We start from the raw sequence: 72,089 nt of genomic DNA, 5'->3' as shown, positions 1-72,089 counted from the left end.
GTAAATTAAAAATAAAAAACAATACCTCATTGCAACCCCATGGCTATAGCAAATGTTTTGTACTTACTCATAAATTTGCCTGAGAGGAAGACAAATGAAAACTGTGCAAATACAATGAAGTGCTTGCTCACTGGAATAGTAAAAAAGGCTATGAAATTGCTTGGGAGTGCTCCAAGATCAGCTGGGGCAAAAAATGGTAAAGCCTGTTAGCCCCTGACCACCCAGTCTCTACACCAAGGAAGACTTCAGATACTTGTCTTTACAAACTCATTCCAGGAAATGTCATTGCATAGTCAACGGGGCCAATTGTCTGCTGGTTGGTGTCTGTTGTTGGGGATGTGACTGTGGGTGTTCCTCGAGTTATATCGAGAGGACTCTGTTGTTCCACTGGGCTTGCAGCATGACTAAGGTCGGTTCTGCAGTGAAAAGGCTCAATGGGACTGTTGGAGGCTGCCATGTATTCACCTATTTGGTTACATCTTTCTGGAAACCTGAGAAAAAATTCCAACTGCCACATCATGAAATGGATTTCTGCGTGGTCAAGTTCATTCATTTTCAATAAGCATAGTTAACATCTACTGAGCACTTGTTATCAGCTAGGCAGTGTGTTAAGATGTTTACCTAGATTAGCTCTTTAAATCCTAAAAACAGCAGGTACCCGTACTATCCCCCACTGAACAGTCAAGGAAACAGAAGCCCAGGGAAGTCGTTTCTCACCTACCTAGTGGGTCACACATCAGCAGCCTGGCCTGACCTCGTGCGCTTAACCACTGTGTTACCATACAGAATCAGCCAGAGGCTGATGTGATATTATGGCCTCCATTTTGCTTGATTAGTAAATAGGCCTTATTTTGAGTACATATTTATAAAAGCCACCATTCACTGAGCACTTATTGTGAGCCAGCTATACTGTTGCTCTTTGTTCATCATCCCACTTACTTCTCACATCAAGCCACTGACATGTGTATTATTATCCCCATTTTACAAAGAAGCAAGTTTGAACAGTTAAGGAATTACTAATTGATAATTTGTTCAAAAATTCTCTTTTATATTTGTTTCTAATACCTTCCCTATTAATTCCTGATTGATAACAATGGTGAATAAGAAATATTTTTGTCCTCAAAGTAGATTTTTATGTTTCATGATACAGTAAACTAAGGTTGAGAAAGTTCTCAGTAGTTTATTTCACCAGAGTGGTCTGTAAGTAAAACAAGTGTAAAAAATGCCATTCTTAAAGACAGACAGGTTGACCAATGAACTGAATCAAGAACTCAGAAATAGACCCTCACATCTACAGTCAAGTGATTTTTGACAAGGCTGTTAAGTCCTCCCAGCTGGGCCAGAAAGGTCTATTTAACAAACGGTGCTGGGAGAACTACATAGCCATATCCAAAAGAAAGAGGATCCCTCTCTCACACCTTATACAAAAATTAACTCAAAATGGAACAAGGACCTCAGTATAAAAGCAACAACCATAAAACTCCTATAAGAAAATGTAGGAAAATATCTTCAAGATCTTCTGATAGGCAGTAGTTTCTTAAACCTTATGCCCAAAGCATGAGCAGCAAAAGACAATAGAGATAAATTGTACCTCCTCAAAATTAAACACTTTTGCACCTCAAAGGACTTTGTCAAAAGGGTGATAAGGCAGGTGACTCAAAGGAAGAAAATATTTGGCAATCATATATCCAATAAGGGTTTACTATTCATGATATATAAAGAAATCATACAACTCAACAATAAAAAGACAAACTGTCTAATTTAAAAATGGGCAAAAGATTTGAAAAGAGAATTGTCCAAAGAAGAAACACAAATGGCAAAGAAACATATGAAAAAATGTTCAACATCACTAGTGATTAGGGAAATGTAAATCAAAACTACAATAAGGGGGAAGCGGACTTGGCCCAATGGATAAGGTGTTCGCCTACCACATGGGAGGTCTGCAGTTCAAACCCCAGGCCTCCTTGATCCGTGTGGAGCTGGCCTATGTGCAGTGCTGATGCGCGCAAGGAATGCCCTGCCACACAGGGGTGTCCGCTGCATAGGGGAGCCCCACGTGCAAGGAGTGCACCCCGTAAGGAGGTCTGCCCAGTGTGAAAGAAAGTGCAGCCTGCCCAAAAATGGCACCTCACACACGGAGAGCTGACACAACAAGATGATGCAACAAAAAGAAACATAGATTCCTGGTGCCGCTGATAAGGATAGAAGCGGTCACAGAAGAACACACAGTGAATGGACACAGAGAGCAGACAACTGGGGGTGGGGAGGATGGGAAGGGGAGAGAAATAAATTAAATTAAATTAAATTAAATTAAATTAAATTAAATTAAATTAAATTAAATTAAAAACAAACAAACAAAAAAACTACAATAAGGAGGAGCAGATTCGGCTCAAGCCGTTGAATGCCCAGCTCCCACATGGGAAGTCCCGGGTTCAATTCCCTATGCCTCTAAAGAAGATGAATAAACAACAAGCAGATAATGCGCAAACATTGAGCAGACAAGAAAACAATGAGCAGACAATGAGCAAAAATGAGCAAAACAATGAGCAAACAATGAGCAGAAAATGATCAAAACAAAAGAGCAGGGAGTGGATATGACTCAAGCAGTCGAGCTCACCTCCCACATAGGAGGTCCCAGGTTTGGTTCCCAGTGCTTTCTAAAGTAAAAAACAGACAATGAGCAGACAACAAGCAAAAACAATGAGCAGAAAATGATCACAAACAATGAGCACACAGATGAGGGAGCCAGTTCGGGGAGGTGGGGGGAAAAAGCTACAATGAGGGAGTGGATATAGCTCAAGCAGTTGACCACCTGCTTCCTACATGGAGGTCCTGGGTTTGGTCCCCCATGCCTCCTAAGAACAACAACAAAAACAAAAACAAACAACAAGCAAACAAATGAAAAAAACCAACTCGGGGGAGCCATTGTGTTCAGTGGCTGAGCACTGGCTTTCCATATACAAGCTCCTGGGTTCAATCCCAGGCCCCCAGTAGCACAACAACAACAAAAAATACAATGAGATATCATTTTGTACCTATTAGACTGGCCACTATTAAAAAGTCAGAAAACTGTAGATGTTGGAGAGGATGTGGAGAGATAGGAACACTTATTCACTGTTGGTGGGAATGTAGAATAGTACAGCCACTGTGGAGGACTGTTTGGCAGTTCCTAAGGAATTTGAATACAGACTTGCCTAGTGACCCAGCAATGCCATTGCTAGGTATATACCCAGAAAGAACTGAGAGCAGTGACAAGAATAGATATCTGCATACTATGTTAATAACAGCATTATTCACAATTGCCAAAAGTTGGAAACAACCCAGGTGTCCATCAACTTATGAATGAATAAACAAATTGTGATGTATACACACAATGGAATGTTATGCAGCAGCTAAGAAGAAATGAAGTTGTGGAGTATATGACAACATGGATGAACCTGGAGGACATTATGTTGAGTGAAGCAAGCCGGACACAAAAGGACAAATACTGCATGATTGCTCTATTATGAACTAAATATATTATGTAAACTCATGGAATTAATAATTAAAATATAAGTCACCAGAAAATAGAATAAGGGTAGAATATGGAAAGTTGATAGTTAATCTGTGCAGAATTGGTTAAAAGGTTGTTTGTAAATCTTTGGAAATGAATGGAAATGGCAAAAGCATACCATGCTGTTTGTGACTATCAGAGTTATTACATGAGTATGACAGTGGTTGAAAGGGAAAGTCTAAGGACATTTATATTACTAGAAGGACAGTGAAAAAATTAAAATGGGACTGTATAACATAGAGAACCTCATGTAAAATACAAATATGGGTGCTATTGCATGCATAAGACTTTTTTACAAAATATAAATGCAAATAAACTAGAGAGAAGGAAACAATAGCTGCTATGTCCAGCAGGGGAAGCATAGAGAAGTTTAGAGGTAATGAGTTTGTTTTGTTTGTTTGGTTTTTGTTTTTTTAGTATTATTATTACAGGAATAATGAAAATGCTCTGGGAATGATTGTAGTGATGAATGCACAATTATGTGGTTATACAAATACCATTGGTTGTATACTTTGGATGGATTTATGCTTTATTAGTATGTATAAATAAAATTGATTTGTGAAAAAAGGCCAATGTGAGCTAGATTAATCATCTCTTTTGCAAAAAAAATAAAAATTAAAGCAAAAAAAGAAGAAAGAACAACACTACCTTAACGAGGAACCAGGAACAGTGGAATAGTTCTGCCAGTTCCACTGGGAGGAAGTCAGGTATGGTTCATTTGATCTGTGATATATTAAGAAAATACAACCTCCTATATTTTTAAGGTAACAATTTCTGTGATCTATGTATCTTTTAAAAATAAATAAAAAATATATTTTAAAAAAAGAAAGAAAATATACCCCTCCATACCCAAGTCCTATGTTTTCTGCAAAAAAGCAATGCAATTGAGAAGCATTTGGAGTTTATTTTCTGGTTGCATAAGGGCTTTCTAGTTTCTGAAGCAAATGGGGAAAATGCTTGTTCTTCATTCATATAGTATTAGTTCCCATATTTTAAGATATTTCAAAGAATGATCAAGACATGCATGAATTCTTGGAGTAGAATCCAGGAAACCCAACACAGATGGTACCCTAAACTTAGGAAAAAGAGAGAAATGAGATTATATGAAGTCAACCATAGCTGTTTGCAAGTAGCAGCTTGGTATGAGTTGGACAAACCCTGAAGCTTTTATTTTTCAGTCACTTTTTTTGCCCATTGCTGTTTGTATTAGTCAAGGTTCTCCGTAGAAACATTTTTGTGTAAATATTATGAGATTTATTATAGGACTTGGCTCACGTAACAATGGAGGATTGGCAAGTCCAGATTCTGTAGAGCAGGATGTAGGCTGGGAACTCTGATGAAGGTTTCAGTGAATTCCCCAGGCGAAGCTGGCTGGCCAAAATGGAGACAGAATTTCTTCTGACTGAACGATTGGATGAGAATTTTCTCATTGCAGAAGGCAATCTCCTTTGATAGTTGTAGATGTAATCAGCCATAGATGCCATCAACTGACTAGTGATTTAAATCCACAAAATACCCTCAACAGTAACAATCAGGCCAGTGGTTGATTGACCAAACAACTGGATAACCTTGCCAAGTTGACACGTGAACTTAACCACCACACTGTTCTTGCTAACCACAGCTTGCATCTTTTAGTGCTTTCTAAGCATGATATTATGCCTTTGATATGGATTAGCTCACAAAAATCTTATGTGATAGCTAGTATTATAATGAGGAAAGGAGGGTTAAAGAGATTAAATAACTTAACGCAAGTTCCTGTGGCTAAGAGACAAAGAAAGCCAGGAATTGGATCCAAGCAATCTAATAACAGAACCTGCAATGATTATTCACATTTGCCACCCTTAAATCATGCTCATGGTGGTGCCACAATCCTGTTTGAAGTCCTAGCTATCTTTCTAGTTCAATTTATAAATATGTTTGCTTTGTGCAAAATATGTGAATTTTTAACTGACAGGAGAAGTCAATAGTGAATTGGTGGGTAATATGAAATTAATCACATTTGACTTTTTTTCTTTCTTAGAAAATGTCTGGGTTTACAAATCAATCATACATAAAATGCAGGATTCTCATATACCACCTCACCACAAACACCTTGCATTGGTGTGGAACATTTGTTACAACTGATGACAGTTCATTTTTATAATCGTGCTATTAAAGTCCATAGTTTAATTCAGGATTTACTGTTTGTGTAGTATAGCTCCATGAATTTTTAAAAATATTTATTCTATTACCATATATACAATCTAACATTTCCCCCTTTTAATCATATTCAGATAAATATATGTATATATAATGTTGTTAATTGAGTTCACAATGTTATGCTACCATCACCACCATTACCAAAACATTCCTATCATTCCAAATAAGAACTCTACATGTTAAGCCTTAAATTCCCATTCCTAGTCCCACCCTGTTCCCTAGTAACCTATATTCTAGATTCCGACTCTATCAGTTCACTTATTTTAATTGTTTCAAATCAGTGAGATCATGCATATTTGTCCTTTTGTGTCTGGCTTATTTCACTCAATATGATGCCTTCAAGGTTTATCATGTTGTTGTTTGTATCAGGACTTCATTCCTATTTATGGCTGAATAATATTCCATTGTATATATATATACTACATTTTATTTATCCATTCATCAGTTTATGGACACTGGGGTTGCTTCCATCTTTTGGAAATTGTGAATAATGCCACTATGAATATTGGTGTGCAAATATCTATTCAAGTACTTGCTTTCAATTCTTCTGGGATTGCTGGGTGTATCATAGTTCTATACTTAGTTTTATATTTAGCTTTCTGAGAAACCACCAAACTGTCTTCCATAGCAGCTGCACCATTTTACATTGCCACCAGCAATGAATGAGTGTTCCTATTTCTCTGCATCCTTGCCAATACTTGTTATAGTCTATTTTTTAATAGTAGCTGTTCTAATGAGTGTGAAAGGGTATCTCACTGAGGTTTTGATTTGCATTTCCCTTATAGCTAATAATTTTGAAAACATCATTTCATGTGTTTTCTGGCCATTGGTTTATCTTCTTTGGAGAAATGTCTATTCAAATATTTTCCCCATTATTTAAGTGTTGTTTATCTTTTTGCTATTAAGTCAAAGGATTTCTTTATGTATTCTGTATATTAAACCTTCATCAGATATGTGGTTTCCAAATATTTTCTCCTGTTGTATAGGTTGTCATTTTACTTTCATGATAAAGTCCTTTGAGATAAAAAAGTTTTTTATTTCGATGAGGTCCCATTTATATATTTTTTTCTTTTTTGCTTGTACTTCGGGTGTAAATTCTAAGAAACTATCACTTAACACAAGATCCTGAAGATGCTTCCCTACACTTTCTTCTAGGAGTTTGATAATTCTAGCTCTTATATTTAGGTCCTTGATTTATTTTGATTTTTGTGTATGGGGTGAGGAAAGGGTCCTCCTTTTTCTTACAAAAGGAGATCCAGTTTTCTTATCACCATTTGTTGAAGACTATTCTTTCCAGACTGGTCTTCACGCCCTTGTCAAAATCAGTTGGTGGGAAGGGATGTGGCTCAAGTGATAAGGCCGCCACCTACAATATGGGGCTTCCTGGTGAAAAAGAAGAAGAGTAAGCATGTCTGCATGGCAAGCCAGTGCCCACATGGCAAGCCTGTGCAGGTAAGCCAAGTGCCCATGCAGTGAGCCAAGTGCCTGCACAGTGAGCTGAGTGCCCATGTGGGTGTCCATGTGGCAAGCCGAGGGCCCATGTGATGAATCAAGTGCCCATGTGAGTGCCTGTGTGGTGAGCCAAATGCCCATGCAGTGGCGCAGTGAGCTGAGTGACCACGTGAGTACCTGCATCGTGAGCCACTGTCCTCGTGGTGAGCCAGTGTCTACACAGTGAGCCAGTGCCCATGCAAGTGAGTCACACAGCAAGATGACGACACAACAAAAAGAGAGATGAAGGGGAGAGTCAAGGTGAAGCACAACAGAGACCAGGAACTGAGGTGGTTCAAGTGACAGGGAACATCTCTCCACATCAGAGGTCCCTAGGATCAAATCCTGGTGAATCCTAAAGGAAAAAGACTAGAAGAGAAGACAAAAAGAGAAATAGATACAAAAGATCACACAATGAATGGACACAGACAGCAAAAACAGCAGGGTAGGGAAGGGGAAGGGAAAAAAAAAAATCACTTGGCTGTAAATGTGAGGGTTGACTTCTGAGGTCTCGATTCAATTCCATTGGTCTATCTGTCGGTCTTTGTGCCAGTATCATGCTGTTTTGATTGCTGCAACTTTATAATAAGTTTTAAGATCAAGAAGTGTGAGTCTTTCTACTTCAATCTTCTTTTTTCGAGATGGTTTCAGCTATTTGTCACCCTTTAACCTTCCATATAATTTGATGATTATCTTTTCCATTTTCAAAAAGAAGGTTGTTGGAACTTTGATTGGAATTGCATTGAATCTATTCATAGCTTTGAGTAGTATTGACAACTTAACAATATTTAGTCTTCCAACCCATGACCATGGAATGCCTTCCATTTATTTAGGTCTTATTTGATTCATTTTAGCAACGTTTTGTAGTTTTCTATGTATTAGTCTTTTACATCCTTGGTTAGATTTATTCCTAGATATTTGATTCTTTTAGTTGCTATTGTGAATGGAATTTTTTTCTTGATTTCTTCTTCCAATTGTTCATTGCTTATATATAGAAACACTACTGATTTTGGAATGTTGATCTTGTACCCCACTACTTTGCTAAATTCATTTATTAGCTCTGAGAGCTTCGTTGTGAATTTTTCAGGATTTTCTGTACTTAGGATCATATCATCTGCAAATAGAGAAATTTTCACTTCTTTCTTTCCAAAGTGGAATCCTTTTATTTCTTTTTCTTGCCTACTTACTTGGCAGGAATTTCCAGTACAAGGTTGAATGACAGTGGTGACAGAGGGCATCTTTGTCTTGTTCCTGATCTTTGAGTATGATGTTAGCTGTGGGTATTTCATATGTGTCCTTAATCTTTTTTAGGAAGTTTCCTACTATTCCTTGTGTCCTAATTGTTTTTATCATGAAGGGGTGCAGGGCTTTGCCAAATGCATTTTCTGCATCAACTGAGATGATCATGTGATTTTTCTCTTTCATTCTATTAACAGGGTGTATTACATTAATTGGTTTTCTTATGTTGAACCAACTTAGCATACCCAGGATGAATCCCATTTGGTCATGGTGTAATTCCTTTAATATGCTGTTGGAATCAGATTGCTAGTATTTTGTTGAGGAGTCTTGCACCTATATTCATAAAATATTGGTCTGTACTTTTCTTTTCTTGCAGTATCTTTTCCTGTCTTTGGTATGAGTGTGATGTTGGCCTTATAGAATGAATTAGGGAATGTTCCTTCCATCTTCAATTTTTTGGAAGAGTTTGCACAGAATTGGAACCCTTCTTGAAATCTTTGGTAGTATTCCCCTGTGAAGCTACCTGTGCACATTTGATTTTAAAATAAATTTATTCACTCCATCAGTTTCTAATGAAGATCTAGTTGAACCTCTGCTCAGAGCCAGGCACTGTGAGGTGCTTGATTCAGTTAGAGACCAGGCCCTGGACTGTCAAGTAAACCATCCTTCACGTGGTAGAGTGGAAAGAGCATGAAGTCTAAAACGTGGTTTGAGTCCCATTTTTACAGTGTTTGCTGTGATATCATGGATAAGTTTCCTAACCCTTCTGAATTCCCAAGTCTTTATTTGTAAAATGGGAATAATTGCTACTTCATTGCATTGTGAATGCAAGAGAGAATCCATGTATGGTACAAGAATTAAAAGTGATTAGAGACAGGAGGAACTATCCTTTGCTGGTCTTTAGCATCCGTAACTGTAGTACAGCACCAGGAGGCAGTTGTGTGTGTGCGTGTGTGTGCATGTGTGTATATGGGCGGATGTGTTTGCATGTGTGTGCCCATGTGAGTGTGCATTTTGGGAGGGAGGATGGGGGAAGGTAGAACTAAACTGCTGTGCTGGAGTGCAGGAGAAAATGAGGCCCAAGGGAGGCTCTGGGAGAGCCAGGAGAGATGGGAGGCCTTGAGAGGGGAGGGGATGGAGCTGGTGAATGGGGATTTGGGGCCGGAATTGTTGTGCCCTGTGTGGTGTAAACTCTCAATTCTGTTTTCCCTATGACACTTTCAGCCCACTTTGTTCAGTAACACTTGAAATTTTTTTTCTATTTTTGAGTGTATATGTGTGTAAGGTAATGCTGACACCTGAAGGGACCAGGTGGCTGCCCAAGAGACAAATTTCCAGCTATATTTTATACACAGACACAAACATAGGTGCATGTGTGTGTGTAACAATTATCAGCTTTAGAAAGGACACATATGTAACTGCTGGAGACCCATTGTGTCTCATGCACAGGTCTCAAGGCTGAAGGACATCACTCCTCCAGCCAAAACTTTCAAGAACTTTTCAAGCATGCAGACTTGAAACGTCATAGACTGTAGACACTCAGGCTGAGGGAAGGGAAGGAGGGAAAGGACAGATTAGGGACTGAGAATTAGAAAAGTCTCTAGGAATGCATGTTGGCCTCTGCTGGTCAAATCAGAATCATTCTTTTAAGAAGGGAGAAGGGATGATACCTTCTCTAGGAAGAACAGGGACAGTTCACCTTCCAAAGACCAAAGGTGTGTGTGTGTGTGGTGGTGGTGGCGGGCGGGGGGGGGTAGGGGGTGGAACCCAGTTGCCTCGGACTGCTGTCTTGGACTGCAGAGGCCTGTGGTTTCCTGCCTGCTGCCAAGGAGTGTGTACAGCAGACCCAGGACTCTCTCTCCAAATGCAGCCACAGGCCCCTTGCTCGCTCAGGGCCTCTTCTGCGCCTAAGCCTCTAACCAAACATCTCTACTTGTAAAGGATGTACTTGGAAGTGGGGAGCAGCAGGTGCCCTGGATGTGTCCTCAAGCCAAGCATGGGGAAAAACTCATCCAAACCCCATGGCCCCAGATGGAAGGCCCACCTCTGACCCTAGGGCTTCATATATATAAAGGAAAGTATGCACGTTTCTATTTCTGAATGTGAAGTTTCACTGCTAGAGTCTCCCAAGTTCTCTTTCGTTTAATTCTATACAACTGCAAGCAGGAGAATTGCATCCATCAACCATGGATCTAAGCCCCCTCTCAATATAGAGGTGGAGTGGACATCACCATCCCAGAGTCCAGAGGATGGAGGAATAAAATGTGGATTAAAGTGGACTTACTGGTATTCTACTATAAAACTATTGTGACTAGTAATGGAAGAAACCATAGCATTGATGTGGAGAAAGTAGCCATGGTAGTTGCAGGGAGAGGGAAGAAGAGATGTGATGTAGGGGCATTTTCGGGTCTTGGAGTTGTCCTAAATGATACTGCAGGGACAGATGCTGGACATTATATATCCTGCCATAACCTACTGAATGTACTGGGGAGAGTGTAAACTTTTATCCATGTGGTGCAGCAGTGCTCCAAAATGTAGTCACCAAATGCAATGAACATGCCACAATGATGAAAGAGGTTGTTGATGTGGGAGGAGTGTGTGTGGGGGGGGTGCTGTGGAGTATATGGGAACTTCTTATATTTTTTTGGTGTGATGCTTTTTTCGATCTAAGTATTTTTTAAAAAATACATTTAAAAATATTGTAAAAAATAAAACTTACTACAAATCCTGAATAAAAAGCAAAGATGCTACCTTATGTCAAACATATTTAAGCACTATATGCTTCTATTATAAAGAAGGTGGGGGCAGACAAGGGAAAGGGAAGGCAGAAAAAAGGGAGAGAAACCCAAGTTAAATTTCTTCTAGATTTTACGAAGTGAGCTAGGAAAATCTTCTGAGAAGTCTGCAGAGGTAATATTGCTAGGTGTGATGCAGATGGTATTTTTGAAATATTTTCTGATGTATCTTCTATTGTTAAACCAAGTTTCTTTCCCTAAACTTAGTCCACTATTATTACTCTGGGGTAAGGTTTGGGTGAATGCTGCTTCCAGAAGGAAACAGGTGTAAGGAAAGCACCCGTCATACAGGAAGAAGGGACAGCCTACCTCTTCTGACCCAGGGTAAAAAGGAAAGGGGAAGAGGACGTAAGTAAAGATATCAGGGCCAGTGTCACAGTTTTCTCCCATTCTTTCAGGGTCAATTCTGGGCGGTAGGGGAAACAAGACACTGGTACACTGGTGCCTGGGTCAAAAGCTGTAAGCTGTCCTGGTGCAATTCTTCCTGTGTGACAGAGACTTCCCTCATACCCTGTTTCCTTCTAGAAGCAACATTCACCTGGACTCTTGGCCAGAGTATGAGACTTTGCAGCTTGAAGCAATGGTAGGGATGAGCCTTCAGCTATAGGTTTCTTCAAAAATCAAACCAGAGGTCAGGGCCAGCCCAGCCTCTCCAAGGAAATGCCAACAAGGACCTAGAAGACATCTCAGCTCCAGGGCCCTTCTCCTCAGTCACCCCATGGGCTGTGTGGGAGAAGGGGTAAAGAAATCTAAAAACACTGTTTAAACCAGAACACACTGAGATGCCTTTAGTGGTCAATCTGCATTTTCAACCATCCTGCCACTACTACATGAAGGACTGGAGATGAGGGTGAGGAAGATTAGATCAGCTCTAGTAAATGAAGACCTGCATTTTCTTTGCACATCTCAGTGCAGAATGCTGAAATTTGCAACATGAGTGCCTGTATGAAACAAGGTCTCTTCCTCCCGCCACTCTTCCCACACCCATTTATTTCAGATTCAGGATGAAGTTCACTCCCCTCAGATTAAACACATCCAACACATGTGGCCCAAGTACCAGCTGTGCACACAGTGCCCACTGGAGAAACAAAAGAGAACAAGACATGGCACTACCTCTACAGAGCTCTACTCGTCAATAAGGGAAGCAGACTTTTGGAAGCAATATTCATCTGGAGCCTTATCCAGGATTCTAATACCAGAGCACATAACTTTGCAATGAGAAGCCAGTGGCAGGACTAAGCCTTCAACCTTAGGTATCGCTGTAGACCAGATGAAAACAGGTTGTTCTTCAGCAAACAGATTGGGCCAGGGCCAGCCCAGCTCAGCCACCCCCAGGCAGAACCAGCAGAGAGGTCTTGCAGTCCTAGGACTTTAAGATCAGGAAAATTATATTGATAATTTACACATTTATCGTACTGGAGGGGGGGAATAAAAGTTGCTGGAAGCCACAAAAGCACAAACTATTCTGAATGAGAGACTGGGAATCAGTATTAAGAGCCAATATCTGAGCTGAGTGTCCAAGCAAGGATGGCTAAGATTTCAACATGGAAGGGAAAGACAGTCCAGGCAAAGGGGATCATTTTCACCAGGGCCCAGATTTTGAACTGTAAACTTCTGGCTTCCTACAGTTTATTCTCCTATAGATTGCCCATGTTATAATTTAGGTATCTATACAATTTTCCTATTGCTGCTACAACAAATTAACACAAATTTAGTATCTTAAGGTAACATGTATTTGTTATGTTATGGTTCTGGAGGTCTACAATGAGTGTAATGGGACTGAAAATCAAGGTGTCCAAAAGGGCTGGTTCTTTCTGGAGGCTCCAGGGGAGAATCCATTCCTTGCTCCTCCCAGCTTCTAGAAACTCCTGGCACCCCTTGCTTGTGGCTACATCAATCCAATCTCTGCTTCTATTGCCATGGCCATCCTCTGCCTTTGACCTTTTTGCCTTCCTAAGGACCTAATATAATCATATATTGGGCCCACCTAGATAATTCAGGATCCTATCCCTATCTCAAGGTCCTTAATTCAATCACATATGCAATGTCTCTTCAACCACGTCAGGTAACATGAAGAGGTTTTGATGATGAGGATGTAGACATTTTCTGAAGGCCATTATTCTGCCTGCCATAGTACCTTTTGTTATTTCCCTTCTAATTCCATGTAAATAATTTAAAGTTGTCAGAGTCCTAGCACTGAAGAGAAATTCAGGTGAACTTTAAAACTGTAAACATGCTAATGCCAATATTGATGTCCGTATTAAGCTACCAAGTGCACACTTTACTGAAAACTGACAGAGAAATATTATCAAAATCCTAAATCTTTAACAGTAAATTGCTCTTTTCTCCCTCTCAAAATGACTTTATTTGTACCTCTCAAGTCAGGCCTACAGCACTCTCAGCAGGTACATCAGATTGCCCAAGGAATCTTTAAGTTGCAGGTAAATATAGCATGTCTTGCCAGAGTGCCAATTTTATCAATAGGAAGCCACTTAAAACATTTTACATTAAAGAAATGAATGTGACTGTACTACAGAGAAGAATGTAAAATTTGAATAAATTTAATAAAATATGAGACTTTAAAGAAGCAATGGTCTACTTCAAGCTCTATCTGAGTCCTAAGGTTGTACTTCTCTATCTCAAGGAATATTTTGGTGAAAAATTTTAAAAGCCCTACTATACATTAGGATGATTTGTAGCACATTACAAATAAACGAAAGTTTGTTGCAGAAAAATCAAGAAAATAGTAGCTCCAAATTAAATTTAATTAAAACTGAGTGATGCAAATATATTTTCATTTATTTGAGGATCAGTATTTCAGAATCATTTATTATGTACCAAGCATATAATAACCTGCCTGTATATAGAACTCATTTGTTTGTTTTTTTAAGTTTCTGGTGCAGCATATAGCTGAAAACCAGTACGTAAAAATATTCATGAATTAAACTCTACATTTTATGTTCAGAGAGGCCCTTAGCATTCACCCAGAGTAGGTTTAGTTACTTCACACACAAATTCTATTTAAGATTGGTTATAAATGTGGCTCCCATGCCAAAATCACTGCACAATGAATTAGAGAAGTCTCCTTCCAGAAAACAACTAAGTAAGGCTAAAGTTATGGTTGACAAAATAATATTTTTTAAAAAGTTAAAAACGACTGGTACTTTTGCCCACCTACCATGCACCAGATAGTCCTCATATAATTATAGCAACCCTTGGTATTATAACCTGGTTGGGAAGAGGTGGGCTTCAAACAAGTCTTCAAACTCCAAAGCTTATGATCTTTCTTCTCTATAAAGCTCAGTGAAGTGTGTTTTTATATTATTCCAAGGAGCTTTCCTTGATTCAGCATGTACACCCTTCCTGCCCTCTTCTCCACCTTGATTTTCTATGTAACCAGTTTTCCTCTCCATCCTGTAGAATTAACTCATATAGGATCGGCATGAGGATTGCACATTAATGCTTTTAAAGAACTTAAAACAGTCCTTGGTTCATAGTAAGCACATAATAGGAGACCTTTGGCATTTTTTTCTTTTATGACAACTCCTTCAATTATGAGGCAAAATAATTGTAAAAGTAGATATTTGCTCCTCCATTATTACCCACTTGCCCAAGATAAAATAAAATAACCCAAAATAGAATTTTGAATTTTATTAGAGAATATATCTAAAATACAATATTAAGTTATGATATATTATTTGAATGGAAATATACTCTGTATCACAACTATAATTATAACAATTTTTACAGATAATACTTCATTTACATCTCTGTAATTCAAAAGTTACTGAGTTACAACATAATTCATATTCAAGATCACATTACTGCAAATGTATAAGAATCTTAAAAGTTATTTTTAATATAAATCTTGGAATCATGAACATTTAGGCTATTTGATTTACCATACATAGAATCATGGCTATTTTACTTGATTTACCTTATATAACTCAATTTACTGCATGATACGGATTTTCTCTCAACCATTCTGCTTTCCTATGTTTTAAAAATAGCATTTTAGTGAACAACTGAGAGTTATCATCACCCAACATGCTTTGAACAAAGTCAATGTACTTTATTCTTATTCTTTATAGCATATTCTGTTACAGAAGAGCTACTACCATAAGCAAAGCACCAGTAGCAGCAATTCTGTCAAGCATGACAATTAGTCTAGTGCTTCACATTTATGAGTAACCATATCAGGTGAGAGAAGAAGGGGCTAGAAAACCAGATGCAAAGCAGCTGTGGTCTAAATCACCAAGGTAGATCTGTGCTTAGCTAAAGGGAAACACCTGAAGAGTCAATATTTGAACACTGGCCTTGGCACCTAATTCACTACAAGAAAACAGAAAAAGATTCATTATTTGGACACTGGTTCTGGGACCCTCTTATTTGAAGAAAGCTCTGATTTGCCTTTTCTTCAGAGGCTGAACTGGGCGCCAGTTGTCCACCATTGCTTCTTCAGGTTCATCCTCCCCACTGAAGGAAAGTTTGCGAAATTTCATCAACTAGAGGACAAAATTAAAAATCAAAAGTTTCATGCGAGTAGTCACCTATATGCACGTATCATATCTTGAAATATACTCTCCAAAATACACTGTACCACATGTCAATGGCCAAAATTCAATTTGATCCACAGTATGTACATAATCACATGTAGATTACAGATGTATGCCTTTATATAATGAAGCAAAATCACTGATGCCATTTAGAAGGAAAATTTCAATTTTAAAATCAAACATCAAAAGCCTATGAAAAGCATACTTCTGAGATGAAAATAGTAACAACAATGCTTCTAGAGCCAAATGAAAAATTTTGTTTACTGCTCAAAGGTGGACAAACTTTGGCATCTGCACAATATGATAAACTGGCCCAGTATCTTCACACTCTGGGGGTAGAGTGATGAGCTGGCCTCTCTGCCTAAATATACAGAAACATAGGGATGACTTTGCCCAAACCAGTATTTCAAACCTTGTCCTTGGTTATTTTTTATTCCCTTTTAAATTTGTTTCAGTTTTCTAGACCAGTCTCCCACTTCTTGTAGGTTGTTTTTCCAAAGTGGTACTTCCCTTGCCCTAAGAAAGATTTAGTCTAAATGAAGAAGGATGGATGGATGGCAGTAAATAGAGCTGCCCATGAATCAACAGATTTTAATTCTATCACTGTTGTCCAGTAATATTCCCCCAGACATCCCCATAAAGTCAACTTCGGTGCAGCTCAGTTATAATAATATCCACTCTATTGTTACTACAATGCAAGGGAAATTGCTAACGACATCTGGGGCTGATCTTTAAAACAGAATCCCAGTACTCTGAAACAATTAGGATCTGTTATCAAATGTCATCAGATGAAATTTTTTAACTAAACCAAAATGGCTGATTTCTTCTCCCCACTTTACCAATTAAATTACATCATTATACTGATCAAGTTGACTCATTATTTTGGCATCAAGAGACAAAACTTGAGTATAGAAAATAAAGGTGATAGAATGTAGTAGACCCTTTTTGATGCTTTTCTAACATCCATCCCCCTTTATTTCTCATTAGTAGACATCCATCCTCCCCCTTAAGCCTCAAAGGGGTAAATCTATATAGGTTTTAAGTGATCAGGGTGATCACATTCCCTTGCCAGGCACTAGTTTGTAAGTGGGTAAGGAACACGTTTATAGCCAGTGAGATGTGAAAGATCTGCTAGAGGATTTCTGAGAAGGCTTCCCTGCTCTTAGGAAACCAATGGAAGAGCAGCTCCCTTCCCCATCTGGACGTGGTTATAGCTGGAGGGGATGTTCAACCTGCTCTTGCATTCACCTTGAGGATGAAACTGTAGATGTACAAGGAAAAGCCACAAGAATTACAAAAGGAGGAATCAGAGCACTGACATACTGAGCTGAGCACTACACCAACTCTGAACTCCTTGTTACATGATACAATAAGTAGCTGTATTGGTGTTTTGTCCATAGACACAGTTGATGTTTCTAGTTTAATATCCCTTTCTACCTTAAATGGAAAATTCAGTGCATAGGAACTAATGGATGGAGTATTTGTGTGTAGGGGTGTGCGTGGACATGATAAATCCATTCATGGTAACAGCGCTCAGCATCAAGTTATGGATCTCAAGTTGTTAGCAGTGGAGTAAGAAAAGAATTTTCATTCTAACTCAAACAGTACATTTACAAATAAGAAATAACATTATAATCTTTCTTTATGCTATACTATGTTGTGAAGCATGTTGCACTATTTTATGACTATGAGGCCAATTTTCAAATCATGTGCCAGTCAAGCATACTATTTTTCTTCAGTCCATTTTGAGATACAAAGTAAATTTTCAATTTTAGATGTAAATGTCCCTTAAATAAATATATGAAATGCTGTAGTACTCATAAGTTAATATTTTAAATGAAAAAAAATAAGACCTGATTCTGCCACGAGGTAGCTGAATGCCAGTTTTTCCTGCACCTCAGACTATATCTGTAAAATGTGAAGGTTGGATGGTGTGATCTCTATTGCACATTCCAGCTACATAAGTTCTATGAGTCCATATTCATTATTAAACTATTTTAGTCATATTTGTAAGTTTAAGTCATAATTTTCAAGACTACTGGCTGCTGAACCTCTCATTATATTATCCAGGACCCAAGTGCTTATGGATCCTACTAAGGAAGTAGTACATTTTCTACATTTCTACATTTCAACTGTGAGCTGATGGGAATAGTCTAGGAAAAAATACTTTGTATCCACTTCTGCTGATACTCATCCATGACTTAAAGTTGCATTGATCACTTTTAACATCAGTAAACTATAATGTATGTGAAACGTAAGAATTTCTGGTCTAAACTGCTTAAGCAATCGGAATGAGTTTTAACTGATACTGTACCTCCAAGGGATGATCCCACCTTTGTCAGAATTCAGAAACATATTCTGACATAAATTAAACTGCACTGAGCTTGCCTGAGTGAGCAGTGGGTTGAGCATTACACTGATACCTTCATAACCTTAAATATGAAATCTTATTTCTTTGGGTCTCAAGTTCCTCATAGGTCACAAAAAAACATCAGTTAGGTGACAGGCATCTTTACCACTTAATCTACACAATAATGATCTGGTTTTACAGACTAAACAAACTGCCTCATATTCTATGGTTAATAACACATAAGTGTTGAATGCCATTTATTTTCCAGGCAGAATTGAAGGCACTAGATTCCACAGCTAGAAGCAGCAGAATGTGGATTAAAACTCAGGTCTGTCTGACTCCAAAAGCCAAGATACTCTGCTTACACTAAATGTTCTACCTCTATCAGTGGAGTTCCCTTTAGAAACTGACCTGCTCACTGCTCACACTGATGGGTTCTCTTAGCAAAATCCAAGTCACACATTCCTGAAGAGGAGGGGTGGTCAGTGAGCCCGGATAAGTCCAGTAGTCTAATTTCTCAGGAAGGAGACCAGTCGGATCAAAGTCAGTGAATGCAGCGCTCTTACCCTGAAACAAGGCAAATACACAGGTTAAAAATGTCATGTGACCAGAATGGGAGGAATGTAGGAGAGCAGGAAATGTGAACTGGGATATTCCCCTCTGAGAGCCATGAAGCACTGACAAACAAAATGAAAAAGAAATATCCATTGGCAGATATGAGCAAGAGAACTGATCATTATTTTCATATGTCCATTTCCCTTTTTGGTCTCTAAAATCACACCTTACATTTTCCACTAGCTCATAAATTCATCTGCACTAACAGAAATATTATATCCTTTGATAGCTAGATCCAAACTAAGAACTGCATTCAGTCCTAGTCACTACATTTTTGAAGCAATAGATACAAACAGGAGTTACTGGAATAGTGAAAAAGTTGGTGCAAAGACAAAACCATGTCAGTAAGAGAAGAGTTAAAGGGATCAAAAGAAAACTACCTGGAGTGGGGTGAGGGGCTGTTAGAGAATAGGGTCATTGTGAAGAGGGTCAGGTTAATTCTGTATAGTTTAAGAGGGTCAAGCTAGTATTAATAGGTGAGCATTTCAGAATACAGAGGCTACTGCAATATGAAGATGCGCTTTACAGAGCAAGAGTTGCTACTGGTGATGAGTTCCCCATAATTGGAAATGACTGTGTGTTTAAACAAAGGTGGAATGATCTTGGCACAGTTATGCTTTAGATAGGATTTAAACACAGGATGGATGAATTCCAAGAGGCCATAGAATATAAAACTCCATGAAGTGGGGCCTTGGTAGACTTGTTCACCATTGCATCTCCTGGGTTAGCGAAGGGATTGGCATGAGTAGTACTCAAGAAATATTTGCTGTATGAATAAGTGAATAATTTGATCAGATGATCTTTCAGTTTCCTTGAAATCACTGAGATTCTCTGACAAGTATATATGGATGTTCAAACGATGGGAAGCAAAATTAAATAAATACAAGTCTCAGAATTATACAAGCTTTAGGCTCAACTTTTACATAAAGAAAAATTAATTAAACAAAGAAGCAACATTTTACTTTTATTAACTACTCATCCAAATACTTGAAGTGAATGAGACTATATGATTTGATCAAAAAGATTTTCTAAAACCAGTGGGGCATGGAAAATAAGCTTATTAATGAGGTGGTAGAAAGTTCAATTTTACCTTTGCTTTAATGGAATCCAGTACATCAACAACTTTCTGAAGGCCTGGTCTAGCACTGCCAACCTATAGAAAAACACAAGGGAGAAGATATTATAATCTGGTTGGTACTATGTCAGTTTTGATTTGGATATCTCTCATAAAATTACTTCATACAGTGAACCAAAATCTATCACTTTAGTCTTAGTTTGGTTACACTAGCACCATAGGCTCCCCTACACTGAATCTCCAACCTGCCTCTGCTCCCACACATATGGTTCCCTTTAAACTACCTTCTCAAATGTCCCTAGTGACCTCCAATTGCCAAGTGCAAAGAATAGTCTTCAAGTGCTTACCTTAATCTTCTTGCAGGATTTTATACTATTATCTACACTCCTTAAAAAAAAATTCTCTCCTTCTTTGGCTTCCCTTTCACCCTCCAACCTCCTGAATTTCCCTTTAGTTTTCTATTCTCTCAGGCTTTTTGGAGCTTCTTAGGATTGCATCTTCAGCAGCTTTGCCATCTTCCTCTCCATGCTTCTACCTGTGGCTTCTACCTCCACATATGAAATCAAGGCCCAGGAATCTTCAGCCTTGACTTTCCTCCACTATACTATTACCTGGAGGGCTGCCCAACCTGGATGCCCCACCCTTACCTGAAAATCTCCAACACCAGAGTCACTGTCCTTTACTCCTCCAAAACTGGATCTTAATTTAGTATTGTCTATCATGAAATAGTACTATCTAGGATTAAGTCTGAATTTTAAAAACCTGGTGGTCATCCACAGTGTACCTCTTCATAACCTTCACATTCACATCCAAACAGTACCTAACAAATATCTCTCAAACTGTCTTTTTGTCCTCTACCTTCACTGCTACTAGCAATATGGAGGGGAAATAAACCTGAAGACTTCAGAGCCAAAGGCATTTCCTAAGCTTTTTTGTAGAACGTCTTGTTTGTTATGAGTGTTCTGTCTGGTCAATCTTTCTCAAAAACAGGAAGAAAAGAATTGGGTCATCAACTAACCTTCAAAAAAATACCCAAAACAGCCAATCCATCAGGATGTTCCACTGCTTTTTTAAATTCCCCATATTTGGTGTTCCAGTGAACAAAATGGAGCTAAAGCCATAGGAGAAAAACAAAAACAAACAAGTGATTCACATAATAAAAGCCTACAATTTTATGCAATGAATTTTTCTTCATAGCTAACTTGGTAAAGAAAGTGAAATGGAGATAATTTTAAATATAAATTTGCATTTCATTTTAATTCTAATTATTCACTACTTGACATAACAGCAAGTGATTTACTTCATCAAAACTCTAAAAAATTGATATTTTTGAGGGAAGGCAAAATTTTTTATTTCTAGATTTATATTAAACAGAATCTTCCCATCTGAATTCATTTGGTTTTTGCAAATGGTGCATTGTAGAAAAAGTTGCAGCCTTTGATGTAATAAGACAAAGATTATAAGTAGCCATTGTGAAGATCCTTTGTAAAAGAAGTAATTTACTTGCCTTGAGTTAAATTTACAAAATTAAGCTTGCTTTGAAAATAGGATAAATATCAATTTACAAACATTTTCCATAGAAAGCAGAAAAATCATATCTTACCTCAGCAGCATATTTCTGTTTATCCACAGAATGCTCAGAACCCTCATGGTCAGATGAGCCCCAGTGAAAATGAAACTGAATCAATCTATAAGTGCCAGTGAGTGGTCCTCCTTTCAGCACTAAAATTTTTAAAAAATATTTTTTACGAATACCTTTTATTTTTATGTATGTATTTTATACACAAATATATTATCTTACATATACCTATGCATACACACACATTCATATATATACATGCACACACACTACCAAAAATTACAATCTTTAACCTCTTTTATCGTACAAAATTTATGCCTTTAGCAACTTTTTCACATTGTGAGAATCAAATCCAGGCTCAACTTCAGTCTATAGTGATGGACAAAATCATTTCAACTGGTTTTTTCCTCACTTGTATTGGTTGAAGGGTGGAATCTTTTCCCGTCTTTCTTTTCTGGACACAGTGATACTTCCCTTCTGGGTTTGTATTAGTGGGACTACTAATTCCTCTGTGAACCATTTAGGAAGTGTCCATGCTGCTATTTGCCAATTCATTGGTCTGCTGTACACAACGTGGAAATCTGGGAACCTGTCTCTTCTTCTACCACAGCTCAACGGCTGCTCTACAGCCTGCCTTGCTAATCTTTGATAACTCATACCAGAATTTGTGAATAAGCATTTTGTTGACCATAACAGCATAAAATCCAACTGTCCTTAACAGTGTGGCAGTTTGATATTGTTTATGAATTTCAAAAAGGAGATATTGATTATGTGTGTAAACTGGCCTGTTCCTCTGGACATGATACCCCTTTGACTGTATTAAATCCAGAGGTTTCACTTTTACTTTATTAAGTCAAGACTAGGGCTTTGATCTGGACACATCATTAAGGCGTGCAGAGCTGAATCCCTGGCCCTCCCCCAGTGGGGATAAGTCAGACTGTCACATGCAAGTAGACACACAGAGAAGATACACAGGGTCCTGTGGCCTGGGAAGAGAGATGAGACTGAGAGTTTACGGCTAAGATTGTGAAGAGAACAGAACAGCTGAGCCTGGGAAGAGAAATGAGCCCTACGCCAGCCTACAGTTGAGATCGGAAGAAGCTGGACCCACGGAGGCTTAAGAGGAAGAAGAAGTTTGAACCCTCACAGATGTCGCCTGCCATCTTGCTTCAACACGTGGTAAAAGAGTTTGGTAAGGAAGTAACCTTGAGTTGGACTTTCAGGGCCTTGTGACTGTAAGCTTTTGCCCCAAATAAATACCCTTTATAAAAGCCAACAGATCTCTGATACTCTGCCTCAGGACCCCTTTGGCTGACTAATACACACAGCCTTCCCAAATTCTTTAGAATATGGACTATCCCTACTATTAACTAACTTTGTCATCTTAAAATTTTTGGCTTGGTGGACACATTCATTATTACTTCACTAAGAATTTATTGATATCTACTATATGTAGTGCATTGTGCTCTATTATTGCTACTGAAAACTCTAATCTTCACATTCTTAAATTACAGTTTATCTGTAGATAATTAATGAGTTGTATCTTGAAGAAAGATGTAAAATAATGAGAAATCACTGTTCAAAAAACGTTTTGCTTAACTTATATGCATTAATGTGCTCAACCAATAGATTTCATTTTTAAAGTAGTTTAATTCTATTACTTCAGTTTTTTTCTCTTTGTCTAGAACTGGGATTAAAACATCTGTTGCTATGATTGTATTTAATTAACTTTGGTTTATAATTCCATAAAATGAAAGTAAACCAGGCTTACTTTGGCTCTGCAAAACAAAGGACTGAGGTCTGTACAACAGTTCGTTAACTTCACCTAAATATACATAAATGGTGGCAACACCCATTCACCTATACAAAGTAAAAGATAAAGCTGTCAGATATTTAGTAGGTGTGGCCTTGATGTACAACCTCTGGCTGCCAGCTTCTCCTTATAACAAGCCAGGGGAAAAAAAAGATAAAGGAAAAAAAGAAGGAACAAGTTATGAATGGATGCTACAATACAGATCTTTTTAAAAACGTGTTTGGATGTATTCTGATAAAATCACTTCCTCTGAAACATAAATCTACTTAGTATAAAAGCTTATTTTTTCAGATCATTCTATAAAGAAATATTAGCCTTAACCCCCAACAATAGATGCTTTCAAAAATTAAAGAGTTCCCATTTGTTTCATAATAATATACTCTAAAAATGAAGTACATGGTTTTGATATAAAATCACTCTGAAAAAAAATCCTTTATAACAACTTTTTAAAACTTTCAACCAACTGGCTGAACATAACAAGCAAATACCATCTGTAACATCCTTAATTCTACCAAATTAATTAAAGATAACTGATCTTTCTAGATCTGTCTTCTTTCCCCTGAGAAGGGAAATCTTAAATTCTAAAGAGACAGAATAAAGCGTATGGTTATTTCTTATTCTTATTCTCTCCTTTGCTAATCTTAAAATTCAATCTTAATTAACTTGTTTCAGAGAACATTTCAGATTAGGCAAGCATGTGTACACGCTTTTATTAAACAAAGCTTGCTAATACTAAAATGCTCTGTGCTAATCTATTAACACTGGATACCTGTTTCAGCTCCTGTTAAAATCTATGAAGATTAGACAACCATAGTAATTAGAAAGGTTATTCAATTTGTAAAGTTTAATTGCTAGAGAAAGCATTTCTGGTTTGCTTCAAATAGTTGGTTATTTCTCAGCAAGTCTTAGTATGAAGTTTAGCAGGGGAAACCCCTTAAAAGCATTATTTTAATAATAAATTGCCATAAATTCTAAGAAAGGAAGCCTGTAAGTTTTAATTTGAGAAACACAAATGATAACATTTTTTGTAAAAAGACAGGAAGCTTACAAAATATTCTGAACCTATTTATTATTTTGATTTCAATTCCATTTTCTAAACTCTCCCAGAGTAAAATGAAACCTATTTTTTAATGCATAAATATTTGGTAAGAAATAGAGACCCTGACTGTAAGTTTTTCCTATAAAATTCAGCCATGTTTTGGGGACTATAAAGAATCAATGCTTTATTGCACCACAAAAACATGTTCTACTAAGGCTGGAGAGACATATGAAATTTTCTACTCTGTCTTTTTTGAGATTCCTAAAATTTAATATAAATTTAAATCTCAACCATTGCTCCAGCTGATTTTAATTTTCATGATCTGTCATCAGGTATACTTGCTATTTATGTAAAGCACAAAATAAGTACCAAATATAATATGATAGAATAATTTGTCTTCATAAATATATCCTTTGGGAAACCTAAGTAAATTATGTTATTAGTAGAAATTAAGAGGTTCACTCCAGTAATTGAAATAAATCAGAATACCTATACAAATTGAAAATTGAAAATAAAACTTTTTAAACTTTTTTTACTAATCACTTACAACGACTAATTGAAATAAGATGCACCCAAACATCAAACTAAAGACCTTAGTGAATGTCAATTATCTCTCGTAAACCCCCAAATACAAATAGCCTATTCCTGATAATTCTGAATTTAAAAATAAAGTTAAGCGATTTCTTATTAATGAAACAAATGAATAATTCAATACTAAAAACACAGTATTTCCAGAAGCTGAATAATTTCCTTTATGAATAATTTGAATATAGATGATACATTACTATTTGCTTTTTGGCAGTAGCAATAATCCTAAGACTACATATGAAAGTTAAGAAAATGAATACCAATATAAAGAAATCAGAGAAAAAAGACGCCCATATTCTTTCTTTTAAAGTAGTGAGTTGTTTAGCTGTCACACTAGAATAAACCCAATCAAAATTAAGAGAAAAGTTAGCTGTTTCAGTTAGATGGCAATTATACAGGAATTTAAAAAAACTCTTTTGCCATGAACATAACTAACTACTTATTTAGAATGAGATACTTTGGGCTATGCTGATACAATTTTCGGAGTGTTTAACAAGCCCTGTCATTTGTTGTTATGTTTCCTTTTACGTTATCATTGCTTGTGGAAGGAAAATTCTAAAGCTTCAAAAACAAGTCCCTGAAAATTAAGCAGGATCCAGAATTAAGATCCATGGTATCATATATCAGACAGTAGCCTGCTTGAAATGCACACAGGTAGACTCATATAATTCCCTTACTACTTTTTTCTTGAAATAACATAAACTGATTTAAAAAATACTCGCATTTCATGCAGTGGATGTAGCTTAGTAGTTGACTGCCTGCCTCCCATGTACAAGGTCCTGGGTTCAGTCCCTGGTACCTCCTAAAAAACAAACAAATAAACAAACAAAAAACCCTTCCATTTGTAAAACAAAAAGTATATAATAAATGAGATGGGTTGAGAGTTGTATATCTGTTAACCCAATAATTTCAGCATTGGTTTTCAATTCTCTTTACCCCTAACTTTGCAATAAAGCAAGAAAGTTTTTAAATCATTAATAAAAGTTAATAAGTTAGCAGGAGTTAATAATTTGACTGCTATTCTTTTCTCCCAGATAAAACTAGCAATAAAAGATCTCAAGCAGGGAGAGGTGTTTTGTTTTTTTTTAATTATTAAAAAAAAACTAACAGGATTAGCAATTTTTCATTAATTTAATGTGGCTTATTTTTAAATGAATTTACAAGATTAATGAGAGCTTTAACCAAAGTTTCTAGTTAAAACTTATTACTGCCATATTTTAAAAAGAATTCTCTGAAGCTTTAACACAGCAGTAAATTCAACCAGCTCTCTCTTTCTGGTACCCAAGTACATAGTTTTTGATATTAAATGACCTTTAGGATATATTGGAAAATCTGAATCTATGAAAAGTTCTAAAAGGCTGAAATTTCACTGAGAGGGAAGGGGGAAAGTTCATGAAATTAAGAATTTAAATGCAGGAAATAAGAGTGTAAAAGATCCTTAAAAATGTTGACATTATAAAAATAACTCCTAAAAAAGAGATATTATTCAACTGTTGATTTAAAATAAATTAAAGAGTAGCCAAACGAATAAATTATTCCTAGACTTAAGCATCCAGAAAAGTATATCCATTTTTAAAAATATAGTATGTACAAACTAAATATTAACTATCATTATCATTTAAAGATCATTATTCAAATTCTGTTTTACAATGAATGCCATTTAACCTTACTCCTACAAACTAGGAATGACAGAGCTAGCAACTTAAAATCTTTAGCCTTCCATTTTTTCATGTTTAGGTGGTTTAGGTGGGTTTGATTAGAGTAGCTCTACTATTTGTTCTAGCTTTGGGTGTCTAGAATTCTTTTTTTTTTTTTTGAAGTCTAAAGGGTGTTTTTCCATTTGATATGATTAAAAATATTTTTAAATTTATTCTGTAGATGTGTTTTTTCCCTTAATGTCAACATTTTAATATATTCTGCAGTCTAAAAAAACCACTTCCTTTTCCAAACAGAATAACTGAAAATGTGGAAGAGCTATAGGCAAAATTACAAAGGATTTTTTTAATACCTAAAGGAGAGCAAGTCTTTCTAACATTCCATCCTCACCCCAGTTTTTACCAAAACTACTTGCCTTCTAGAGCACATGCTCTCTTAGGTCCCCTGGTATTTCCCAGCTCCCTTTGCCTGGAGTCTCTTCCAAGACACCAAAATCCTTGAAGCGTCAGAGTAAGCCTTTTTTACCTTGGAAAGTCCTTCCTGATTTGGTAGTTCCTAGGCTTCCTTCATGTCTCCATAGTTCCTTGAAAATGCCTCCATCTTTTGCACTTATCAAAGTGACTACTGTTGTTTATTATTTCCACATCTTTCTACTTTAGGTCCTCCCAGCACAGAATCTGGGGAAACAGGAGAGAGACCAAATCTCCATCCTGCCCTGCCTTGCTTACCTTGCATTTAATTGGTGTTAGTAACATTTGTTTTATTTTATATAAGAACTAGGCAGATAATCCATGTTTCTCTAAAGACACAGGCTTAAACCCCAGTCTAAACCACTTGGTTTTAATCTGTTTCACAATCTATACATAACTATTTTTTAATGTAGTAACTCTGGAGTTACTCACCAGAGAAACAGAAAAATGCAGCTTGCTCTAACCACTCACTGCTCATGTAGAGATCCATCAAAGTTTAACATATTCATGGTAAAAACATACTAATAATTATATAATAACTCCATATATAAAAGTCAGTATATACTTAATATGATAAATGGATGATTTGGAATATATAAATATAAGATTTCTTAAAACCATTGAATGGTGGGAGCTAATTTTAGAGCTAATAAAATTAAGTTTCTTCAGAAATCTTATCAGAGGTGGAACAGCTAACACAATCTAATAAAGGCAGTCAAAAGGTGGGCAGACATGCCAGGAGCAATGGGCATTAACTGGGGCATTGCTAGTCACCAAGCACTGGGGTTAGGTACTTTATATATCCTATCCCATTTGATCCTTCCTCTGTGGTAGGTACAACTGTTGCCCCAATTATTTCAGAAAACTAAAACTTAGAGAAGTTAAGTTACTCTCATTCCCAGGGTCCCAGGGTCACCAGGCTAGTTAGTGGCAATATAGTGAATTTCCTCACCTGAAACAAACATACATTCATCCTGGCTCTTAAACAGTTAAAGATTACAGCTGCAGACTAAAGTAGCTCACTTCTTTCCATTTTTAAATAATTAAACCTAAAATTTTATAGCATTCTCTTTATATGCACAATATGCCTGAGACTTTTGGCCTTGCTATATTATAATTTAAATATATAGTATAATTTACATGGAAGAAATAAATTGTTTTCCTTATACTTAATTCAAAAATCATCTGACCACTGTTTCTTTCAGGTGAGAAGCATGCTAAGGAAGGCAATGCAGCGGAATCATAAAAGGAGTGTTTTCAACATATATTCTCTACCTGAGTCAAATGAATTATACTATGTTAGAATGTGTATGTGTATGTGTGTATGCACACAGGACACAGGTACATTGAAAATATTTCTCAGATGATTTCCATATATTCCATCAAACTGTCTTCCAGAAACATGGTTTCAGAAAGCCAAATATCAAAAACTTTTAAAATGGGGAGAGGGAAAAATACAAATTTCAAAACTGGACAGAATACATCATATAGCTACTGAACAACAGCAGTCCACTTGACTATATTGGTTACAATTACTTATTGTTTAATACAGTAATAGGTCTGTAGGTCATTATTCCAAAACTTGGACAATATTGAGTGTTTTCTCTCTCTTCTCATTTCCCTCCACCTGCCACCATCACCACTACCATCCCAGGCACTCCACCAACAAAATGTGTTTGCAGCACCATCCATTCAATGACCTTCAGAGGAAAGCATTCAGGGAAATTAGGGCACTGGCAATTAAATCAACCAGTGAGCAAAGGCGGCTGTGATTATGCCTGAACGGGATTGTTCCACTTCTAAATAAGAAAAAGATGCATTCAGTGGATATCCTATAAACAGTTCTATTACAAATAAACTGTGGCAATTGGTTTGTCAGGTCAGGTATGTGCAACCAACACTAAAACATTTTCATTTTCAGAATGAATTTCTGGGTAGTTACCAATATATACTCCCACCTTTATCACACTAGCCCAATAGTGAGAAATATCCATAAATACAATGGTTCTGAAAATTTCGATATTTTAAATTATTAGGTTTTCACCACTCTACTTGTTGCCACCTTGAAGACAACACTAAGACATCTCTTTTATTGGATAGGCATCAACACTGGGAAACAAATATTTTAGAAAGAATCCTAAAATTCAACATGTGCAAATCTCATCATTGCTGATCTTTACTGCCCAAGCACTTTGCCTTTTGTGACATTACACAGGCATGTCACAGTTATTCTATGCCCTACATAAAAGCAAGGCAGGGGAGAAACAGTTCTACTGGGGAGAAAGAGTTCCAGGCCCACTTCAAAGTAATTAGCCTACTTCTCTGCATCTGGGACCTGATGAAGATTACCAGAGTGGCATCTTGTAGTACTGAGACAAACTGGAGTATTAACCGGCTTTCTTCCACCACCTCAGACTCTGCCCTTTAAGTTGGGAAAACATCTACTGCCTACAAGTCACAAGTTATTTTTTAAACACTGACCTGCTTTGTCCTGGGAGTCATCAAACTCCACGCTGAAACTGTGACCACTGTTGAGGATTTTCTGAGAACTTGCTTCCTCATAGTGAATGCTCAGAGGCTGCAGGGCAGGGTCGTGCTTGACTGCCGCCGTATCAATGTCGACAGGGGACTGGCGCTCTCCATCGGCAAGGGGGAAGGTCTTGTGCCAGTGCTCGGGTCCTGGGGGTGAAAGGACACATGTGATTGCCCCCAGACTCTAGGAAAAGGGCAATGATCCTGGGCCCGGTGTGCCTGCGCTCCAATTTTGGGGGCACCAGTTAACCTCTGAGTAACCTTTAGGAAGACCCTCCCGACACCTCAGTTTCTTTATTTGTAAAATGGGGTAATAAGAACATCTACCTCAAAGAGGTTTTGTGAGAACTAGAATCGACACATGTAAAGCTCTTTGAACAAAAAACGTGCATCGTATTATATTATCTGTTTTTAATTGTCGTTTTACTGAAATTCAGCAACTGAAAAGTGGACAGGCATAACACCATGACTCAGTGGGATCTGAGATACGCTAGCTCTCCTATAGAGCACTCTGGCATGGCAGGGTTCCTTCCTGGTTTCCTCGCCCAGACGGAATCACTTGCTCGGGCCAGGGCACCCTTCCTTCCCCGCCTCAAAGATGCGCCACACGCTTCTTTCTCTTCTTCTGGCTGACTTCGGAGTACCCTGATCCTTTGGTGGCCTCCTAACATTAGAAGTTAGGAAGAGAAAACTCAGGAAGCAGAGCAATGGATTCAAACCAGCCGGACAAAACGCCCCGGGACAGTTCCTGCGAGGGCCTCACCCACAGGTGGCGGGTGGTGAGGCTGACCGAGTGTGTAAGGGGGGAGGGGGAGTCCCCAGATTCCTCTGGAATTAACAACTAAAAATTTCCATCGCAACCCTTCCCCGCTTCCTCCTGCATCCTAACGGTTAAGAAAGTCCCCGACTCGGGACCCGAGATGTTGTCCTCATCATCCCGCGGCCGGGGCTGCGCGCTTCCTCCCCCGGGCCCTGCGCGCCAACGCCGGACGCAGGATTCCTCGACAGTGGCCACGGGGCTGGGGCGCGGGGGACATCCCCGGCGCCGGGGAACGGCAGGCGCGGCGCGCGCCCGGGCGCACGGGAGCCTCCCCGAGAGCCCCGCGGCCGCAGTAAACAGCAGGTGCGGGCGCTGCGGGGCTGCAGCCCGGGTCGCCGCCGCCGCCGCACGGCCGGGCCGCCCGCACTCACCGTTGTGCTTGCTGTATCCCCAGTGGTTGGGCATGGTCGCGCGGGCGGTCGGGGCAGGACAGGAGTTGGCGTCGGGCTCACGGCGGCTGCTCGGCTGCCTGCACGGAGATGTCCGCGGGTCGCGCCGTCCCGGGCTTTTATAGGCTCCCGCCAACTTCGTGTTCGGGGGCGGCCCGGGGGAGGGATCCCCGGGTGGACCTGAGCGGCGGGGGGAGGAGGTGACGGGCGAGGTGATCTCCCGACTCTTGGGGCGGGCCCGGCAGGCGAGGCGCCGGGGGGCGGGGAAAGCGCCCTCTCGGCGGGCGCTCCGTGGGGCTCCGGGGGTCGTCTCCCGCCTTCCGGATGCCCTCGGCCCGCGGCTCGGCTCGGGTTCCCTGGGCGGGCAGCGAGGCTCCGAGCTCCAGGCGCGCGGCCGCTCAGGGCTCCTGGATCCGACAGCGGCTGCGGAGCGTCTACGCGCGCCCCATCCCCCTCCCGGGCGCGGAGTCTGGCGACGGCGCTGACTGCTCGGGCCCCGGGCCCCAAGAGCCTTTCATCCGCTGACCCCATTGTGATCGCATCCCTGGCGTCTCCGTGCTCCCGTCCCGCCCTTCCGCCCTATCCGCGTCGGGGTCCCCAGTCGCGAAGGCATTCTCTCCCTCTCTGCTGGCGAGCCGGTTTAGGAGCTATGACCTTGGGGCAAATAGGGATTCTGTCCTGGCTGCGCTGCGCGCCAGCGGCCCTGGGTGCTGAGAGCCTTGCGTCCCCTGCTGGACGGCCGTGGAATAAAGCGAAAAAGCGCGACGGTCCCTTCTGCCGGCAGCCCACACTGAACCTGGGTGATTGCGTTTCCTTTCGTTAGTCCAGGTTGTAATTTGACAGGATCACTTAAATTCTCATCTCCTCCTACCTTCCTTCCTCACTTTCAGAACTTGCCTTTGGAGAGAAGGAACTTCCTAGTTGAGCACATATTGATTTAAAACAATCAAAACGTTTAAAAAAATCAAATTCTCCTCAGGAACCGGATAAAACAGAATTTCTTGCAAAGAGATGAGAACGTTCTTCAGCAGCGAACGGAAACTTGGTATTCGGGGGAGTTTATATTTTTAATTGTAATAGGTAGCGAACGGCCTGAGGCAAGGCCATGGACCCTATGCACTTTTGTCCTCCTGGACCCTTTTCCTCCATAATACATAGACATACAATTTTAAAATTATAGTTTATGGCTGCCTTTGGTATAAAGACGAATAGCTTAATAATTTATATTTAATCACTATCTTTAACCAAAAAGTTCTTACTTTTTCTTCTGATTTTAAAAGAAAACATTGGGTCTCTAAAAGTCTTATGGGCTCACCGCACTGAACTTACCCTGTCTAATAGGTAAGTCAGGACTGAAGTGAGGACAGAATTCACTTCCTTCAAGAAACTGAACCACATAAATAAAGGAGAAGGGGAGTTCTCTGTGATTTTTGAATACCTAGTATTAGAGTTAAAACTGGGGAAACAGGATCCGTTTTACACAACTGTATCAGCCATGACTTTATACTACTTAATATTTAAAAGCAAATTTTGTAAATTAGTGTAAAGTTATGCAGTACTAATCAGAAAATCGTTATTTACTACTTGTTTCGGTCAGTTCCAGACAACTGTGATCCATGTTTAGATTTCACTTGTTCTTGTTCTAGAAAATTGTGTTACCTCTGTGTATATGGGTATTTTGGTTGATATCACAGTGTGTTCTTAGCAAAAGAGGAGAAGGATATTTTAGGTTTCTAGGACCATCACTACATCCCAGCAGAGTTCATATTTCAGAACGCTTTATTTGTGCCTCTGTAGGAGTACAGTTTCTCTTGGGGCTCAGTGAAATAGTTTTGACTTTTTATATAATTTTATAATATTTCATTAACTCAGAAGGAGAGGGACTAGCAATTGCTATGAGGATCTTCACTAGGCTACAGAGATACAAATTTGGTGAATACAAAGACTTAAAGACAAAGGTCTAGGAATGTAAAGCGGGTGCTAAAGGTTCTGTGAAGTTAAACAGGTTATTAGATCCATGGGACACATCACAGTTTCTATGAAGCTGGATTGTGGATGAAATAGCATATTTTGATTATTAAATATCTCTAAAACTTCAACCACCACCAAACCACAGTTCACCAAATGGGTTCTTTTTATGTGGTCTCTCTGTGGTCTGTCTGTGGATGCAGACCTTCCCCATAGAGCTGCTGTCAACCAGTGCCATGCTGTATCCTCGCAGTGTCATGTGCACACTGTGAGGCAGAAAGTGGTTCACTTTTGTATACTCTAGGAGGGATCTAAATTTTTTTTAAAACAACTTTTCTTTGTATCACAGCGGTTGTCTCAGCATATTTGGTTGTTGTTTTTCTGGCCAGTTTTTATCATGGCAGTGGCTTTGTGCTTTCCGAATCAGTCATGAATTTCATTTTATTTTACTAAGATCAGTCAGACTCTAATTTTGACTAAGGATATTCTTAACTTGCTGTCATGATTCAGCTGCTTGCAACAGAATACCCAAATATTGGACTTAAAAATAAAAATCGTATTTCTTTTAGCATATTCCCATGTGAGATTAGATCATTTAAATGATTCGTTTAAATTAAAAAGTAGTACGGTAGCTAAAGAAAGTTATTTTTTTCTATCCCATTTAAAAAAAAAGACAAGCTTTAAAGCAGGGAAATGTAATTAGAAGTCTGTCACAATTGTTTATTTTAAACTTCTAAAATTAATATTGTTAAAAATATAAAATAAAATAGAAAATTATTTGCTCTTTCCAAAAAACTGTAAAAACATCAATATGTTTTAAATGGGGAGCTATATGTTATATTAAATGTTAATTAAAAAACTAATAAGATAATAAAAAGCCAGACAGTCACATATCTGTTGCATTTATAGTGTTAAAGAAAATATCCATGGAGACTAAGAGTCACCTGCTTCTTGGGACTCCCATAGTTCTTTGCACACACTTTCTTCTTTCCTCGTATTTGTAATATTGTATTCTAATCAGACACTGTATTGGAATCACCAATTAGTAATCCAGCAAGCTATAGGCTCTTCATTGGTAATGTAAGAATAATGACAACCACCTCAGGAGTGGTGTAGGAGTCAATCAGTAACTCTATATAAATCACCTGCCACATTAGGACACTCAGTAAATGGCTTATTCAATTACTTCTAGATAGTAAGAAACAGATTATAGAGTGATGAGTGCAAAATTAAATATCTGGACAAGTTCAAGGGAATAATTTCAGAGGAATGTGCCTCTAGCAGCCTGAGGTGTTTTTGGTTGGTTGTTTGGTTGGTTGGTGTCCATGTTTGTTTTTGAGGAGGGGCATGATTAGGTCAGGGAGACTTCCATTCTAGCCCACTTGTAATTCCATTTGTCTTATCAGACTGACCTCACTGCATTTGGGAACTGCATCGCAGTCTTCATCTCCCTATCCTAGGTGTCTTCGCACCTTTTACCCAACCTGGAGTCCAGAACACAAGTGGTAGCTGCTCAAATAATGCTCCTTGAAATTATGAAGACTTAATAATCCAAATGGAGGTAAAAGCAGTTACTCTTTACAGAAGCCAGGCAGTTAGCCAATAAATTGCGCTTGAGTAAGACTTGGATTTGAATCTGGATTTACCTAATTTACTATCTCGGTGACCTTGGGCAAATTGTTTGATCTTGCTAAAATTTCGTTTCCTCATCTGTATTAACAGTATGAATGGCACTAGTGCTGTGTAAAACAGAAAGTTACATCAATGAGCTGCTCATTATTATGGCTGCCCAGCCAAACTCCCTCTAACCACCAAAGTATCAGGAGATAGAACTCTACGTCTAATAAACAGTTGAGTTCAAATTGCCTTAGAAAACTGCTTTCAGACTTCTAAAAATTTAGTTCTTAAATGTGTCTTTGTTGTCCCATGATAACTAGTAACATTTAAACTTTTCTAGAAGCAACTGAATCCATTTAGTTTTCAGAGTAGTCGGTGAATTTGAACACTGTTGTCAAGCTTGAATTTCAATAATAACCTCAACAGAGGTTTTAAGTGAGACAATGATGCTAGAAATATACGAATAATACATTTTAAATATTTTGTGTTACATGACACTGTCACATGTAGCACCATGAAATACTCAATCTAATAAGAATAAAAGTCCACCTCTTCTTAGAGTAGTAGTTCTCATCAGGGGGCGATTTTGTACCACAGGGGACATGTGACAATGTCTGGAGACATTTTTGGTTGCCTCAATGGGGAAGAGGGGCGTGCTACTGACATCAAGTAAATAGAGGCCAGGAATGTTTCTATTAATAAATACCCTACAATGCACAGTACAGGTCCCCAAAACAAGATTATTTGGTCCAAAATGTTGACCGTGCAGAGACTGTGAAACACTGCCTTGAGAATATCTAGGATAATGCTTTTTGTAGGGTCTGAGAAAGAGTTACGCATGTGCCTGGGAACTCACGAGCCCTGGGACAGTGTTTTACCCTGATATTCTCACTCGTCTTACGTTGACTAGATTAAGTAGGAAAAAATAAAGCCCTGCGACTGCACCTTAAGGTTATTTCCTGTTTACTTTGCTTCGACATTCTTCCAATGATGACTTTCCTACCCAAATTGGAATAGTTTAGTTAAGTTAGTATTAGCTTTACCATATGATTACATTTCTCTTTTGCTTATAAATTGTAACCCTATATGGGGAATTTGTTACTTCCTTTTAGTAATAAGTACAATTTAATATTTTCCATGCAAGGGGAGTCATGGACATGACAAGTAAGATTTTCCTATTGCTCAAGGCATAAGTCTGAATTTACTAATTTCACAAAGAAACCTAAACACACATTTCCTCCCCAAATTTTAAATGTGAACTATAAATTAAAAAAAAAAAAAATTTTTTTTTTTTGCTTTTGGTTGTTGATTAGGGTGCCCTCAAGTGACTCTTCATAACAATGTCCTTTTTCCCACTGAAGAGAACCCCACCTTCTACTATTCTTTCTTTTATATTCTCCTCCAAGCCTGTCTCTCCTGTCTTTTACTTTCAGGTTCTATGTCTTAATATTTCCTGCAAAGGTAGATTCTTTTTGCAAACTCTCTTAGTTTCTGTTTATTTACGAATATTTTATACTCACCTTCATGTTTGAAGGACAAGTTTGCTGGATAAACAATTCTTGGCTGGCCGTTTTTCTCTTTCATTATCCTAATTATATCATACCACTGTCTTCTTGCCTCCATGGTATCTGAAGAGAAATCTCTGCTAAGTCTTACTGGACATCCCTTGTGCATGATGGTTTGCTTCTCACGTGCTGCTCTAAGCATTTTCTCTTTATCTTTGACATTTGACATTCTGAGTAGTATGTGTCTTGGAGTAGGTCTACTTGGATTTATTCTGATTGGGGTACAGTGTGCTTCTTGGACATGTAAATTCATTTCTTTCATGAGAGTTGGGAGATTTTCAGCTATTATTTCCCCAGATATTCTTTCTGCCCCTTTTCTCTTCTCTTCTCTTTCTGGAACTCCCAAGATATGGAGGTTGCTGTGTTTTGTGTTGTCATTCAATTCTCTGAGCTCCTACTCATTTTTTTTCCCATTCTTTTCTCTCTTCAATTTTAGGTGTTCTGTATTCTGTATCACTTATTCTTTCTTCTATCTTTTCGAGTCTGCTCTTGTATCACTCAAATGTGTTTTTGATCTCATCTATTGTGTCTTTCATTCCCATGAGCTCTGTTACTTTTCTGTTCAGGATTTCAAATTCTTCTTTGCATTCACTCAATGTCTTCTTGATGTCATTTATCTCTTTAATCATATTGTCTCAACTCATTAATTTGATTTTGGAAATTTGTGTGCATCTTGCTGATTAGTTCTCTCAAATTCTGCATCTCTTCTGAGGTTTTGATACATTCCTTTTCTTAGGCCATGTCTTCTATCTTCTTAATATGGCTTGTGATTTTTTTGCTGATATCTAGGCATCTGATAAGGATGTAATTTACTCAGATGCTTAATTGCTTTCTCTTTTGTAGGGAGTTAGTGGCAGGAGGCTGTGTGTTACCACTGCTGTTTGATTTTTGACTCAACCTGGATTGTTAGGATTGTGCTGCTGGTTGCTCAAAATTGGACACTGGACCCAGTAATTGGTTGTAGAGTAACTTCTGAGGGTCTTGGGGAGGGAGTCTATAGAGGCCAGAAAAAGCCTCTCCTACTTATTTTTAATTTTCTTGAGTGCACTTCCTTGATCTGCCATCAGATGGTGATCCTTGGCAGCTCTCAGTTCAATGCCTGGTTGGAGTGTATTTGTTGCAACACAGACAGGATCAATGTGATAGAGCTTCCTGTCTGGAGGCCATGAGCCTTGTAATTCAAACTTTCTCTGAGACAGTCCTCCAGGCTTCTCTGGCAGCTCCCTCCCTTTTCCCAGGTTGGAAATATTTCCACTCCCCTCCGAGGCCTCAGCAATCAGTCCCTGTCAGTGAAGGAGCAGATTGGGTGGGTTTTGTACCTTTGTCCCTTTGCCAGCTCCCAAGGCAACAATGATGGTGCAGCCCCACCTAGCCTGGAAGGGCTCCTGAGACACAGAAGACCAAATCTGTGGATCAGAAGCTGAATCAGCCTTAGGCTGTGTCCCTCTCTCCCCTTTCCTGGGGTGGTAGATCCCTGGGACCCCCTTTGTCTGTAGTCCCAGGCCCAGAGGTCCAAGAGTTCTAAAGTGTCTTTAGTGTGGGGATGATGCTGGCAGCAGCAGCTGTTGATTTCAACTCACAGTTCTGTCCTGTCAACTCAGTTTCCCACCTTTGTCCCTCTCTCCTCTGGAAAGTGTTCTAAACCCTAGAAGACCTTTTTCTAGGCTGTTTCAGCCTGTCCTCTAACTATCCCCACCTTCTAATAACCATCTTTTTAAGGACAGCAGCCAAGCAATTTACTTTATGCTTCTAGGGCCTATCTCCCCCAGGAACTTCCCATGGCAACCTTAGGTTCAAAGCTTACTTTCGCTTACCTTTTAAGGTTATTTTAGACAAAGAGAAAAGTGTACCAAGATTTAACAAAAAAAATTAGATCAATTTGGTTTGCTGGCCACTCCATCCAAGTGAGAAACCAACAATTTTGTAATCCCATAACGTTGGATAGACTACAGGAAACTAAGACAGTTACACTTGATAATTCTGTAGTTTGTTGTTTTGTGCTTCTCCAGGTTAATTCTAAAGGAGGAAGGAAGCATAGTTTTTACACGAAAAGATTCTGTGGAAGTTTGGATTGCTTAAGGTTAGGACTTGGGGAGATAGAAATATATAATCTGAGAATATCGCTGTTGCCTTTGAATCTCTATATATTCCTTTTTCTTTCCATGTCACACAAAATTTTCAAAATTATTCCATACAGTTATCTCATGTTTCGCTTATGTCTCTGTGTCTCTCTCTAGAGCACGGTGCCTTTGCACATGCTCATATTTTAATGAATTTTCATACGTGCTTTCATATTTAAATATACAAAAAGAATAGCACAGTAAATGTCCCTTGATATATGATAAAATCTGCCTTTCTTTGCTCTTTTCTCTCTTCCTCTCCCCTTCCCCCCCCCCATCTTTGACCCCTCCTCCTTTCCTCTCTCCCTCCCTCTCTTTTTGCCATCTTTGACTAGGCTGAAGATAAATTAATTCAGGAAACTACCCAGGGTCTGTTAAAACTGTGCTATACATGCTACACTTGTAATTCATAGCAGTGTCTTATTTGCACTAGCTCTATTGTTTGTAATTGAGTTTTCCTCTTCTGCTACCACCCTCAGCTAGTTCCCACATTGTGAGTCAGTGGACCAGCCTGGTGAGGAACCATGGAACAGAGCCAGCTAACTGCTGACATGGCCCTGTCAGCATGAGGCTCTCAACCAGCGGTGTCCAGGGTGCAGGCATACCTTGGCAGCGCCCAGTGAGCCAATGGTCCACAAGTCAGGGAGAAAATAGGACAGCCTATTTTCTTTCTTTTTTATATCCACTTTTTATATCCACTTTAAAAATTTCTACTCTGTTTATATTTGATTTTTTATATAGTATATGTATACAATTTACTGTGTGTGCAAGCTTTATTTTTAAAAAACCTCTATATTGGGGATTCATGGGGGAAAAAAAATGCCCCACTGGCCAGCATCTTCCAAAAAGAGTTCAGCTAAACAGGGAGGTGAAGAAGGTCAACCACCACACCAGGGAGCCAAGAGTGCCTACAACTGCAAGCAGGAGAATTGCATCCATCATCCAGGTGGAATCTAAGCCCCCTTTTGATATAGAGGTGGAGGGGACATAACGATCCCAGGGGTCCACAGGATGGAAGAATAGAGTATGGATTAGAGTGGACTTAATGATATTCTACTATGGAACTATTGTGATTAGTAATGGAAGAAATTGTAGCACTGATGTGGAGAAAGTGGCCACGGTAGCTACTGAGGGTAGGGAGAGGGAAGAAGAGATATGATGTGGGGGCATTTTCAGGATTGGAGTTGTCCTGGGTGGTACTGCAGGAACAGATGCTGGACACTGTATATCCTGCCATGGCCCACTGGGTGGACTGGGAGAGAGTGTAAACTACAATGTAAACCATTATCCATGTGGTACAGCAGTGCTCCAAAATGTATTCACCAAATGCAATGAATGCCCCACGATGATGAAAGAGGTTTTGATGTGGGAGGAGGTGAGGGTGGTGGTGGGTATATGGGGACCTCTTATATTTTTTGACTGTAACATTGAAAAAAAAAAAAGAGTCCAGCTAGCCTCAGGTACCCCAAAGCCATGCTTTGCAGGTTGCCTGTATCCCTGCTCTGCTATCTGTCCCTCCCATCGAATGGCACTGCTATCACTATTTCATGTGGATTTCATGCCCAGCATGTTCAGCACGGTCCTCGTGCCAGGTAAGCCTTTCCCTTCAGGGGTGACAGCCATGTTTCGAACAGTTTCTCTTGAATAATGTGTGGAGGTTGATCTTTTCTATTTTTTTTTTTTTTTCTCTTTGATGCTTCCAGGTAGCTCCCTGATCTACTTTTATTTCTTCTGTACTTAACACATTAGCACTTTTGAAAGGCATAAAATTCTTTCAAAAAGAGTTTTTTAATAGTCATATACATATACTTTTTAAAAATCTATATCAAATACTGAGTGCTTTTGCCAAGCTAAAAGCACTGTCCTTTGGATGTAAACTTTCTCCTTTAAGCTTTGTGGTTATTTCATAACTCCTCTGAAACTCTCTACCCCTCTCGAGGCCTAATCAATGGTTCATATCAATTAAGCTGCTTAGTACACTGCACAATCTTGACAACAGACTCTTTGTTAGAGAAAACAAATTAAAAGGAAGGAATTAGAACTTTTCTGATGAAATATCATTAAAATATTCCTTTAAATAAAAAACATTTATAATAGGAAGCAGAGATTTATATATCAAGTAATGAGTACCCCTTATTCCACCACCTCCAAAATAGGCCCTGAGTTTGATTTTTGGTGAACTCACTGTCTGAATAAAGGTGTTTTTTTGTTTGTTTGTTTTTTCAAAGAATTCTCAAGTGTATGGCAAAGTAAGTTCAAGTGCATGGCCATGTGTGCAGGATATGTGTGTTGTTTTTGGAGGGAAGGAAGTTTATTGGACTCTACCACCTATTTGGTTGAATGGAATTGTCAGTTAGAAATGTTTATTTAATTTTCAAAAGTATCATACTTTTCTCTTCTCTATGAAATGAGCATTTGAGTTAGGAAGAGACATTTTTATTGTGTGTGTGGAATTGCTATGAGTATCTTTACACAAACCTGAATGAAATAATAGTGAACTAAAGTCATTAATGAGAAAATTAGGGCAAACTCACTGAAAAGAGGGAGTGGGAAAGTTTAAGCACTAGCTTGTCATGTCAATTAATTATCCTCAGAATTTGATGCCTCTATCTCATTGCCAATCTATCTTTTCACTGCACATTGGAAGCCCGGACCCTGTAAGAGATAAAAATCCAAGTATCAAATCCCTTTCAGCCTCTCCTCAAACATGCCTCTGTCCTATACTAAGTTTAATTAATTTTTAAATTTTATATTTGCAAATGGTAAGTTTCAGATGTTATGTACAACTGCTTCTTTTCTCCTGTCTGTACTCTTTACCAAGAAGCCTTGTTGCAGCAATAGCTATCCAAACATTCCTCTAAGAACTCTTGTGGAGGCCAGTCTTGGGCCTCTCTGGGCTGAGGACATAGCTCCAACGAGCTCGTGAACCAAGACTGTCATTAAATAGTTTTGAATTCTCACTGCTCTTCTATCATCATTTATCCATTCATCCATTCATCCATCAGTCCATCCATCTGTCCATTCCTCCAACCAATCAACAAATACTTTTTGAGCACTGACTAGGTTCTAGATACTGTATTAGGTACTGGGACCTCAGCAGTGAACAAGAAAGATAAAGTCCTTATCCTCATGAAACCTCACTGTCCCCAGTACTCATCACACACACCCCATAAGTAAAATCAAACGTATAATCAAAACCCTAAAAGGACTGTTTCAATAAGGTTCATGATGTTTCAGGCATCAGGCTTTACATATTTTATCTCATTAATTTTTACAATAACCTTCCAAGTCAAATATCATTATATCCTATTATTCTGATAAAACAACTGAGGGTTAGGAAATTTAATCTTTCATGCTCAACAACAAGTGGCAGAAATGGGGTTGAAAACCAAATTTTATTGACTTTCAGTTTCGTGCTCTTAACCCTTCAATACTCACATACATGTATCACCTTACATCACAGAATTTAAAAGTGTATCTGTTACTCCTAAGCTTAGTTCTCAGTGCAAGAATCTGAGCCTTTGTATATTCACTGAACATCAGTTTCCTTATTGCTAATTTTCTAACCACACCTTTTCCTACTCAGGTCTTCCCTGAACTGGTCCTGCCCTTAAATGTTTGCTCTGCTTGGCGTGGGCAGTCGTCCTGCCCTCGCCCAGCTCTCTCTCTGGGCTCCTGATCCATCCACCTCTGGTCTTGCTTTAAGTCAGTCACACGTAGGAGCAGGGGTGTGAATTCTAGTTTAAGTTTCATGGTATTTTCAGACTTCTCCATTTGTATAATACTTTCATGGGAATCAGATGTCCTTTGGGAATGGCTTCCCTTGAAGAAACATGTTTAGAACCATGCAGATTTCAAATGAGCTGAGTGAATAGAATAGAAATTTATGAACATGTTGGAACAGAGAACTGAAACTTTAATGACCAAATTATTTTCCCTGAGCTTCCAGAGTCCTCTACCTGGAAATGATTTAAGTACAAGAGAAAATCTGATTCCCTGTTTACTCCACAGAGTCATTTCTCACCTGGCTAAAATTAGCTTTTAAATCACTGGGTTTTATGCCGCCGCAGTGCACTGGTCCCTTGTGACTGCGCTGTTAGACTCACTCTACTCCTGCTGATTACCTGTGATTGCCTACTAAAGGCCTTCCAATTGAAAGTAGTTCATTAACTCTAGTCATTCCCCTGATCCTAAATTTTATGCCTCAACTGTTCTATTTCCCTTTGTACAACAGGAGCAGCGGTGTCCCAGATGTACTAACTCTTCTGCTGGGTGTGATTTGTGCATCTCATTCAGGATTCTGCCTTTCTGACATGCCCAAACAAGCCAAAAATTAATGTCATGGCAGTAGACTTTCTATATTTATAGTTAGGATGGATTTTCCACCTCATGCTGCCCTTCAAGGGGCTCTCTCTTGTCAATATTGAAAGTCAATGCAATTGAATGAATACTATAGTTCTCCCAGCTCTCCTCTTTGATGTATTTTCTGGATGTTTTGTGAATCGTGCACTTCCTCAGGTATGGTGCCAACCTTCCTCAAGAGAAATTCTGTCCTCCCTGAATCACCCCATCCAACATTTAATAATATAGACTCCTGTGCTGGTTTATAATGTGAGCACATCTTGTTTTTTTCGCTACATCTTAAATACCATCTCCCCAATGCCAAGCACCAGGTGAGCCCATTATAACTCCTTTAATATTGTCTGAATTGATGAGATGTGGGGTCATGATGTTGTTACAAACAGATACATAAAGTTAAGTGCCTTTACATATTGGATAAGCCATTATAATTTTTCTTTGTTAAAGTAAAATTAATTTATAATAGTTAATGTCCGCTGAGAATTTTATTAGATGCCAGTACCAATTCTATGTGGTTTATATGTGTTAACTCATTTAATTCTTAACTAGGAAGGTACAATTATCATCCATTTATAGATGAGAAGACTGAGGCAGAGAGAAATTAAATTGCTTGAGGACTCTTAACCCAGCATGGGCTGTGTGAATTGAACCCAGGCAGTTTGGGGTCCAGAGCACCCTCATTCTACTGCTCTTGAAAACTGATCACTGTAAATTGTTCATTTCTTTTATTTTCATTTTATTTCACCAATTATCATCCTCTTACCCTTCCGTGCTCACTTTTGGCAATTACGATTTATGATAGATAAAGCCCAAAATATGTAGCAATCCTTTGCCATCTTTTTGTTTGTTTAATAATGAACATTGAGAATAGGTCACAGGGTGTCAGTTTAGAATTTTAAAAATCATTGTTCTGCATAGAACATGACTAAAACATAGCATGGGTTGTAATTTCAGTTATCTTTGTATTTATTTTTTGCTGTCATCTAGTGACCCAAATGAAATTTTAAAATATTTTGCTGCCATCTAGTGATATAAAAAAAAATTACATGCAAACGAGAGTTCTCATATATATATATTTTTTTAATATTTTATTTTTTTTAATTTTATTGACTTTGTAATAATATTACATTAAAAAATATATATATGTGAGGTCCCATTCAACTCCACCCCCCCACCCCCCCCTCTCCCCCCCAACAACACTCGTTCCCATCATCATGACACATCCATTGGATTTGGTAAGTACATCTTTGGGCACCTCTGCACCTCATAGACAATGGTCCACATCATGGCCCATACTCTCCTCCATTCCATCCAGTGGGCCCTGTGAGGATTTACAATGTCCGGTGATTACCTCTGAGGCACCATCTATATTTTAAGTACTGCGTTAAGGATAGTTTTTTTAAATTATTAAATTGGCATAAATTAAATCTATTTGAAAAATTACAATTCTGGCATTCATAGGTATCAATATTTTTCTTACCTCATCTAACTTATTCTTCCTCAGCTAAAAATAATATATTTTGTTCATGTCCAGAGTTCCTCTTTAATATTAAATTATAAAGGCATTAGAAGAGAGAACTAGAATATAATTCACTGTCTTTTTTTTTTTTTTTTTTTGTCTTTTTGTAATAGTTTATTTTCTTTACATGTGGTCTCTGATGTAGTTTTGGGCCACATGTATTTCTTTTAGACCAGTTATATTTACCACAATTTTTATTTTGTAACTGACGACATGTATTCCTTTTTCCCACATGTATCCAAGCTTTTTTATAGTTGACCAATTTCAACCATATTTACTTAATAGTATAACTGATTACAGTTAGACATGAAACCTGCTATTTTGCATATGTGATAGAGAATAATTCCCTTTCATATGTATAATTATTCATAGTTTGTATAGCTTAAGGAATTTCATATACTGGTCCTGTAGGGCTTTGTTTTTTTAACCTTTTATACATGTATCTTGTTTTCCTATTAAAAAGAAAGGGTTTATATATTTGCACCCTCAGATACATTAGCATCTTTTTTTTTTTTAAGATTTATCTCTTCCCCTCCCTCCCCCTGTCCTGCTGTTTTTGTTGTCTGTATCCACGTGCTGTGTGAACTTCTGTATCTATTTCTCTTTTTGGTCCTTCTCATTTTTTCTCCTCTAGGATTCACCAGGATTCTATCCTGGGGACCTCTAATGTGGAGAGAGGTTCTCTGTCAACTGTGCCACCTCAATTCCTGGTCTCTGCTGCACTTCACCTCGACTCTCCCCTTTGTCTCTCTTCTGTTGTGTCATCATCTTGCTGCGAGACTCACTTGTGCAGGCACTGGCTCACTGCGCAGGCACTGGCTCACTGCGCAGGCACTCAGCTTCCTATGCGGGCACTAAGCTTGCCATGAACGCACTGGCTTGCCACACAGGTATACTTTCTCTTCTTCTTTTTCACCAGGAGGACCCAGGGATCGAACCTGGGTCCTCGCATATTGTAGGCAGAAGCCCTATCACTTTAGCCACATCCGCTTCCTACAATAGCATCTTATGTTCAATAAATTCTTGTTGATGATGAGCCATTCATAAGTTGTTAAGGATACAATCATCTGAAGATTATGGCACACTTAGTTCAAATTAGTGTCTGCCCTATTTTGAAATTTTCTAATATGTGCCATGATTTCACCTTACAGAACGAAAGTTGTCAGGTGCTGTAACATTTTCATCACAGCAGCTCCTAGCCATGTCCAAGAGGCTTTGTAGGCTGTGTATGCAATTTCTGGAGACCTGTGCATGATCACGTCTGAATAAGGATGTAAGTATGGCTTCAAAATATGAACAGTTATTTATAATAACTCAGCACCTTGAATGTGACAAAAAATTGGGAGTTTTAAGTTTGATGACAGTTCTGAGAATTGGAAATTACTCAATTTGTGGGGGCGGGGGAGGGGAATATGTTCTACTGGAAAGCTCCCAACTGAAGCTAAAGAGACCATTTGCCAGGAGATCTAAACTAAATAAAATAAGCAAAAATAAGTATCATTCCTAACCATGTAGAACAACGTCTTAAGAAGATAAGTATCTTTGATTGAGCTACATGCATGATATCATTTATTCACTAAATTTTTACTGAGGGCCTATTAAGTTCCAGGCACCGGAGAAGAAAACGAGGTGAACATCAGTGTACAAGATTCATCTCCACATCCTCCTGGAGTTTGTGGTCTAGGGCAAAAGCCTCAGCTGACTGGGCATTTTCCCCTAAAGCAGTTTCAGCCTTGTTCAACAGCCTCTGTTCTTGAATAAGCACCACTTATAATCGGTGTAAGGGTCTATGTTCTTGCCCCATGTACAGTATATGTTGGATACATTTTTACAGTGCCCTAAGCATTTAAGTGTCCTGAGAGATTCAGCTTGTGTATTACCATTAATGATGAAAGCTCCACACCTCCTACTTTCAAGGGATTTAATTAACATCCACTTTGCACTGACCAACCTGGTTCTTTTCACCCAAGTGGTAATCTATTAAATAACTGCAGCCTCGCAGGACTCTGCCACATGACTTCCAGCATCTCAGGACTCTTCTGACCCAATACTATTCTCATTCCTTTGGGTAATGAAGATATTACTGCCATTTTCTAAAAGTAAGTTAACATATTAGCCAGTGATGTGATGAAAGACGTATCCAAGGCACCAACCGGAAATTAGAATTTCTGACTTTATGCCTAAAGACAGTAAATGTCTTGAAGGTCTCAACATATGGACTGGTGCAGTACTAGGCCAGAATTATTCCCAGTCACATAAAAAAAAAAAAGTACGTAAATCTACAATCTGACTTGAATACATGGTCCTAGATAGTATCTATTGCACTAGACTGAATCCGAGAACCCACATCAACTTTGAGGCCTCTGGAAGCTGCTTCAAATTCTGAAACGTAGAGTCACATATTCCTCTTCTTGTCTGCTATTTCCTCAGAGGACCCTCACCAGTTACTCGCTGAAAAATTACATTTTATAGAATAATGAGCTTATTCTTAGTTCATGGAATATTAATGATCAGATGTTTATTAACCTTATGGCAAAATTTAATGGAGTCATTTAAAAATACCCGAGTTTAGCCCCAATGTAAGAAACAGCGTCAAGTCAAACTGAGACCTTGACTCCTTTTATCACTATGCTTCAGTTATAAAAGCAAACTTGCAAAATTCACCATTCTTGTTTTCACTCCATTTTTGTCATTTAAAGGATTTTTTTCAATTAAAAAAACAACACATACCTTTTTTTGTTTGTCTTTATTGGTTGTGGTGACCAAAAGTACCATCATTCACTTTTGCATGTTGTAGGACTCATTCATTCCAGCCTCGAATTAGAAAGATAGCAGAGGCAGTTTTTATTGTAATAGGCATGCAAAGATACAAGTAGTAAATTAAAAGTAAATGGCCCTCCTTCAGTTAAAGAAAAATATTAGGATAAAGTCTACTATCTTTATGAAGAAGAAATTCAAATACCAGATCAAAAAAATTTTTTAACTTACAGCCCTCGTGTGTTTTCCTTTTATTGATAATCAAAACAAATAATAGTAATAGCTAAAATTTTAATAAATGATGGACTTCATATTGGCTTTATTTAAGAGGCAAAACACATCTTCTCATAGTCGTTTTAATTTCTGGCTGATGTTCATTATGATCTTCACACTTCTCTTAAAGATAGAATTACTCATTATTTTTGTTAAATGGACAACTCATAATATGAAAATAGTAAAACTGAAGCTCTGTGACATTTAAGACAGAAAAATGGTGCTCAATAGCCATTTTTCTTTATCTGTTCTCTTCTACTTTGAAACCTTACTAGAAGTGCTCCCTTTATAGGGAAGATGATTATTACAAAGAATAAATGTGAAATTCATGCTTTCATGTTAGAGCTTGTCAAAAGTAACTTTGGCTTGGTGATTGCATCTCTTGCATTCATTGCTCTGTGTGGAAAATCAAAATATACTTTGAGTAAGGAGCACCAAAAGGAGGCAAGAAACCAATCTTTCCAATGGCAGGCCTCCTCTTCCGAAGAGAGCAAGATCCTGTGGCCTCATTTGAAGGAGGCTCTCACTACCCTGCCCTTGATAGGCTGTGGGGGGCGCCAGTTCCCCACCAGGGGCACGGGCGGCTCATTCTCAGCGCTGGCGAAGATGCTCCGCAGCTTGGCCATCTGCAAAGGGTAGGGCAGAGGGTTAGCTCGACATTTGGACCAAGCTCACACACTATGTAATGAAGAGGTGGAAATCACTGACTTTTCCAACAAGACAAGCAAACCACAAAAACTGTCTCCACTGTTCAATCTAGATCTATTTGGCGACCAGCTCCTGCGAAATACAAATTTTTCATTTGTAAAACCCTTTTCTTCATTTTATACAGGATCAACATGCTCCATGGTCTAAACATTTTCCCCTGAATTGTTAAACAACTATTATTTTGATCTGAGGGGTCAAAATGAAGTATACATTCTCTGTAGTTGGGGATAATATTAACATGCCAGTGCAAACAATAGTAAAGTTAATTTGCCTTCATTGTATAAGTTTATGGAGTCCTGCTGTATATCTATACTAAAGTATTGTTTTCAGCTTTGTCCATAAGACTATTTTATTCTTTCAAAATATTTTTATCAGTAAAAGAGACTGTTAAAAGTGGTCTTTTGATTAAAATGCCTATATTTGAGTCCACAACTGGCCAAAATACAAAAGCTACTTTTTTAAGTAAGGGAGACTAGTATTCATAAACTGATTTTACTATTAGGGTGGACGTTGATGATCTAGGTGGGGAGGCACTGTATTGTCCACTTGCTTTAATTTGTTTTTCTCCATGTCCCTATCCACTTACTTTCTCCCAAACAGACTTTCCTTGAGAAGTCAATCAATGTTTTAAGTACTTTCCATTGGATGACTAATAAAAAAGGAAGCCTGAGCAGAGAGGAGAAGATGCAGTGGAAGCAAATAGACCACAGTGAGAATCTCACTTCTTCCACTTATTTATTGGCTGTGTGATCACTGGCAAATTACTTAAGCTTTCTGAGTCTCAACTTCTTTACCTGTACAATTGGAGAAATCATAAGGCTGTTTAAATCACAAGGCTGTTAAATTCCTTCCATTAGGACCCTTCTCCCCAGGGCTGTATTTCTCTCCCCAGCTCCTAATTAGTGCTCAGTATTTGCCCGACCTCAAATTCACAAAGACTAACTCATATAAACCTTAAGAGTTTCTAGATCATAAACCCAGTTATCGTTCAGTATCACCACCTGGTACCCTTTGGAAGTTACCTTTTAGAAAGTTGAACAAGCTGATGGTAATTAACCAGGGCAGCTATGAAATGTAGCGGAGATGTGGGGTAAGCACGCATTTAGCATCTTATGTTATCTTCTTTTCCGCCCAGCATTATAGGTCGGTATATTCACAGGCCTTCGTGGCTGCCGCTTACCTGGTCCGAGCTCACGGTCATGGGCTCCTTCAGCAGGAGCCACACGATGCACTCCTCGCAGGGCGGCGTGGTGAAGGAGCCGTGGTAAGTCCAGTAGTCGCGGCAGGCGGGGAACAGGCACGACGGGTCGAAGCCCGTGAAGGGCGCCTCCTTGCCCTGAGAAAGCGGGCGGTGCAGACGCGGTGAGCATGCGCACTGCCCACCTCATGGTCTCGCCCAGTTTGCGAGAACTTTTTACAACCGTAAATTCTTCCAGAAATCAAGGGCAACTGGGGGAAACCCGGTTTCCATCACTTTGTCTGACACAATCGTTGTAACATTTTATATTCTAGAATTTTAGCTGTGAGTAGAACTATAATCCATCCCATTAATCTCAAGGAAAAGAAGAAACTCAGACCTAAAATGTAACAGAATTATTTCATATAAATTATTGCCTTGGTTCTTTATGATTAGAAAAATGGACTCGCGTTTTTATTGAATACTATATTCGAAATACTTGCTTTCTCTAGTGGTAAACGTAAGAGCGTTTAATTAGAACAGTCTTCAGAGACTGTTAAAATCTGCTATTTACAAGTGTCCCCTGTTAAGATTTAAAACTTACAGCCTTAGCCCACGAGAGAAAGGGCAATTCCAGGACTCAGAAGACTTGAGCCTGGCTGACATTTAGTTTGTCTATGAATTTGTGAGTGAATGTGTGAGAGTGTGTGTGTGAGGTGGGGGTGGAGGGAGAAATGGCCTCTCAATTTCTCTGACTCTCCCAATTCACTGGGACAGTCATTATCCATTATCATAAGCCAATGGTATAAAAACTGTAAAACATACAAACATGAGGCTATTTACTTTTGTATGTAAACCTAGCATATCCATCAAACAGTAACAGATTTTGGATGAAAGAAATACACTTGAAAATCTAAAAAGTAAACAAAAGTTCTTTGCTTTAGGTTCTAAATGGGGAATTTTTTTTTTTTACCTTTGTCTTAATTTTGTCCAATGCATCCAGGACCAGCTGGAACTCGCCTTTCTCATGTCCTATCTGTAATTTTAAAAAACAAAAACAAAAAGCCAAGAATTCTATTTTTCCCTTCTCCATAATTTAGGATTACCTCTAAAACTGACTTTGATCCATCCATCTCCAATTGTTGTTTGTAAATGTGCCATCTTATATAAGCAAAAACATAAGTTTATTTTCTTCTTAAGACTTTAGGGTGCATATTTTCTGATCTAAATTTGGACTCTAAGCTTCTGAAGTACAAAACCACAAAATTACACGTTGATCTAGTTTTATGCCCTTGACCTTCTCTGCAGAGTCATTCTCCTCCTTAAAGAATTTGAGCAAGAATGTATTAAAAACTAAACTCATTGTCTTTCCTCTTGGAGCCTCCACTAGCTGTTGTGTTATGTTCAAGAAATGAAAATGACCCAATGAATTCAGAACATAAAACAAATTAGGTCATTCAACAAGAAAGAAGCGAGATTTTCACCTCTGCCTTAAAATCTAGATTATGTTACGACCGAGCTCAAGTGTTAATGACACTAAGCCCTCTTTAAACCAAGTTTGGCTTTACAACACAGGCATTCCAAGTGCTGTCTTAGCCTAGGATCATGTGAGCCATGGCCACCCTAAGCTGAGGGGATGTCAAGCCAGGGACTTGGCATCACAGTGGTTTCCAACACGGGCTCTTCTGGTTTCCAGTGCAACTGAAGTGAGGCAGTGAGAAAAGACAATGAAGAGTTGCCTCTCTTGCCCTCATCGCCACCATACATAAGTTCACTCAATTGCACTGTCCCCACCTCCATACTCATGCATACATTCAAATTGTGAGAAAATTTAGAAGTTCCAGGCATTCTGGTGTATAGAAAAAGGTGCTCTTTTATGAAAGAGCAAACTTTCTTGTATTGATCTTAGAAATGTCTTGACTAGTTGAATGAATACTGAAATGTATTCAGAAGGAAGAAATGATCTTCCCTTTTAAGCAAGAGGAGGGAATGAAATTCATGCTACCCTAAACGGTGATAAGGAACTAAAGTTTGGAAGAAAAAGTATGCTCAAGTTTTACCTTACCTTCAGAAAAATGCCAACAACAGCTACTCCATCAGGTTGCTTCAGAGCACTTCCAAAAGAGTTATATTTTGGATTCCAGTGAACCAAATGAAGCTGAAATCATAGAATACAGGTTATGAGGTAAATTCCTTGATTAGAAGAATAAGTATAAAATGATCCACAATAAACCTAATAATTGTAGTTTAAGGTTGTTGACAGATGCTGAAAAACTCTAAATATTAACATGTAATATTTTGATGAAATTTTTAGTGAACCAAATCAAAAGTATATAAAATTATGGCAAATAGAGGATAGCTTTGTAATAAACTGTCCACGAAAACTGTAGTTTTGCTAAAACAAGTCAAAACATTTATTTTAGTTTTGTACAATATTAACTCCTTTTTCTGACCAAGTCAACTAGCAAACCACAGAACAATAAACAGGAAACTGATAACATTTCAATGTCATAATTAGTAGGAAAGTAGGAGAAGAAAGAAAGGGGGAAATTCCTGGGCATGTTCATATCTGCCTCCTGTTAGCTGTCAGTGTTCTAGAAGTAGGTGGCAACCTTATCTTAATTTAGAACATGGGCACTAGTTAAATTAGTCAAATTTCCCAGATAGAGTTACCTAGGGTGGCAAGAGAATACAGCAGTTCACAACAGTTTAAAATATTTTATTCAAAATCAGAAGTGTGAGAAAATTCTATGTGCAAATACAAAAATGCCTGCCTTGCCCCCATGTGTAAGAAATATACCAGACTTTGTGGGGAAATCTGTCTAGAAGATGTTTTCAATATTAATTTATCCTACCCCTGGTTCCCCAGGTTGGATGTAGAGAAGCAGAATGACCACAGTGAAGTAGTTCAGGTGTCCTAGAGTTTATTTTCAACCAACAATTAAGCAGCCTCATGATTCCTGCCTGCTGTGTTTCCAAAGTTACTGTTGCAGCCCACTGTGTTTACCAGAGCTGACCCTTGGAAAACAATGAAGCAGGTAAAATGAAATGATCTTCACTGCCAGGGCATTTGCCACCCCTTAGGGACTAAATTTTGTAAAGACAGCATGCAGGAGGCTTGTCTTATTCCCTTGTGCATACTTTCCTTGCAAGTTGGTACCTTGATCTGAACTACAAGTCGTGCTTTTCTTTTAATTGGTTAACTGGGACAGTTTTGTGCCTATTACATTTTGTGGATGCACACATGTGTGTATGTATATAATGGCATGTGCCATGGTACCAGAATTAATTAATGCTATTATTAATTCTATATTCTTATAAAAGAGGCAGCTTAGAGCACAGCATAAGATGATGGACTCCGAAGGAAATGGGACTTATTTATCCACCATATGACTTTATTATGTAACTTTTCTGTTCCTTAGTCTCCTCATTTGTAATCTATCTCATAGCATTCCTAAGTGCATTAAATCAGTTAATATTTGTTAGCTGTCTTTATCTTTTCCAATTCAATCGTTTACACTAAACTGCCATCCAATTATTACTCTAATTTGGAAATCTTCACCCATATGAAATGACACTAACTCACCCATACTCTCTTAACTATCTAACTTAGAATTGTTGGCAGCATCAGCTTCTGCTATAACTACTACAGCTCTTTTCATAACCACAGGCTTGAGGCGAAAGCAGTGGGTGCTGTGCTTGTTTTTCACTGAGACCCAGAGTTCTCCTACCTCTGCCGCATACTTGACTCCATCCACGGTGTGCTCAGAGCCATGATCATCTGAGGAGCCCCAGTGAAGATGAAACTGGCGAAGTCGGTAGCCTCCAGTGAGAGGACCCCCTCTCAGCACTGTGATTCAGAGAAGCTAGGTCAACAGTGAGTTCATGAATTCCTTCATAGAACCCCACCTGAAACAAGTGCTCTTATCGCCACACACCAATAGGCAAAAGGTGGCCAGACTGCTGGGTGAATGGGGCCATTCCCAAGCACCCAAAATGTCTTGGGATCAGTCAAAATAAATAATATTTCTCTTCTGCCTTTGTACTTTGGTTTGTTTATTTTATTATTTTTTTTAATTTCAATGTAACATTTCTGGAAACAGAAGTAAAATAACAGGTGGGCAATGAGGATACACACACCCCAAGAATAGGTCAGTAAAGGGGTGTAGTGGGAAGAACATGACACTTGAGAGCCAGACAGATTCTGGTGCTAATCCCGGCTCCACCCCTAGCTAGTTGTGTGATCTCAAGCAAGTTGCTAAACTTCTCTGAACCTATTTTCACATCTCCATGAGGTGATAATAATACCGACCTTTCAGAGCTGCTGTGAGGATTAAATGAGATTAAGCACTTTACAGTGCTCCTCACCAGTACCCAGCACAGCCACTACTGAACAAATGTGAATTGCTTCTCTATGTCTTGCTTCCAACTACATTTTTCTTTAAGGTTGCAAGCAAGAACTTTCATTCAAGTCTAATTTAGACCTTGTCTACTCAAACAAGATAAAATGTTAAATTCAGAAACTTCCCAATCAATCAATGTCAACAGTTAAATAAAGTAGATAATTCTTGGAAGCATCAATTTGGATTCGTTTTATTACTACCTCAAACCTTCACTTAGTCTGGTCTCAATTCATTCAGCCTTGGGATTGAGAGGTTCAAATATCTTCCCAAGGACACAGGAAACCATGCAGAAATCCTAAAATCAAGATTTAACAAGACAAATAAGATCAAACTAGAATTTAGAGGGTAGCTATTTTAGAAAGGACGACCCAAGTATTAGTGCTGAAATGGTACAGCAAAATAATATAAGGATAGATCTTGACAATTCTATATGCAAAAACAAAAACGCCTGCATTGCCCTCATGTGTAAGAAATATGGTAAATTTTCTCTATTTGTGGGGAAATCGGTCTAGAAGGTGCTTCCCTGGTTCCTTAGGTTGGTTGTAGAGAAATGGAATGGTCACAGTGAAGTACTTCAGTTCCTAGAGTTTATTTTCAACCAACGATTAAGCAGCCTCATGATTCCTGCCTGCTGTGTTTCTAAGATCCTGTTGCAGCCCACTGTGTTTACCAGAGCTGGCCCTTGGAAAACAATGAAGCAGGTAAAATGAAACGTTATAGGCTTGGCTTTATAAAGACAAAAAGTAAAATAACAGATGGACAATAAGGATGCACACACTCCCAAGAATAGGTCAGTAATGGTGTGCAGTGGAAAGAACATGATACTTGAGAGCCAGACAGATTCTGGTGCCAATCCTGGCTCCACCCCAGTTAGTTGTGCCCTTGACTGGCACCATCCCCGGCACCAGGGGAACTAAGTGCCTACTTTGTTTCTTTGCTTTGTTCCTCCTTGCTTTCTAGAATGGAATCTTTGCCAAACGTGGGAGTGGGAGTTCTGCTCTCCAGGCTTTGGTAGAGAAGCACAAGAACCCTCAGCAGTCAGCCATCACAACCTGATGAATGCTCATTTGGATTCATTGCCTTCATCACCCTACCCAGGCTCCCTTTCAGGAATGTATTACCAACTTTTTGCTTGGGCAGGGGGCCCTTTTACAACAGCAAAATACCCAAGATTGGGGGTGACACATTCTTTATGCAGTGCATAAATATAATTCTTAACAACTAAAGCAAATTCAAATGTCATCTCCATTTTCAGAAATGAATTGTCCCCTTGTTACTGGGTCATAAATCACACTGTGCCAATATGTATGTTGGAAATGTCCATGTGACTCTACCTGTTATACTTACTTGACCTATCATAAGTATCATCAAACACAACTCTGCAGGTCTTCCCATTGTTGAGAATGGTCTTGGCAGAGCCAGGGTCATAAGATGTTGACCATGCCTTCAGAGAAGGGTCATGCTTGATGTCTTTGGTATGTAGCTCAATGGGCGACTGGTTGTCTCCCTTGGCAATTGGGTAAAGTTCATGCCAGTGATCAGGACCTAGGAAATAAGGTAAAGGGGATTTATTTATTTGGTGGCACAACCCAAGGTCTCTTTCTAATTGACTAAAACAGCAAAAGACAGACAGGCTAGACAGCGACAAGGAAAAAGGGTCTTTCAGATTGGGCAATACCAGGCATACTTTTAAGACCTGTTCATAGTTTTTAGCAGTGTACCTGGAGACCAGTGTATTCCCTCTGCCTAGCTCAGGAGTATAGCTTCAAAGGCTTACATACAAAAAGGACTTCCTTACACTTTTTTTTCCCCCTACCAACTCTCCCTTCTATCACACCGCTGGAAGAAAAGAACACTGACCACATAGATTTTGTGGTTTTCAGAGCATACATACTCCTTTTCTCATGGGTAGGCAGAGCATAGATTCTTACACCAACTCCAGGCTCAGCAAGGTCACGTGCCTTGCCCAATGTTCCAGAGTAAGTGACGAACAGAACTGGAACTCGGATTTTCTACCTTCCACAGGAAGCATGATCTTGGGCAAGTAACTGAACCCTTTGTGCTTCAGTTTCTTTCACTAGAAATAATAACAGCTACAGAGCAGCGAGAGCTCCACGAGACGAAGGTAGAAGGGACAGCAGCGTTGGGAACCTGGTAAGTCAATGTTATTTCCCCTCAACTCCTACAACCGCACTTTCCACCGCACTCAGTCGACTTGCTCACTCTGTGCAATGCCTCGGGGCTCCCTCCGGCGCGGTCCGGGACCGGGACCCACGGCTCCTGCACTCACCGTTGTGGCTGGCGTAACCCCACTCCTTGGCCATGGTCTTCTTTCTTGGCCCTGGACCGCTCCTGCCTGTCCCCCAAGGCGTCGTGCAGAGTACCCGGGAGGGCCGCGCCTTTTATATAAGTCCATAGCGCACCACATGGCCTTATTAGGTCAGCGAGGGTGGGGCGGGGGGCTAAACTGGATTGGGGTGGTATTTGGGAGGCGGGGTGGGGGAAGCCAATAGATTCCAAGAGCCGATCAGCTGTCGCGGTGAGAGGGGGTGGAGGTGGGCGGAAGTCCCCCCGCACCTCCCCCCCTTCCCGGGCACTGCGGCTCCCGCCTCTTTCACCGCGCCCCCGCGCCCTTACCCATACGTACGTTGCACCTTGAAAGCGGCAGGGCTTCCTTACCCGCGCCGACGTGCAGAAATGCGGGCGCTTTTCGCCTCTACCTCCCTCCCTCCTCCATGCATTTTTGAGTTTTTGCAGGGAAGGGGGTCGTCGCTGTGGTTAGCCACGAAATGCACCCCGGAGGCGCCTGCAGTCTCACTTAGAAGTTGCTTTTAGTGCAGGCTGGGGCTCTGGCTGCGTTCTCTGGAGGCTTCTGCGACTTTATTCCGTCCCAGTGATCCGGTTACAGTGGCTGGAAAGAACACGCTTGTTTGCCTGACCCACGTTTGACTCCCTTACCGCACCTTATAAAATCTTAGGAGCAAAGGATGGGAAGAAAGGGGTTGGGGGGGGGGGGGGCAAGTTCTCCAACTCGGTTTTCCCCAACGAACTTGACGGTGCCGTGTGCCCTGGAACAGCACCAGGGAGCGTTTCCCAACCTCGCGGTTCTCTTTGGCCTCCAGAGCGCCGAGGGCTGCATCCCTGAGAGCGCCGGGAATCCGGGAAAGGACCGGATCCCAGTTAACGCAGAGCCGGAGCGTGGGACTGATTTACTCACACTTTACGAGCTGTACCTCTGCTTACATAAAAGCGAGAATATTCTGGGGTGTTAGAACACCACTGACATAAAATGAATCATACTGTTTAAAATGTAGGAACCTCGCTCTCCAAGACATGAGAGACTGAAAGAAAAGGAAGAGGAAAAGTTGTCCAGAATTGCTTGTTTTTTTCTCCTTCTCCCATGCTATTTTATAATAGGATGAAACATGCAAAACGGGAATAGAATTTTCATATCCAGTGTGTCCATGGAAAAGCTATATTTTTAAATGTTTGGTTAGGGTTCGCATTGGGATAGTCAGGATAGCAGATATTTGCAATTCTGACTACATTGTAAAATTTCCTGTTTCGGTTCAGTAATAATTTTATTTTTAAAAAGGCAGCAAGAAAGTATAAACCTAGTTTCAGTGCTATACTGAACAAGATTGCAAAGCAGTTTTCTTGAATTATCTTGTCTTTTATTGATGATAGTATTTTTGTGTTTGGCGATTACAAAACTTGAAAAGGAAATCTCTCATCATGGCAAAGATAGCTCATCCCTAAGGCATGTGGAATGACTGACCACACTCATAACCCGGACGCCAGGAGAGTCATTCCCCAGGGTATTTTTGTGACCAGGGATTATTTGATCCACACAATAGCAATGTGGAATCGGGAGCTGAGACAGTCCGGAAAATCCAAGCAAAAACACAACAAAGCAAATGTCCTTAAACTCTGAGCTCAACTATGTCGCTGTTTGATCAGAAAGTCTAGAGAGTTGAGATGCTTGAGTCAATTTTCTTCTTTTCTGTGATAACATGGTGCTGTAATTTGTGGTTAATGGAGGTGCTTGCTTTATATTTCTGAAGTGTATAATTATTTGCATGAGTAAGCCATGATCTTGCTCAAATCCATTCAATTGTTACAATCTCTCATTTTCTGATATCCATAGTTAGAATACTGGTTACTAAATTTCAAGTTGATGCCATAGTAATAAAGATAAAGTGTTTAATAAAGACTGTAAAAACCAAGCAAGGTCAACAATCTAGGAATTCAACTGATTGTTGCTGTTTATGCACAGAAGGAGGGGTAAAAACGGACTATTTGTCATTAGTCTGAAAAATGTGCACGAAGACATAACTTCATATAAAAACTAGGTAGAATTTGCAAGTGAAATAAATATCTGATATCTTTAGGTGCGTTGCCTTGAAAATGATGATTGGTTTTTTCCATTGTTATAACATTGTTACAACAAAGTTAATATAAATTGGAATTTCAAGACACTTGATATCAAAATCATGTAATTTTAGATCATCATATATTTTTCAAAAACCGCCAATGAATCATTTGCATCTTCAGTTGATTTACTCCAGCATATTTGTCTATAAATTTCAAAATTCTTTGTCAACAGAGAAAAGAGATAATTCTAAGTTCTAAGATTTTAAGATTTCTAGTGTTGGCTTAATAGCAACAATAATAAAATCCTTAGATATACATTAAGGGAAACGATGCTAGAAAAAGAGCTAGCCATGATTAACTATAAATTATCTCCTGCCATATTGATGGTGCTTCTCCCATCACCATTCATTATTGCCAAGTTGTCGTATTGGGCAATTTGTAAGGCACCCCCTAAAAGACTCACACACACACACACACACACACACACACATCCAAGCACAAAGAAGAACAACCAAAGAGGAAATTTGGGTAAATAAAATTACTGGGGGAAGGGAGATGACCTGAATTTGGAAGTTTTTAACGAGGTTGTATGTCAAACATGTAAACTTAAAATACCTGAAGTGATAAATTTTAAATCTATTTCTACTCATGATTGAGTGTTTATTTTGTAAGGAATCAGGTAATATAACTAATTCAAATTTCAGCAAGTTGATATCATTGTTGTTTGCAGTACAGCAGAGAAATGAGGAATTGCCTACTTTTTCACCACTAAGATCAAAGTATAAATTAGGATTTGAAGTAAGGAAACTTAAATATTTTGGATATTATTTATAAGAGCATGCATCTTTGAATATATTTTTTCATAAAACAAAATTGAGAGTAAAAAAGTAAAAATGGCCAATAAAAATTAAATTTCAAATTAATCTTTAAGTAAATGTCATGAGTGACACAATTTTCATTTTCTTCCCTAACAATTTTTTCTCCACAAAAACATGGTCAGGACGCCTGTTTAACCATATTCTTTAGGAACATGGTAGGCCCCATTCCTGAGTTTGTCACCACTAATAGGTGGGTCATTTGGATGGGATCTTAAATTTTGGTTCTTGTTCATGGCATATATTTGTAAGGAGCACGCTGATATTTTGTTCCAAATGTTGCCACTCACTGCCATGAGATAAAGTCACTTTATTTGAGAGTGAGAGCGTGACTCCAAGGGTGAGCATTCCCCACCCCGCCCCAAAATCTATGCAGTAAGATACATTAAGTATTCTTAAATTCAAACTTTTTTCCAAATACAAATTCTCCTTATAAAATATGGCAATAGCATCCTAAATGAAGGAACATCCACTAATCTAAAGGTAATGATTCGATTCCAGGGATTACATTTAGTTTATCAAATCAAGTTTTAAATAACCTAATGATTGTGTTTGCTTGTAGAATTAACTAATAAAATTTTGTTTCATTTTGTTATGGCATTTCATTTAGGTGGCCATTACTTCATCTGTGAAATGGAGGGAATAATTTCTGCCTTGCAGTGTTCTCATGAGGCTTAAATTAGATAATATGTGTAAAGCATTGATCACAGGGTAGGACAGTGAGGTTGGTACTCAGCAAAGTTAGTGCCTTCTCTGGCCTTGTTCATTTTATCTAATTTCTTTCTGGGCAATCACCTACTTGTTCTTTGCTGGCCGTAAACAGAGTCTTCCGTACATGTTGCAAAGCAGAGGTGCTAACACTTAGACCTCACTTAGATGAAGGACACACCCTGCTTGCATGAGATCAGATCGATGCCCTCAACGTTCGCCCTTTCCTTCAACTACTCTGGACTGCTCAATCTCATCACCTGTTGTGCCTTCCCCAGTGTGAGTAGAAGTAAATCTTTTTTTTTAACCAAACGTGATCAATTATATAAGAAAAAACATTAATCTAAGAAAACAAAATGAACTAAAACTCGTATCACTATGATAAGAACTACAAATTACTACAATTATTGCAAAGTTTAACACTTCTTTGGTGTATTATTTGACGAACACGTTTCTAAGAGTGAAATTCCAACTCCTGTAAATGGCAGTCAGAGGTCTTCAAAGACAGCCCTACCTACTTTTCAGCCTCATGCCAGTCTTTCATGCCACATTTTGCTGGCTCTCTTCTTCTGTTTACAGAATAAAACACACTTTATTCTTTCCCACATCTGTGTGTTTTCAATCACTAATCCCTTCAGCTCAGTTCTTTTCTTCTTCTGTACCTGATAAAGCTAAACTTTATATCATCAGTTATGTAGGCTATAAAACATATATATACACATATATATGTATTGGATGTTTAAATAAGATTTTATGCTGAAAAGGTATTCATTTAAAAAGTAGTTCTCTGTTAAACCTGCTTTCTTTTCCTGCTTACTTTCATTCTACTTTAAGGCCAAGGAACTGTTGGAGATTGATTGCATTGATTCTTTTTTGTGGTGCAGAGGTAGGGGCTGGGAGAACTGTTGCCAGTGTAATATAAATGATTTTGTTTTCTTGGCAAAACGTCAAGCACTGACCTCTCTTCTACAGGAGCTAGAAAAGTCTCAGTTCCACTTCTGACCATTTCTGCAAAGCACTGTTACCCTAGGCCAGTCAGGTTGCCTCAGAATAATAACAGCCTCTCTGGATGCATCACTTGGTTATTAGCAACATGTGAGGTAATAGATGTGCAAGCACCTGAAAATTAACATTTTGCAGTTACTATTATTCTTACTTTACAAGTGTAATTGAATTAACAAGAGCTGGGAATTGTTCATGAAGGAAGCCTTATGATCGGTCATTTTAAACATTGTTACTGGGCACAGTAACAAGGCACAACCTGGTAAACCTAAAATTGTGGTCTCTGAAGGACATTACAAGACATTAAATACTCCCACTCAACAAATTGCTGAATAAAAGAGCAGAAAAATCCCTGTATTTATTGTTTAAATTTTATAGCCTTTTAATGTCATTATGTATTTATTTTTCCAAAATTATGTACTCAAGACTAACAGGAATTTTTGTATTAGCAGAATACACCACACAACTATTTTATTTACTCCACTGAAGAAATGCTTTTTGGTCATTTGTATATCTTCTTTGAAGAAGCATCTACTCAAGTCTTTTTCTCATTTTTGCAATTAGAGTGTCTTTTTGTTTTTGTGTTGTAGGAGTTCTTCATATATTCTAGATATTAAACCCTTACCAGATACATTGTTTCCAAATATTTTCTTCTATTCTGTAGGTTGTCTTTTTACTTTCTTGATAGAATCCTTTGATGCGCAAAACTTTTTAATTTTGTTGAAGTCCCATTTATGTATTTTCTCTTTTGTTGCTTATGTTTTTGGCATAAAGTCCAAGAAACCATTGCCTGACACACGTTCCTAAAGATGTTTCCCTATGTTTTCTTCTAGAAGTTTTATACTTTTGTTTTCTTATTTAGGTTTCTGATTCATTTTGAGTTGAATTTTGGGTATGGTGTGAGGTAAGGGTCCACCTTCATTTCTTTTGCATATGGCTGACCAGTTTTCCCAGCACCATTAGATGAAGAGGCTATTCTTTCCCTGTTGAATGGATTTTCTAACCTTGTCAGAGATCATTTGGTCATGGTTGTGAAGGTTTATTTATGAGCTCTCAATTCAAATCCATTGGTTTATATGTCTGTCTTATGCCAGTGCCATGCTGCTTTGATTACTGTAGCTTTGTAATAAATTTTAAAATTGGGAGGTGTGAGTCCTCCAAGTTTGTTCTTCTTTTGGTTATTCATGGTACCTTATCCTTCCACATAAATGTAATGATTGGCTTTTCCATTTCTGCAAAGAAGGCTGTTGGCATTTTTATGAAGATTGTACTGACTGTCAGTTATTGTGGGTAATACTGACATTTTAACAATATTAAGTCTTCCAATTTGAACACAGAATGTCCTTCCATTTATTAGGGTTTTCTTTAATTTCTTTCAGCAATATTTTATAGTTTTTCAAGTCCTTTACATACTTGCTTAGATTTGTTCCTAGATATGTAATTCTTTTATTTGCTATTATAAATCAGTTGTTTCTTGATTTCCTCTTCAAATTGTTCATTACCAGTGTCTTGAAATACCACCTATTTTTGCTTGTTGCTTTCATACTCTGTCACTTTGCTGAGTTTGTTTATTAGCTCTAGGAGATTTGTTGTGGATTTTTCAGGATATCGTGTCATCTGCAAATAGGCAAAGTTTTACTCTTTCTTTCCAATTTGGATGCCTTTATTTGTTTTTCTTGCCTAATTGCTCGGGCTAGAACTTTCAATACAATGTTGAAAAACAAAGGTTACAGTGGGCATCCTTGTATTTTTCCTGATATTAGAGGGAAAACTTTCAAGCTTTCACCATTAAGTAGGATGTTAGCTCTAGGGTTTTCATATGTACCCTTTATCATGTCGAATTTTTATCTATTCCTAGTTTTCTAAGTGTTTTTATCAAGACAGGTGATGTATTTTGTCAATGCCTTTTTTGCATCAATTTAGATGATCATGTGGTTTTTCTCTTTCATTCTGTTAATACAGTGTATTAGACTAATTGTCTTTCTTATGTTGAACCACTTTTGTATTGCCAGGATAAGTCCTACTTGATCTTTATTTTTTTTAAAGATTTATTTATTTGTTTATTTATTCCCCCACCCCCCCCCCACCCCCACCCTGTAGTTTTTTGGCTGTCTGTGTTATTTTCTCTCCTCGGGGATTCACCAGAATTCAATCCTGGAAACCTCTGATGGGGAGAGAGGTTCCCTATCAATTATGCCACCTTGGCTCCTGATTTCTCCTGTGCTTCATCTTGACTCTCCCCTTGTCTTTTTTTTTTGATGCATCATCTCTTGCTGTGTGACTCACTTGCACAGGGCACTGGCTCACCACACGGGCACTTGCGCAAGCACTCATGCAGGCAATAGCTCACCATGCAGGCACTCGCTCACCATGCAGGCACTCACCCGGGAACTGACTCACTGTGCAGGCATGCTTCTCTTCTTTTTCACCAGGAGGCCCCAGGAATCGAACCTGGGTCCTCCCATATGGTAGGTGGAAGCTCTATCACTTGAGTCACATCCGCTTCCCCTGCTTGATCTTGATGAATAATTCTTTTAATGGATTCGGGTTGCAAGTATTTTTGTTGAGGATTTTTGCATGTAAATTCATGAGGGATATTGGTCCATAATTTCCTTTTCTTGTGATATCTTTTTTGGCTTTGTTACTAGAGTGATGCTGACCTCATAGAATGAGTTAGGATGTGTTTCCTCCTCTTCAATTTTTAAGAAATTATTTGAGTAGGCCTCATTAATTTTTATCCATTATCTTTAGAAAAAGGTACTTGTACACTTCTAATTTTGCCTCTAAATAATGAGGGACCTATCATTGTTAAAATAAATTCCATTCAGATATGGCTTTAAAATATTTTTTGGTACTTAATTTTACATAATCTAAATCATCTTAGCATGCAATGTTGTAGAAAAAATTAACTATTTACAGTGCTATATTAATTGTTCTTATAAATTACAGCCAACTCAAATTTTACAAATATACTTTGGTAGATAATTTGGTCTTTGGTATTTAAAATCTTAAAACTAGTATGATATCCGTAAGTAAATTTTCTCAAACCAGAAACTCCCTTAGTTAACCAGTATCATTGTAAATGAAAAGGCAATTATGGAATGCATATGGTAAGCTACATAGTTCAAGGTGACTATAATATTTATTCATTTATATAAGACATAAAATTTGACAAAAAGTTATCTGCTTTTATGTGCTCTGGTAATAAACCATCTACCTTGTTCTAACACAGGGATGTTTTAACAATTTTTAATACACCTTCTCTGAAATTCCATCTCAACATCTCTCCATGGAGACGTATAGTATATTCTCTCTGTGTGTGACTTTAAAGGCATGATGCAAGAATAGTGAATCATATGAAATCCTATAAAATTAAAAATTTTAAAGGAAGTCGGTATAAATATTTATGTCAAAAACAAATGTGTTTTGTTACAGTCTAGAATAAAGCATTTTCCTGGAGCTCATTCAGCATGTAACTATAATTGAGACCTTTGGAATTATCATTCCATATTTGAGCTAGCTAGAGTACAATGTGTTTTTCTTCATACATCAGAAGTTTCATGTGAATTCAGAAGACTTCGAGGCATTTAGATTCCACTCTAAATAAATTCTTTTGAAGATCCAATATATTTTAATCTTGTAACACAATATTGCTAAATGGAAGCCAGAGAAAGTATCTGCAATTCTAATTTTTCAGAATATTCTACTGAAGATGAAATATAAGGGAATAGAAAGTGATTGTATGGCATGTAAAGTTGAATCACACAGCTTGAAACAGCCAGAGAATATTTCTCAGGCAATGAAAGCACCTTACATCTCACTTTTTCAACCAGGGCACCTACTCATTGTTGGCTAATATTTATAAATGTCAACAACATGGAACAATTGGAAAGCATATCCAAACTTCAGGGCCAAGGAAGTTTCAGTCTAGGCTTGCTATGTAAGACTGACTGACAAGAACCAGTGGGAAAATGGTAGGTCTGGTGGGGAAGAATATGGTACAAAGACAAGGAGTATCCTGCTCCTGTTTGGAGATCTATCTGGGCACCTGCTTTGTTAATCCCTCTTTAAACTCCTACTTTCTACTGACGTTGACCCTTAGGACAGTTTATCCTTCTGCACTCTCATCATGGCTTGAATCCTCAAGAGTAGCCATTCTGACCGTATTTTTGGTTTCTAGTTTCATTCACAGTAGTAATGGTAATTACTGCCGTTAAAGACTTTTTTCCCCCCCAGAAGATGCCAGGGAAAGGGGAGAAAGGACAAACAATGCATCCATTTGAATGAGATGGAGGAATCTCACAGGCCCCTGTTGGGCAGAAGCACACATTCGAATACCTTGCTCACAGCCAGATTGATGCACTTGGCCCTTCCAAAATAAACAGGCTGGATTCTTTGTTTGGCAATCTTTGTATTCAGATTCACAATTACTTTTCTAAGGTATTCTCTTTTTCACACAGGGATCAGAACTGAGCCTGAGAGGAACAGCTGGTCGGATCTTTTCATCTTTGGCCTAAGTCACAAACTTCCCACATTGATATTTGATTGAGAAGTTGAGTAATGAACATTGTTGACTGAAGTTCAGTGCTCAGATTGCAACCAGCAACACTACCTAGTCTGAGACAGGGTGATGAGAGAAACACATGGCAGCTTAGTGTGTCTGATATTGCACAAACTTTCCCTTTGCCATAATTAAAAAGTGACACAACTTGAAAACTGAATAAAAATGTGTCCATCAGTTGGTTCTGATGAACTTTGCACAGTTTTACAAGTAGAAATGTGTTACTAAAACCTATATTAATTTTTTAAGGTCATATTATTTAAGAGGATTAAGAAGGATCTCTCTGGGGCAGTGGTAAACTAGAAAGAATTGCTGATCATCTTTTGCCCTGTAAAGACTTTCATTGTTCTTTTAACAAGGAAAGAGAAAAAATAAAAAATAAAAATCTAGAAATGTAAGTATTGGATTGCATGGAAAATATATATTATAATAATCTATTTCTTAAATTTAGTATGCTTTGACTTGTAGATCTTAAATTGATCTTCAATTTAGACTTTGCTACAGCTATAGATGAATGACATGTCACAAATTAGTCCAAGTTCTCAATCTCTCAGAAATTGTTTCTTTGCCAACTGACAGACAGAAACTTCTTAAGCTACTATATTCTATTCCATAATTTTTAAGTCATCAAGTAAAGAAGCATATTTGTTTTGTTCAATGATTGTCCAATATTCTTCCACAGCCTGAGATACAGGTACTAACCATAATCATTCACTTCTGAAGTTTCTATGACTACATTTGACACACCAGGTCCCACAGATTCCAAACAGAAGTATCATTTGGCAAAGCACAAGTTTTTAAATATGTCTAAAGAATGTAACTGAGAGAACATCATGCACCATGTAATCCACACATTCATTTAGTGACTTCTAGTGGCAAGCTCTCTTCTAGGCACTGGAGATATTAAGGATCAAGAGAAAGAGTGCCCCTCATTAAGCTTACATTCTAGTTGGGTGATACTAACAAAAAGCAAGCAAACAGACAAATAATAACCAAGTGGCTTGTGATACACGCTAGGATGAAAACAAATTAAAGGCTGAGATAGGGAATAATTCACTGGGGAAGAGAGGTGATAACTATGGGAGGTCCATCTGAGGAGGCGAAATAAAAGAACAAAAGCATGGGAAGACATTAACTAATTGAAGAACTTGATGAAGAGTATTCCCAGTGGAAGGAACTCCAAAAACCCACTGTGGGTATGTGTAGTAATCCAGGGAGATAATGGTACAAGATGAGTTTAGAAGGCTGGTAGGTACAGACCATAGAAGGCGATGCAGGTCCCAGTAAAGAGTGGAGGGGTTTGTCTTTGCAGATCATTCTGGTTGCTATAGGGAATGGAGTAGAGGTGGAGGAAGCAAGGAATAATAATTTGCATTGTTATGGTACTAGTAAACATTTTCTTTGTATGATGAAACTACAGATCTCAAATAGAGTTCATAGTCCCATTAGTGAAATGTGTATAGGTGCACAGGGAAGAGGAAATAAGACACTGAATTCAATTCTGCATCTCAACATGGTTACTGTTAAAACAAGACAATGAAAATACAGAAAAATGCCTTGCTCTCCTTCACATTAGAAAATGGAGAGTAGTTATCAATTAGAGATTCAGGTTAACTAATAGTCCTTGATATTGCCCTGGCAATCTCCATTTTATGGCTTCTCTTAAAATATATCTAAACATGCATGTTGAGAAGAACAGCCTGAGGAAGGGAGAGATAAAGCAGCTAGTTCCATTCCAGTGAAAGGAAGATTACTAGTTCAGGGAGAGCAAGAAACAGCTATTGCTAGGGCATGTTTTTATTTGTTGACTTTTATTTAGTTAGTTCTTGTAGTTGTAATTAAGAGTTGGAATTCCGTGTTCCAGAGAGCTGGGTGCCAATCCCAGCTTTGTCTCTCACTTCTGGCCAGTAACTTCTCTGATCCTTAGCTTCCTCATCAGTAGAGCAGGGATGCGTTTAGATTAATTAAGACAACAAATGCAAAGTGCTTAAGCATGCTGCTTGATATTTAATATGCAGTCAATAAACGTTAACTTAAAAAACATAAAAACTTAAAATAGATAAAATTCTGTCCTGGATTAATCCACTTCCAATTACATAGAAACCAGGACTATTTTGGTTAAAACTGTATGCCCAATTCCTAGCCCAGTGTTTGACACCAAGTAGGCATTTAATACATACCGTTGAATGGAGGAGGGAGGGAGGGAGGGAAGGAAGGAAGGAAGGAAGGGAGGAAGGAAGGAAGGAAGGGAGGGAGGGAGGAAGGGAGGAAGGGAGTAAGAAGGGAGGGAGGAAGAAGGGAGGGAGGGGAAAGGAAGGAAGGATGGAGTGGGGGTTTCTACCAAACAGAAGGTACATTGTCTGAAGGTAGAGTTCCTTCTCTCCAATTAAACAAAAGCAATTGCTTCTGGTCCAGATTGTTTGATAAAAGACTGAAATACGTTAAAGATTTCTTGGAATCATATAGAACTAGAATAGGTAGGTGTTATGTACCTAGGATATTGCATATAGGTGTATAATGCATTCCAGTGTCTAATTTCTACCTCCAAAATATGCCTCCAATCTATCCACTTCTTTACATTTCTACTGTTATCATCATCCTAGTCCAAGTCATTAGCATCCCCCATCTTGACTACTTTGCCATCCTAAAGTTCTCCCCACTTTCACTCTTGCCTCCATCTGGTCTCCTGTGGGCCTGATCTAATCTCCTCACAAACTCCTCGCAGCCTCAGGGCCTTTGAATTTGCTGTATTCTCTATCTAGCGTGCACTTCCCCTCGGCTCTGCACATGGCAGTTCCCTTCCCATCATTCAGGTCTTAGCTTAAAAGTTCCCAGCTCAGCATGTACTTCCCTGACCATTCTATCTAAATGGATTCCCCAAGTTAATTTTTATGAAACTGTCATAAATCCCCAGTGCCTAGAAGAGAGCTTGCTTCTAGAAGGCACTAAATGAATATGTGGAGTGCATGGTGCATGAAAAAATGATATTCTCTCAATTACATTCTTTAGATATATTTTAAAGCCTGTGTTTTGCTAAATGATTCTTCTGTTTAGAATTCATGGATTCTGGTGTATCAAATGTAGTCATTGGGACTTCAGAAGTGATAGGATTATGGTTTGTATCTCAGGCTGTGGAAGAGTATTGAACAATTCATTATTCATTGAACATACACAAAAAAATCCTTCTTTACTAAGATGACTTAAAAATTATGGAATGGAATGTAGTGGCCTGAGAAGTTTCTGTCTGTCAGTTGGCAAAGAAACAATTTCTGAGAGATTGAGAACTTGGGCTAATTTGTGACATGTCTTTCATCTGTATCTGTAGCAAAGTCTAAATTAAAGATCTACAAATCAAAGCATACTAAATTTATAAAATGAATTATTTGCTTTCTGTCCTTTTCTGGCATTCAAGATGTCGAGGCAAGGACGTGGTGGGTCCTTTGGTGCAAAATTCCGGATTCCCCTGGATCTTCCGTTAGGAGCCGTGATCAACTGTGCTGACAACACTGGGGCCAAAAATGTGTATATTATCTCTGTAAAGGGGATCAAGGGACAGCTGAGTAGAATTCCTGCTGCTAGTGTGGGTGACGTAGTGATGGCCACAGTCAGGAAGGGCAAACCAGAGCTCAGAAAGAAGGTCCATCCAGCAGTGGTCATTCAACAACAAACGTCATATCGGAGAAAAGACGGTGTGTTCCTTTATTTTGAAGATAACACAGGGGTCATAGTAAACAACAAAGGAGAGAAGAAAGGTTCTGCTATCACAGGACCAATTGCAAAGGAGCATGCAGACTTGTGATGCAGGATTGTATCCAATGCTGGTAGCATTGCATGATTCTCCAGTATATTTGTGTAAAAAAAAAAAAGTTATTTGCTCCCATGCGGAAAAAAAAAGGATTATTATAACATATATTTTCCATGCAATCCAATGCTTACATTCTGGAGTTTTATTTTTTCTCTTTGATATTTATCAAAATCTTTCGTCATTTCATTTATCTGTTTCCCAGAATGAATGCATGAAGGAAGAATGAATAAAGGTCAGGTTTCACAGTCCCACTATTATTCTGAACCAGACAAGTACTTATTGAAGCAAAACACTACTGCCCAATCCCTCTTCCCAAGACTTAAACTCTGTGGTAGGGCCTACAAATTGAAGTAAGAGATATTTTTCTAAACAACGTAGCAGAAAGCACCTGTTAGTCACTGGTTCTCTATTTATAGGAAAATAAAGTCACCATGCAAGTTGTGGAAAATGCACCTCCCTAACACAAGAGTATATACGGTAATTTCCATGCCCTACTCAAGTCTTTTTGGAGGCATCTGCTAGCATGGCATGCATATCGAAATCCCAATTCAGGAATGAAAATCTGAAACCAAGCTATCTGCTTTTGTGTGCTCTGGCACTATCTCATTTAAAATAATCCAAGAATGAAAATATGAGCTAAGCTGTTTGTTTTTTAAACAATGGACATGTCAATCCTGAAATTTCATTAGGCAGGCATTTACTCTTCACAAAGATGAGTTCTTGTTGACCTTGATTATTCAGATGTCCTACAATACTAACATCCCTCCATATGTATTCATTGGAAACACAAAGAATTTAAGCCAAAATATTTCAAAACTACAGTCAACTTATTAGAGCACATTAAATAATATAGAGTCTCTGAAAGAGTTTTGGGCCATTCCCCTTAAGGTTTGTGTAGGAGATGACAATCTAAATTTCCTCCTTTCATAGGAGTGCAGTTAGGAGCTGAGACTCGGACGTCAGAGCATGCTGAGCGTGAGTGCTGGCACTACCACTTACAAGCCATGTGTCCTTGGGAAATCTACTCAACACTTTAAGGCCTTAGTTTCCTTGCCTTTAAGATGTGATAGCAAAACACTTCATTACATTCTTGTGAAGACTAAAGATGATAATGCTTTTAGTGGTTCTCAATAAATGTTAGCTGATGTAATAATATGCTTATTATTGTAATTATTCTTGACTCTTTGAGTTTGAATGGATCTGATAGGTCACTGAGTCCAACCTTCAATCCATTTCCAGGAATCTCCTCTAAATTATTTACAACTGGTCATCCAGACTCTTCCTGAATGATTTCTATGAGCAACTGCTCAATAAATTACAAAGTAGGTCATTCCATTTTCCACAATTCCGTTACTTGAAAATAATCCATTAGGTAGAAATCTGTCTCCTTTTCTCGAGTAAGGCCTAGTTCCGTAGTTTAGAGTGAACTGATTTAGGTTAAACTATCAGCCCTAAATCATCCCTTAAAGTCTTTGAAAATATTTACTTCCTTTTCCTCACCTCCTATTGCATTTTCTGATTCTCTCTGTTCCAGGCTAAGTATCCCCAGTTCTGACACAACTTTACTCTCCTGGTCTCTGTCTTTTGAACACACTCCAGTTTGTTAATATCCTTCTTAACAATAGCTACCCCCAAACTGAACAAAATATTGTAGAAACTGTCAAATAAGAGTGGTGAGAAGAAGTATAATGATATTCTTTTCCTGACCCCTATACTTATTTTAATGCAGGATAGGACTGTCTTAACTTTTTTGGCTCACACCTTTGGCTCACATGGAACTTGCTGTCAATTGAAACATCCAAGTGTTTTTTCCATGTGAATTCCTGTTAATCCAGGTCTCCCTGCATCCTATATTAATTTCAGCCCATAATTCCAGTCTGATGAGATGTTTTTGAATCCTGATTCTTTCTTTGAGCACATTAACTATCACTTCCAGCTTTGTGTCAACAAATGTGGTCAGTCTGTCTTCTGTGTCTTCATTTATGTTGTTAAGAATATCAAACAGGATCCAGTCATAGCCAGAGCCTTGTGATAACTCTGGGGATGTCCCTCCAAGTTGAGTTCAGTCCATGAATTAGAACTTTTTGCATACAGTTACTCAACTCTCAGTAATTTTTCCTAATTACACCATCATCCAGTTGCTATTTTTACCTACGAGCAGGCAGCTGTTGAAAGTGTGATGTAAAGAAAATCAAGGGCATTCGAGACAAATATACCTGGGTTCAAATCTTTGCTATGTCACTGACAAGCTGCATGATCTCAATCCAGTCATTTACCATTTCTGAGTTTGTCTTTCCTAATTTACAAAACAGTTTTTAATTAGTAGATTAGTTCCGTGAAGGACAGTGTCATATTGATCACTGTATCTTCAGCAGCCAGCATAGTTCAGGTGCATTACTGAACATATAAATGAGCAATGTTGGATCAAATTATTTATTTAAATTAAGGTATATTGTCTATGTCTATGTCTTTGTCATTTCTCTGATCTATTTGTCAAAAAATGATGAGATGAGATTAGTATTATTCAATCTTAAATGGTCCATTGTTGGCTCCTAACCTTTACACCTCTCATTTTTTCAATTGAGATACAATTTACATATCATAAATTCATCCCTTAAAAGTGTGCAATTGGAAGCGGACTTAGCCCAACGGATAGGGCGTCCATCTACCACATGGGAGGTCCGCGGTTCAAACCCTGGGCCTCCTTGACCCGTGTGAAGCTGGTCCACGTACAGTGCTGATGCACAGAAGGAGTGCCCTGCCACGCAGGGGTGTCCCCGCGTAGGGGAGCCCCACGCGCAAGGAGTGTGCCCTGTAAGGAGAGCCACCCAGCATGAAAGAAAGCCCAGCCTTCCCAGGAATGGCGTCCCACACACGGAGAGCTGACACAACAAGATGATGCAACAAAAAGAAACACAGATTCCCGTGCCGCTGACAACAGCAGAAGCAGACAAAGAACACACAGCAAATGGACAGAGAGAGCAGACAACTGGGGTGGCGGGGAGTGGGAGGGAAGGGGAGAGAAATAAATAAATAAATCTTTTTTTTTTTTTAAGTGTACAATTTCATCACTTTTAGTACAGTCACAGACTTTTTCACCCATTCCCAGTAACTGATTTTAGGAAATTTTTATCTGCTCCCAAGAAAGAAACCTCAGACCCATTAGTAGTTAATTGACTTTCTGCCTCTATAGAGTTGTCTATTTTGAATATTTCACATAAATGGAATCATATAATAGGTGGGCTTTGGTGTCTGTCTTCTTCACTTAGCATAATGTTTTCAAAGTTCATACATGTTGTAACAAGTATCAGTTTTTCATTTCTCTTTATGGCTGAATATGGACATACCATATTTTATTTATCCATTCATTTGATGAGCTTTTGAGTTCTTTCCACTGTTCAGTTGTTAAGAATAATGATGCTATGAGTATTCACATGCAAGTTTTTGTGTGTCATTTGCTTTCATTTTTCTCACCTGCATACTAGGAATGGAATTGTGGGGTCATATGGTAACTCTTTGTTTAACTTTTTGTGGAATTG

General features: G+C 38.6%; 2 protein-coding genes across 2 annotated transcripts; both read right to left on the bottom strand.

The window, feature by feature from the left end:
• Nucleotides 1–14,913: 14,913 nt before the first annotated feature.
• On the bottom strand, nt 14,914–31,463 carry CA2 (carbonic anhydrase 2). Its single transcript, XM_004474759.5, has 7 exons — nt 30,742–31,463; nt 29,500–29,697; nt 21,477–21,595; nt 20,892–20,984; nt 19,889–19,951; nt 18,595–18,750; nt 14,914–15,782 (listed from the first exon to the last, which is right to left on the bottom strand). The coding sequence occupies exons 1-7, from the start codon at nt 30,773–30,775 to the stop codon at nt 15,663–15,665; spliced, it is 783 nt and encodes a 260-aa protein (XP_004474816.1). The 5' UTR covers nt 30,776–31,463; the 3' UTR covers nt 14,914–15,662.
• Nucleotides 31,464–46,634: 15,171 nt separating this feature from the next.
• CA3 (carbonic anhydrase 3) lies at nt 46,635–55,636 on the bottom strand. Its single transcript, XM_004474762.5, has 7 exons — nt 55,516–55,636; nt 54,573–54,770; nt 52,554–52,672; nt 50,888–50,980; nt 49,796–49,858; nt 48,826–48,981; nt 46,635–47,563 (listed from the first exon to the last, which is right to left on the bottom strand). Exons 1-7 carry the CDS (start codon nt 55,547–55,549, stop codon nt 47,444–47,446), a joined length of 783 nt encoding a protein of 260 aa, XP_004474819.1. The 5' UTR covers nt 55,550–55,636; the 3' UTR covers nt 46,635–47,443.
• Nucleotides 55,637–72,089: the final 16,453 nt, after the last annotated feature.

This window comes from Dasypus novemcinctus, chromosome 14 (assembly GCF_030445035.2).
Source record: "Dasypus novemcinctus isolate mDasNov1 chromosome 14, mDasNov1.1.hap2, whole genome shotgun sequence".
Taxonomy (NCBI): domain Eukaryota; kingdom Metazoa; phylum Chordata; class Mammalia; order Cingulata; family Dasypodidae; genus Dasypus; species Dasypus novemcinctus.
This window is presented reverse-complemented; position numbering and strand designations above follow the sequence as displayed.

Bases quoted from the DNA above. Each gene is read 5' to 3' on its own strand.
- CA2 (XM_004474759.5), bottom strand. From the start codon at position 30,775: ATGCCCAACCACTGGGGATACAGCAAGCACAACG. The intron at 21,596-29,499 runs GTCAGTGTTTAA...TAAAAATTTTAG, and splicing joins TGACTCCCAGGACAAAGCAG to TGCTGAAAGGAGGACCACTC. The intron at 19,952-20,891 runs GTTAGTTGATGA...GTTTTTCTATAG, and splicing joins TTTTGGGTATTTTTTTGAAG to GTTGGCAGTGCTAGACCAGG.
- CA3 (XM_004474762.5), bottom strand. From the start codon at position 55,549: ATGGCCAAGGAGTGGGGTTACGCCAGCCACAACG. The intron at 50,981-52,553 runs GTAGGAGAACTC...CTATGATTTCAG, and splicing joins GAGTCAAGTATGCGGCAGAG to CTTCATTTGGTTCACTGGAA. The intron at 47,564-48,825 runs GTAAGCGGCAGC...TACCCTTTGCAG, and splicing joins TGACCGTGAGCTCGGACCAG to ATGGCCAAGCTGCGGAGCAT.